Genomic DNA, 72,089 nt, shown 5'->3' with positions numbered 1-72,089 from the left:
AATTCATGAAATAATTTTTGGGACTCCAGAGAAGAGTCATTGAGGTTTCTATGGCATTAGAATGCCAAGCAAATGCTTAGAAGAGTTTTTCAGTCGGTACAGACGATTTTGGCTCAATAAGCCAAACGGAGGGTATTTTGGTCATTTCGTCTTCAGAGATGATTTTTTATCGACTTGTCCAGTTAAGTAAATAAATATTATGACATAAAATATGAATAAATATTATTACAAATTTAATTGAAAATAAATAAAGAAAGAAGAAAGAAAAAAAAAACAAAAATGAGATTAAATGCTAATTATGACATAAGCTTTAAGTAAAATTATGTAATTAAAATTTATTCCACCAATCATACTTTGACAAGCACATATAAAAAGACAAAAAAAAAAAAAGGAAATAAACCAAAAATTCATTTATCTTCTTCATTTCTCAAAAGTGTGTCGAATCTTTAACCAAAAAAAAAAAACTCTCCTCCATTTTTGGTTCTTAAAAGCTTCAATTTTCATGCTTTCCTCACCCTAAAAGCCCTAACCACCTTTACTAAAAATTACACCCACAATAAGGAGAAGTGTTTGGCTGCCAAGAAATTTGAAGAAAGTGAAAAAAATTCTAAGGTTTCAACAAGCCATGAGAGTGGTTAAAGAGGTTAGTGCATTAACCATACCCTTTATCTTTCCTACGCATGAAAAGCTTGCTTGATTAAGTTGAAATGGCATGAAAAGAAAAGAAAACTTGGAATATGTTGAAGTTTCAATTTGTGGCAGCACTAGGAGGTAAATGAATTTGATGGTTTTGATGATTTTGTTTTAGTTAGTGAAGTTGATTAATGAAGTTTAAGGTATTAGAAATCAAATTGCATGGATGTATGATAGAGATTGAAATTATAAGTTAGGATTTTGACCTAACTTAGTTTTTGTATTATTGCTTAGAATTTGATGATGTTGAGATGATTTAATGACCATTAGAAGTGCCAAATATGTCAAATGAAGTTTGTGGAGTTGGGAGATTTGAATTTGAGAGTGTTGATTCTTATGCAGGAAATTTGGACCTTTGAGTCCAATGTATTGTTTGAGCCATAAATGGAGTTGTATAGGTTCAATTGGTGCAAGGCCAATTGGATATGAAACTAGACACATAATGGCATAACTTTGGTGAAGAAACCCTGCCCAAAAAACCAAACCAAGTTGACCTAAAAATTACCCTAATCCGGGTGACCAACATTTTGTCTCTGGAAAATGACCAAATGAACAGTATTTGTTCAAATGGTCATAACTCAGTGTACGAAAGTTCAATTGATCTGAAATTTTACCAGCACAAAGCTAAGACATAGCCCTACAACTTTCATGAGGAGCACAATCCAAGTTCTGACCATAACCTAGTCAAATTACCAACCAAACTTAGGTCACCAAATCTGCCAGAACCAGTTTTGCCCAGAATTCTGGATTCTGTCTAATGTGGCCAGTTATGGTAAAATGACCATAACTTGAGCTACAAAACTCTAAATAGAGTTATTCAAAAAAAAGAAATGTAACTAGACACAATGAGGAACAACTTTTATGAAGATAATTTTGTCAAATTCTTACTGTACAAAGGACCAATAGAACAGTAAACTTAGTGCTTGAAATCTGAAAATTGTAAAGTGACCAACACTAAGCTTTGAAATGGTATTGGCAACCAATACCAACAAAAATAAAATGTAAAATGTGGTATCTTGGAGAACTTAGGTTCAATAAATTCATTTTGTATTAAAAAGTCAACAATTTGAGTGAATAGTAATGTGAATAGTAATATAAAGACACAAAGTGTAAGAACTATATTGTTAAAGGGAAATTAAGGCAATAAATTTGAAATCCATAAAATGTTCATGGATTGCTTGAAACATGAAAAGTAAGTCACCTAATTGATGTGAATAGGTAGTTAGGGCTTATATGTCCATCACAAATAGAATTCATAAAATGAATAAATGAAAAAGGAAAAATATTTTGAATACAATGGTACATGTAAACCATTGTTTTGAATTATGATCAATATGAATAACATAATGAATGAATAAATGAACCATATTAATGTATGAATGAGACATTAGTTCTCATTATTATAGAAGGGAAAAGTACTTTGAGTACAATGGTATAAAAGGATAATAGATGTGAATTGTGATCATATAAATGATCAAATAAATGTATAAATTATAATTGAAATTTATTATGAAATAATGAAGTCATAAAACATAATATATTAATATGTAATTATATTATCTGCCTTTGTATTGTATGTCAAATTGGATAGTTTGGCATGTCAATAGGGTATTATTTTAGCAGTATTGCGAAAGGCTTTATGCCTGTATTCATGGCTTTATGCCCGCATTCATGGCTTTATGCCCGCACTCATGGCTTAATGTCTGATTATGTATTATCATGGCTTTTTAGCCATACTGACTACATACGTGGTTGACGTTCTGCGTCCCATGGTATGATGGCCCGAGGCACCGCGGTGTCCAGTGCCAACGACCCGTTATCCAATTTAGTTAGCCTGTCGTAGGTTACTTGGGCAGTCTAATTTATTAAAATAAGTTATGAATATTAGCAATTAAAAATGTTAGAAAGTAAATAAATGAGAAAAAGTTCAGAAATAAATTAGATTAGCTCCAAAAATTTGTTCCTTAGAATGATTTGAAGTAAATTAAACTAGTTCTAAAATTTTAAATATTACAAAATGGTTGTAAACAACTTAGAAAGTATCAAGGAAGTGATAAAAAGACTAGTAGAAGAATTATAACTTAAATAACATTACAAATGTGACTTTCATAAGAATATAAGTGCAAGTATAAATTTTAGATTTATTTATACATTATATAAATGATTATTGTAAACTTATGAAAGAAGTGATTCTAGAGAGCAACATAAATGACGAAAGATATATTGTATGGAAAATTTCTTATGAACCCAGTAAAATTCTTGAGTATAGAAAATATGCTCCAATTATTTTTACTTGTTATATTATTTCCTTGTTATATTATTGTACCACTAAGTAGCAATGCTTAGCGCGATGGATTTGTTTCCTCGCGCAGGTACTGAAGTTAAAGCCTAGCGAATACCAAATAGAGATTTTGGAGTTCTGATCTGCAGAGTATTCAAGGTTGTCACCTCCTCAGCAATGCATATAGATAGGGCCCATATAGATCATATTATGTATTTTGTGCATCATAATTAGTTATTATTTATAATGTAAACCATTAATTGTATGTTAAAATATAGATTATGAAACTGTAATGAATTTGCAGATCATGTAAATTATGAGTTTATGTAATCAGTCTGTAAATCATGTAAATTAATGAAACTTGAGAAATTATATATATAATTGTGCATGAATGGAAATGCATGGAAATGAATATGAAATTGAGATATACGAATTAGATGTGAATAATGAGAATAATTGATGAGATTTTTATTGTAAAATATTATTGAAATTTTCAAATAGGTAAATAGTAAAACACGTCAAACGATAATAAAATAAGGGAAACTCCATTAGTTTCTCCGTCAAAAAATAATCGATATTAAATATAACGAGAACAAAATTTTTAAAGAAATACGGCATCGAATGTAGTACGCCTTGCTCGGCTATACTATAGTCAGGTGAGGGGTGTTACACAAATTATGAACCTAACCCAATCAAATTATTGGCCAAAGTTAAGTCACCAAAGCTGCCAAAATCAGCCCGCTTGAACAGTAATAACTATTTTGTTCATAACTTGAGCTACACAACTGCAAATTAGGTGATTCAAAAAGGAAAATAAATTTAAGACCAAGATTAACAATGTTCATGAAGAACACCTCACCAAATTATCATTGGAACTAGGTAAAAATTTGGTTCAAATATTTGGACACCAAGTTGTCCAAAGTTCCAAACTCTTTGAAATTTGCCAATCTAACTTAGGGAGGCATTAGACATTTATGAAATGAGCTTTTGGCAATAGTTAAGATGAATATTGAAACATTCTACTTGTGTATTTTCAGTAAAAAAAGTGGTTGGAACGGGCAAGGAGAAGTAAGTAAAGATAAATGAGTTCATTGAAAGTTTGTGCACAACTAACATTTTTCCTTATTTTAACCTTGTAAATTGATTTGAATGAGTTTATTTTGAATGAGATATGGTTTTTCTCTTGCATTTGAGAAATTTGTGTGTTGCCACCCCTTTATGAATTTTATGATGATTTGAATATGTTTATTGTTTTGCAAATGTGATTATTGATTTAGAAACTCTTAAAAATTATTTTGAAACCACAATTAGCATGACAGTCCCTTCGGAACTCCCCAGTAGTAACGGCTACTTAGGGTTTGATATTTGATATGATTATGTCCCCCCATTAATAACAGTTAGTGGGGTGAGACTATATGAGTACTTATTAGCTAGCTAGCCCTTCCTTTATTAATCACAGTTAGTGAGGTTGAGATTGCTTTATCGTGGTGCACAACACAGCATTGATCGTGAAATTTTATGTCTTGGTCTAAACTGTGTGTTGATGTTGGCAACACTTATACTTTGTGAATGGTGATTTGTAAAGTATGATTCCTCATTCAAAATATGATTTCAATAAATGATTCTTATAGACTCAGAAAGTTTTGTGATGCTATCATGATTATGCAAATACATGATTTCTTGTATTTTGACAAGTTGTGTTTTACCTTATGTTTTAAAGTTATTAGTTGTGCACCACTAAGTGATATACTCAGCGATAGCTTATTTATGCTGTCGCAGGTAAGGGAAAAGAGAAGGCTACTGAGTGAGAGACTTGAAAGCAGCATTTTGGTTTTGACTGTGGGTATATATATATCATAGGTATACCCCTGTAATTCCCTTTTGATGTATTTTATATCTATATGTATGGATGTATGAACATTGAGTAGTTTGTATTTAAAAGCATTACATTGCTCTCACATTTTGAGTTTGTAACTATTTTAATTTTATTTTAAGACTTATGCAAAATGTATCTTTTGTAATAATAAGTTTATTTCCTTTAATGAATGTCTACTTGATATGTAATTGAATTTTAACTATTCCCATGCAGTTTTCGCAAAAGAATTGATAAGATAAAAAGCTATGTTGTGTTTAAAATCCCTTGTAACATATTTAATAGGTTATCGGTAGGGGTAGCTCGGTAATTCATTAGGTATGCTACGGAAACATGTCAAGCCTTATAAGGGTTAAGGTGTGACATGCTTCCGGTACAGTCAGCATTCATGTTGGAACACAAATCAAAAGATGCATTTCTAGGATACCATAAACCTAAATGCAATGTGTCATTCAAGTATTTAAGAATGTGTTTAACAGCATGCAAATAAGACACTTTAGGACATGATTAAAAACATGCACATAAACATATAAAAAACATAATATCTAGTCTACTAGCCATGAGGTATAAGAGACTACCGATCATACCTCTATCGAGCTTTTCATCAACTGGATTTCCTTTTTTATCCTTGTCAAGCTTGGTGTTTATGCTCATTAGAGTTCTACTTGGCTTGCTATTCTTTATCCCAAGCCTCTCGATCAATTCTTTGGTATACTTGGCTTGGTTGGTGAAGATGTCATCCTTAGCTTGCTTGATTTGAAGCCTAAGGATGAACTTGAGTTCTCCTATCATGCTCACCTCAAACTCACTTTTCATGGTATAAGCAAACTCTTTACACAAACACTCATTAGTAGCACTAAATATTATATCATCAACTTATATTTGCACTACAAGGATGTCATTTTCATGTTTTTTAACAAAAAGTATTGTATTAACTTTTCCTTTTGAAAAACCATTTTGCAAAAAAGTTACTAAGCCTTTCATACCAAGCACTAGGAGCTTATTTCAAATCATATAAGGCTTTAGTTAATTTAAAAATATGATTTAGAAACTCATGATTTTCAAAACCAAGAGGTTGCTCAACACACACCTCCTCATCAATAAAACCATTTAAAAAATCACTTTTAACATGCATTTGAAAAAGTTTAAAATTCATGTATGATGCATATGCAAGCAAAGTTCTAATGGCTTCTAATCTAGCTACGAGGGTAAAGATTTCATCATAGTCAATGCCTTCCTCTTGGTTATAGCCTTTGGCTACTAACCTAGCCTTATTCCTAATTATGTTTTCATCTTCATCTAACTTATTTCTAAACACCCATTTGTACCTATGGAGGGATGGTTCTTAGGCCAAGGAACTAAGGTTCAAACCTTGTTCCTTTTAAATTGGTTCAGTTCCTCTTACATGGCAAGTACCCAACCTTCATCATTAATGGCCTAATCTATGTTCTTAGGCTCTATTTGTGATATGAATGCAAGATTATTATAAATATTTCTAAAATAGGATCTAGTTGTTACCCCTTTTGATGTATTGCCAATAATTTAGTCCATGGGATGATCCTTCTTGAAGGTTTAATCTTTGGGTAAGTCTTGTTGAACTCCTTAATATGGAACTAATTGACCTTATTGCTCTTGAAGCTCAACCTCATCATCTCCCAAATCCTTCAAGGGATCCTCATTGAATTGATTTTGATTTTCACTAGATTGAGGATCTCCAAGGGTCAACTCATCAAGGTTACCTACAATATCATCTTCACAAGAAATATCCTTTCTAGGACAAAAAGGGTTAGCTTCATCAAATGCAACATGCATTGACTCCTCAACAACTAAGATTCTCTTATTGAAGACTCTATATGCTTTACTAGATGTAGAGTACCCCAAGAAGATACCTTCATCAATTTTAGGGCCAAATTTATTTAAATTATCCTTAGTATTCAAAATGAAGCACTTATAACTAAAACTCTAAAATAACCTACTTTAAGTTTCTTGCCATTTGATAGCTCATAAGGAGTTTTCTTCAAAATGGATCTAATCAAAACTCTATTTAAAATATAACAAGTCGTATTAATGCCTTTTGCCTAAAAATAAGTAGGAAAATTATATTTATTTAACATAGTTCTCCCCATATCTAAAAGAGTTCTATTTTTTTCTTTCAACAACACCATTTTGTTGGAGAGTCCTAGGAGAAGAAAAATTACGAGTGATCCCTAGTAAGTTATAAAATTTTTCAAATCTCTCATTTTCAAATTCTCTACCATGATCACTCCTAATAGAAGAAATTTGAAAACCTTTTTTCATTTTGAACCTTTTTTTTAGAATCTTTCAAAATCCTTATGAGCAAGGAATGCAATCCAAGTATACCTTGAGTGGTCATCAATAATCACAAAGGCATAATATGCACCACCTAAGATAGCTACTCTAGTAGGACCAAACAAATGCATATGTAACCATTGAAGGGGTTTAGAAGTAGATACCTTATGAATAGATTTAAAAAAACTCTTGACTTGCTTACCCATTTGGCATGCATCACACAACATGTCCTTTTGAAACTTGATCTTTGGAAGCCCATCAACTAGCTCATCCTTGTTCAAGTTTACAAGAAGATCCATGCTAGCATGTGCAAGCCTTTTATGCCAAGTCTAAGAGTCATCACTAATAGATACAAAACACTTGACATCTTTGTTAGACAGGGCATGCAAATCAATAACATAAATATTTTCAACCTTTCACCAATAAATAATATTTTATTATCACACATTTTAGAAACAAAGTAAGATTTTAATTCAAAAATAACTCTACAACCTTATTACATAATTGACTAGAACTTAGTAAGTTATGCTTTAAACCATTAACTAAAAGAACTTTGTCAAGAATAGGAGAATTTTTCTCACCATTCTTACCTATCCCCACAATTTTACCTTTACCATTGTTACCAAAAGTCACTTGCCCACCTCCTTCCTTCTTTTTAAGTGAAAGGAAGAGGTTGGCATTTTCGGTCATGTGTCTTGAACATCCACTATCAACGTACCAATTGCTTTCGAGCTTTGAGGATTTCAAGCACACCTACACAGGATAATTCAATTTACTTTAGACACCCAAATGTACTTAGGTGCTTGGGGGTTAATAGTTCCATCATTATTAATGTCAAACATTCTACCGTATCCAAGATAGATTTTCCTAATAGCACACCTATAGTTGGTGTGACCAAACTTGCCACAATAATGACAATGACCATTGAACATTCTAGTTCTTAGTCTATATGCATGAGAGTGTGCAAATGGTCTCATGTGACCATTATTTTTGTGTCTAACATGTGCATGTGAACATGAAGCATTATATGTGTAATGATGGTTGTGAGGTGTAGTAGTATGTCCCCTATAGAAGCTTGTCCTATATGCAAATCTCCTAGATGTATATGTCCTATTAACATTTTATCTAGGGACATGTTGATAATGTGAAGTCTTTTTAGGTTCATTGCCACTAGGTGTCTTTGGCTCTTGTCTTTTAGGATTAGACACCTTTGGGCTAGACTCTTAGTGACTAAGCTCACTAGAACTAGTTGTTTTAACAAATATGGTCTTGGAAGGAGGGGCTTGGGCAAATTTGCTATAGCCAAGTCCATACTTGATGCTAAAAGACCTTTGAGAGTCCAAAATTGTATCAAGCTTGTCTTTTCTTTTAGCAAATTAGGAAAGAGAAGTTTTTAACTGAACAATTTTATTTTTCAATTTCTCATTTTCTAAAGAGAGCCAACCTAAGGATTTTTTCATATTATTATCTAAAGGTCTATCATCCTTAGATGAGGTCTCATTCTCTTTCCTTAAACTAACTAGTTCCTTTTACAAAAGTTTGTTTTTCTTATGACTCAACTCAAGTTCATCATTCATGACTTTAAGAGCATTAACAAGTTCATCATAAGAAAATTCAACAATATTATCACTTAAAGTTACCTCATTGGAGCTTTCTTCCATAGCCATAAAGCACATTTTGGCAACTTCATCACCAATCTCCTTATCTTTAGAGTCACTTGACTCATCCCATGTTGCTTTGAGTGCCTTCTTCTTCAACTTCTTGGAGGGCTTCTTCAACTGAGGACAATCCATTCTAATGTGACTCGGCTTGTTGCACTCATAGCATATGGGAGGATCCCTCTTACTACTTTCACCATTATCCTTCTTGAAGTTTCTCTTTAGAATAAACTTCTTATTTTGGAAGAGCATCTTCCTTATTCTCCTTGTTACTAGAGCTAACTCTTCCTTATCAAACTATTCATCGTTATCACTTGAGTTTTCAAACGATACCTTAAAAGCTATGTTTTTCTTAGCCTTGCTTGATTCCTCCACTTGCTCTCTTTTGAGAGTCATCTCATAGTCAATAAGATTTCCCAAAAGTTCATCAAGTTGTACCTTACTCAAGTCTTTGGAATCCTTGAGTGAGGTTACTTTAGGTAGCCACTCTTTAGGAAGACTTATTAGAATATTCTTTATGAGCTCCTCATTTGTGAATGTCTTCCCAAGGGATTTGATTCCTCTAATGATCTCCACAAATCTATCATACATTTGACTTATATTCTCATCTGATTTCATCTTGAACAACTCATATTGATAGATTAGGGAATCCATCTTATTTTTCTTTACTTGACTAGTACCCTCATGAGTAATCACTAAAGCATCCCAAATCTCCTTTGCGGTAGACTTCATACACACTTTGTTATACTCACTTTTACTTATAGCACAAAACAAAACATGAATAACTTTATTATTCGAAGCCATTTTTCTCTTTTCTTACTCACTCCATTCACCCTTTGGTTTTGCTACTTGTACACCTTCTACTATTTTGGTTGGGGTGAATGGTCCACTCTTAACAACATCCCATAAATCTACTCCTTCCGATTTAAGAAAGTAATACATCTTATTTTTTCCAATAAAGGAAGTCATTACCATCAAAGAAGGGAGGTCTTACCACTGATTGGCCTTCTTGAGCATCGAGGGTTGTTATTGATCTTTGCACTAAGATGATTAAATCTTTGTTGAATGGAGACTAACTCTGATACCACTTGTTATCCCTTGTAGCAACCTAAAAAGGTGAGGACAGGAAGGGGGGGGGGGCTCGCGGGCGCGTGGGGGTGGGTTTGAATTGGGCATTAATTGATATTTTTGGAAGCTAAGAAAAATTAATGAAATCAAGAACAAGGAAGAGAGAAAAGAATGATAGTAGACATAAGGATTTATTGAGATTCGGCTATCCCAAGCTTACGTCCTCTCCTCAAGACCCTCTTTAAGGGTTAACTCCATTATAATTCTTCTTTGTATGAAGAATAAACCCCTTACAAAAACCACAAGAACAAACCCTTGCTCTTTTACAATTTTCTTTTTTCACAAGAGCAATTTAATGCTCCATCACACTTAATTTACAATGAATACTCTCAACACCTTTAAACTCACTCTCTAAACTCAAAAATTACAGCTTAACAAACAAGCTCTTAAGAATTAATTATGGAAGCTCAAGTTCTAGAAAGAGTTCTAGAAAGAGAAATAAGGAAAAGCTTTAAAACACAATAAATTCTTAAAAATCAGTTGTTGTAAGTTCCCTCCAGTCATAAATGGTCTCTATTTATAGTTTTGGCAAGAAAATGATCGTTGAGGTTGCATTAAATGCAAATATAGTTGTTCAACCACCTAAAGCCCATTTTATTGAGTTGCAGAAACCCAGATTCAGCTGTCGAAAGTTGGAGTGCTAAAATTTCATGTTTGAAAACTTGACTTTGGCTGCTGAAGTCCCCTACTCCGACTGCCGAAGTCCTCTCTACATAGAAATACAAAAAGCTTAGAAAATGCATAATTCTTTATCCCAAAACCGGATTTGCAAACCATTTGAATCGTCAGAAAGTTAATTCAATAAATTTTACACTAAAAACATTTTCAAAAACTAATTTTGCATTTCTTAAAAGTAAAAATTTCATTTTACCCCATTGGTCAAGAAATAAGTAAAAATAAAGATACTATGAGATTTTGGAAATTCCTAGACGTAAGTGAACACAATTAAGTAATTGCGATTCACAAAATTAAAAATTTACATAATAGTGTCTCCCTAATCTTTGCTTCAATTTCTTGCTTTCTTTCAATCTTGATTTGAAGCAATTTCATAATTTTAAGCTTGGGACCTACAATCTTAACACAAATACTTCCAAGGTAGATTAGTAGTACGCTAATTGTTTATATTATACAATACCTTTTGTGTTGTAGTAGTTGTAACAGTAAATATATTGAGTTATATCTAGACGAGACTAAGAGTTCTAACTAATGTATTTTCTATGAGCAGTTATATAGTGAGAGTTCTCTTTGGTGTAATTGGATTTATGGATAGTATAATTTGAGCTTGTAATTGATATGATCTATTTGAAGATAGTGGAAGATGGCATGCTTGTGGATGTAACCCTATGTTGAGAGGGTGAACAATATAAATATTATTATTTTGTGTGTTTGTTTTGTTTCTTTGCTGTTTACACGCTTCTGCTGTACATAACACCATCCCTTAACAAGCCTCCAGCAAAAGAAACCTCAACATCTTGCTTAACTAACCCATCTATATTCTGAAGGTGGTGGTTTCCACTCGACCTATCCCTTGATTGCAACACCCATATTCTGCACGTTTCAACTCTAAATATTAATGAGCTTTAATTTAATAATGATCAAATGCACTTTAATTTAATAATATTTAATTGCATCCTATTTGATACTTGAAATTTATAAAAATGTAATTGTTTAACCCACTAAATTTATATAAGTGTAACTATTAAACCCCTAAACTTTATAAAGGTGTTATAAAAAGTCAAAGGGTGTACAAGTCATCTAGATACCGCTCAAATCACCCTCCAATTGCATATTTATATGTTCTTTTTTATGCATCTCTAGGCTTCATAATCCTTGGCTAAAAATATTTGTTGGTAGTTGGTTCTATATGCATCACATAAATACAATCACATATCCAATGGTAGTGAGGAAATCAACTGAAGCTAAAAGATTATTTCTTGGCTTTGTTTGCGGAAAACACTGGGCCCAAATGTTGAAGAGACCATTTGAACTAAGAGAGGAAACTGTAGAAGTGCAAATAAGGTAACAGGTGCACAAGCAAGCAGGCCAATTGGAACCGCAATCCACTTCACCCTATGAAACAAAACCAAGTGAAAGGCAGCGCTGAAAGCTGTGAGCATTGAGGCTATTGAAAAGAACAAGGTAATATGACCAATGCTTAACCTCATAGGTAATGCCCTGAGAAAATCTTCTTCCGAATAGCGTGATGTGAGTATGCCCAGAAACATTAACAATGAGGTAGATGAAGCAAAAAGTCCCAAGGCATCTGATATAGCAAAAATCATGAAAGCTGTTTCTTTCAAGTAAATTGGGATCCCTTTATCACTGTTGTTGCCTCCTGGTACAGTAAAAGCTGCTGCGAATACAACTGTGATCACAAGTGCTGCAACTGTCGCGCATGATGTAGCTGTATCCTTCATCCATTTCTCCCCTGTCTCAACTAGATTCTTGTGCTCTTTGGTGAATAGAATTCTTGGAATATGCCCATTCTCGCCTATATTTTCCTTGTATGATGGTTGCACAACCTTTTCCATTTCCTGTATAAAATGAATTTCAGAAATAAATGATGATAGGTTAACCAAGGATTAAGCCAACTAACACACATCTTGAGTTAATTTAAGAGACTCATATTGGAGAATTTAGAACCTGGAACCATTGCAACTCCCGTTGCATTTGCAGAGCAGCACCAGAAATCTTGTTTGATGCGTTTAACTTCGCTGCTAAATGCAACATGTTGTTGCCAAAGTTATCTCCTAGTGATGTAAGAATATGCTTATGGTTACCTATTTGATAAAAGAGACTGAAAATTTTTTCTTGTCGATGTTTTACTGCAAGAAGAAAAATATTACAGCCATCCTGGTCGCGGTGCCAAACCACGTAAGGGAAGGACTTAATAGCTTCAGCAACAAACTCTTGAATACCCAATCTAGTCGCATTTATTGTTGCAGGTCCTAACATACTATAAATTTCTGAGTCACTTGCTTTTAAAACTTCAGAAATCAATATTTTGAGTAGCTTCATTGCTTGCTTATGCATCAGCATTGTATTCTCTATGAGTTGTAGAATTTCTTGGATTCCTTTTGGTGTTCTTCTGGATCCCCACCAATTTGATCCTCCACATCTCCACCTTGAGTAACAGTAGTTTCTGTGCTTGCAGCACCTAAAATACCTGCATTAAAGAGGCTCATTCAGTGATAGAACCAATTAAAATGGATGAAGAGATCAAGTACGTGCCACAAATTAAACGCTGGCAAAATCCAAGATGACTTCCACTTGCAAATGCCCGAGGCTTTTTAGACAGTGTGTACAAAGCAGTAAATCCATATTGATCTCTTCCACGTGCTAATGTGAGATGGTGTTTCAATAGATCAAGAGCGATGCCTGCTCATAAAGAACAAGTTAGGAGAATGCACAAGCACAGAACCACCTTACCAAGGGGCATGCGACTTGCTAGGATTTGAACTCTAATTATAGATACTGTGACTACAATACTAATCAAAAGTTTAATTTCTTGCCAATCTGAAATTTAGTTGGGAGAATTCACTAACCATAAAAATCAGCAGTGATCAGAGCGTTGAGAAGTCTAACACCATCTTCGCCAGCGAAAGGACTTGGGTGCTCATCCCGAGTCACTGATAGAAGAAAGCGAACAGTTTCCTTATGAGCATATGAAGCAGCATAATGAAGTGGCGTAGCATTAAGACAGTTCCTTCCCTGTGTTAATGTTGAATTCTTTTTCACCAATATCTTTACTGCTTCTGTATTTCCAACCATAGCAGCACAGTGAAGAGGATTGTTACCACCTCTATTCTCAATTCCCACCATATCTTCTGTCATTTTATCTGCAAGTTTCTGCACAAATTCAATGGAGTGACCTGCTGTAATTGCAACATGGAGAATAGTCTCTTCAAAGCCAAAAATCTTGGCAGTTAATGCTTCAGAATCTTCAGCAAAAATTCTACTTGCAGTGCTCCAGTTGCCATGAACTGCAGATTTGTGCAGTCGCAAGTCGCGGTTTTCATTCCCATACTCCATTTCTCTTCCTTCCTGAGATTAGCGCAAACTGAAGCAACATTAATGAGTTTGTTTTTTAATTCTGAATTGTTTTATAAATTTCCTTAAAAAATTAAATTTTTAAAAATAATTATAAAATTATAAGTAAATTAAAATGCATTTATAGATTTTAGTTAAGTGAAATTTGCAGGATTATTAGTTTAAATTTATCGGTTTCTATCAAATTGTTATATGCAATTTAAAATACAACTAATTAATAAAATTAAAGATATAGAATTCAAAATAATATTTCTTTACATGAAAGATATCAAATCTATATTTGTAATGATTTTAGGGAAATTTATAATTTGGTCTCTGGATTTTGCTCTATATTATACTTTAGTTCCTAGATTTTGAGAAATTAATTATTTAATTTCTAAATTTTACACTGTATTACACTTTAATCACTAAATTTTGAGAAATAAATTATTTAATCCTTTAATTTTAATATTTAAAATAATTTAGCTCTTATAATTCTAATATTTACAATAATTTTATCTATTGACAGAATGACTAAATTTTTCTATATATTAAAATTATAAGAACTAAAGTATGATATAGTTTAAAATTCAGTGACTCAATAATTAATTTCTAAAAATTTAAAGGCTAAAGTGTAAATAAGCAAAGTTTAAAGACTAAATAATTAATTTTTCAAAATTCAGAACTAAAATGTAATATAGGATAATCAAATTATAAATTTTCTATAATTTTATAAATCCCACTTAGATGTGAATGCTTTTAAAATAGACAGAAATATAAATATATATTTAAAATGAAAAATCATAAAATATTATCTATTATCAACATTAAATTCTCTTTTATATACTCATGTCTATGCACACAATTAGTACCTTCCCTTTGCTTGCAAGTATAAAAAAGGTCTCAAGATCCAGATCATCAAATTGAATTACGATTTACCAAAGAAAAATATTATATATTTCTTCGTAGAAGAAATCAAAAAAATATATTAATTAGCTTGCATGAAATTTTCTATATATAAATTAGCCAATCTCCATTCTCCAATCCAAAATTATCTCATATTATATGCTGCCAAGAAGACTAGCAATACAAAATGAAAGTTAATAATAATAATAATAATAACAATAATAATAACAATAATAATCAATAAATCAGTCCAGAAAACTACAATTTTAAGGATCAAACTTTACTCAAATACAACTCAACTCAACTCAATTAAACTTTTATCCCAAAAATTTGGGATCTGCTATATGGATTCATTTTCTCCATTCTAAACGATTTTGGGTTAGATCCTAAAAAATGTGTAATGTTTCTAGGTCATGTTGTACTACTCTCCTCCAAGTCAATTTAGGTGTACCCCTTTTTTTTCTTTCTATCATCTAACCTAATGTGTTCTACTTGTCTAATTGGAGCTTTCGTATGTTTACGCTTTACATGACCAAACCACCTCAATCTCCCTTCTCTCAACTTATCCTCAATTAGCACAACTCGTACCTTTTCTCTAATACTCTTATTACGGACTTTATCTAGTCTAGTATGGCCACTCATCCACCTTAATGTTCTCATCTCTGCAACTCTTATCTTAGACGCATACGACTCCTTCAGTGCCCAACACTCACTACTATATAACATAGCCGGTCGTATGGTTGTACGGTAAAATTTTCCTTTTAACTTATTGGGAATCTTACGATCACATAAAACTCCCATGGCACGTCTCTACTTCAACCATCCGGCTTTAATCCTGTGACTAACATCCTCCTCACATCCCTCATCTACTTGAAGGACTGAGTGGAGATATTTAAAGTGATTACTTTGGGACAGTACCACTCCATCCAAACTAACTCATTCCCTATCACCAGTTTGGCTTTCACTGAACTTGTAACGCATGTATTCTATTTTCTTTTTACTTAACTTAAAGCCCTTTGACTCTATAGTACTTCTCCAAAGCTCTAGTTTTCTATTGACTCCTTCTCGCGTCTCATCTATCAGAACAATATCATTCGCAAATATCATGCACCAAGGAATACTCTCTTGTATATGTTTCATCAAATCATCTAAAACTAATATAAAAAGGTAAGGGCTTATAGCTGATCCTTGGTGTAATCTAATTGAGATAGAAAAATCTCTTGTGTCCCCTCCCACTGTGCGCACAATAGTAGTTGCTCCTTTATACATATCTTTCAATACTTTTATGTACCTAATAGATACTCTTTTTTGTTCTAACACATTCCATAAGACATCTCTTGGAATACTATCATAAGCCTTATCCAAATCAATAAAAACCATGTGTAGATCTTTCTTCACATCTCTATATTTCTCCATCAAGCTTCTAATGAGAAAGATCGCTTTCACAGTTGAACAACCGGGCATGAAGCCAAATGATTGAGAGAGATGGAAGTATCATGACGTAGTCGATGCTCCACAACTTTCTCCTACAACTTCATAGTATGGCTCATGAGTTTAATTTCTCTATAGTTTGAGCAACTCTGTATGTCTCCCTTATTTTTAAAAATAGGTACTAAAATACTCCTCCTCCATTCATCAGATATTTTCTTTGAGTTTAGAATCTTATTAAATAATTTAGTTAACCATGCAACTCCCATATCTCCCAAACACTTCCACACTTCAATTGGTATTCCATCGAGTCCACAGGCTTTACCCACTTTCATTCTCTTAAGTGCTTCCTTTACTTCTAAAGATATAATCCTTCTAGTATAATTCACATTCTTTTCTCTGTTCTATAGTCTATATTCACGCTATTACCATTTTGACTATTATTAAAGAGATCATTAAAATAATTTCTTCATCTTTCTTTAATGTTCTCATCTTTCACCAACACTTTTCCTTCTTTATCCTTAATGCACCTAACTTGATTAAGATCTTGACATTTCCTTTCTCTCCTCCTTGCTAATTTATAAATATCTTTCTCCCCTTCTTTAGTTTCAAGTTTCTCATATAACTTTTCAAAGGCCTATGCTCTTGCTTGATTAACTGCCTTTTTTGCCTCTTTCTTTGCTATCTTGTACTGTTCATATGCCTCATTATTATCACATTTAGGTAATTTCTTATACCTTTCCCTTTTTCTCTTCACTGCCTTTTGTACTTTCTCATTCCACCACCATTTCTCTTTTGAGGGTGGTCCATGTCCTTTAGACTCTCCAAGTACTTTTCTAGCTACTTCTCTAATCTTTTATGCCATCTGTATCCATATATCATTGGCCTCCATATCTAGCTTCCATGCTTTGGACTCAAGAAGCTCATTTTTGAACTTCAATTGCTTTACTCCTTTGAACTCCCACCACTTTGTTCGAGTTGTGACCTTACTTGAATTGTTCCTAAACTTGACATCCAAGACCACTAACCAATGTTGACTTGTTAAAGCCTCTCCTGGAATGACCTTGCAATCCTTGCATAGAGCTCTATTTGTCTTCCTGGTTAAGAGGAAGTTGATTTGGCTTTATGTTGCCCACTTTTGAAAGTTACTAAATGTGACTCTCTTTTTATAAAGTAGGTATTTGCTAGTATTAGGTCGTATGCCATAGCAAAATCCAGGATGCTTTTTCCCTCCTCATTTCGACTGCCAAAACCAAAACATCTATGAACATTCTTATAACCTTGCCTATCCTTCCTACATGTCCATTCAAATCTCCACCAATGAAAATATTCTCTTCATTCAGTATGTTTTACATTAAATCATCTATATCTTCTCAAAACCTTTTTTTACTCTCACTATCTAGTCCTATTTGTGGGGCATAAGCACTAACTACATTTATTGTTTCTCCTTCTAGTACTAGCTTTACTAGTATAATTCTATCTCCTAATCTTTTCACAGCTATTACAGGATCTTTTAATATCCTGTCTATGATTATGCCCACTCCGTTCTTGTTTCTCTCTTTTCCGCCAAACCACAGTTTGTACCCTGAATTACCCACTTCTTTACTTTTCTCTCCTACCTATTTAGTCTCCTGAATGCAAGCAATATTCACACTTTTCCTTTCCAAGGTATCCATAAGCTCCATTAATTTTCCTGTAAGTGATCCAACATTCCAAGTACTAACCCTGATCCTCCTCCTATCCTGTTTCTTCCTAATTAGTCTCCTTCAATGATATCTTCTATTGTTTTCTATGTCTATCTTATGTTCTATTCCACTATCTGTTCTACTATCTATCCTATGGACTAACTTCTTTACCCACACCCGTCCATAATGTGGGAACCCTTTCTCATTTAACAACACACCCGGACACCGGCATGGCGCGTTGCTTTCAGTGAATGCCCTACACCCTTGCATATTTCTCACTACACCTAAGCTCCGATGTAGCGCGTCGTAAGTAGAGGACGTCCCAACATTTATATCATTTGAATCCATATCATAAGGTGTGACGAAATTTTTACGCTGGTTGTCACCTACTGCAACCCTCCTCCTTTATCCAGGCTTGGGACCGGCTAAGCGCAAACTACTTAAGCGGAGTTCAAACTTTACTCAAATGAAATGGAAAATATGAAAAAATAACAAAAACAAAAGAAAGATAGCAGTGTGAGACCTATGAAGGAATTGTAAGGATGGAGTCTGCTGTTTAAACCCAGAGAAAATGTGAAGAAATGAGTGGATTTATTATGCTTGGTTTGGGAAATCTATCCTATCTAAAGTGATAATTAATTTATTTCAATCCACACAAAATATGAAATATATAAAATTGAATGGCTCAAAAAATTCGAGAAATTGAGTATCAATCCGCTAACCTGATACAAAACAAATATGTTTGGATTGATCTATTAATTTGAATTTTGTTCTGAAAGTTAAATTAATTGTGACACCCCTTACCCGTCTACAATGTAGCCGAGCAAGATATGCCACACAGTGTGCTGGAGTACCAAATCATATTTCAATTCAATTTACCCTTTTTACTTATTTATTTATAATTTTTTTTTATTAATCTGAATTTTTTGCAAATTTTATAGAAAATTTGACAGAGTGCCGGTTGTAAATTGGAAAAATAGTTCTTCTGAATCTGTTAAAAACACTTCCAATATAATCAAAATTTCAATCTCAATCAACCACCAACATATTTTCAACAATTTCTCAAATCACTTCAGTATCTCAAAATTCAATTCATTCCATATCACACTCAATTCAATGAGAAATGCTCACATTTATTACTGAACATAGTTCATAGATAATTACATCAAAAGCATAATTACATGAGTTTATAATATTCATTACAGAAGTTTATAAAATACAAAATACAAAATACCAAAATACCAAAAGTGGCCTAATGTCCTACCAAATGCACTGCAAATGTGAGGTGACTCTGGACTCCGTGTGCAGATCTGAAAGCTCACCCAGTATGAGGTCTGCTTGACTCCCCAGCTATGTCTCCAGTACTTGCGCGTGGCAAAAGCGACGCTAAGCAATTCTGCTTAGTGGTAACAATATAAAATAGAATAACTAAAATAAAGTAAATATGCAGAATGTATGTTTACATCTTTGGTAGACTTAATTTCTGATATTTATTGTAGTAATATTCGATTAAAATTTGGTAAGATTTATTATCATTGCTCGAGTAACCCATACTAGTCGACTGGACTGGATAAACGGGTAAACTGTCACTAGTATGAGGTCTGCTTGACTCCCCAGCTATGTCTCCAGTACCTGCGCGTGGCAAAGGCGACGCCTTAAGTAATTCTGCTTAGTGGTGACAATATAAAATATAATAACTAAAATAAAGTAAATATGCAAAATATATATTTACATCTTTGATAGACTTAATTTCTGATATTTATTGTAGTATTATTCGATTAAAATTTAGTAAGATTTATTATAATTGCCCGAGTAACCCATAATAGTCGACTGGACTGGATAAACGGGTAAACTGGCACTGGGTACTAAGTACCTCAGACCATCACACCATCGGTCACATTGTGTCTCCTGGTGTGCAACAGAACAGTTAATAAGCTGTAATAATTATCAGGGATAAAACCCAAATATAACAACTCAACCAACATAGCCAATGAATATTATGTCACAGAATGGCACGTGAGGCCATAAAATACAGAATGGCATGAAGCCATATGCAGTACTGCTAACAGAACTCTATTGGTATGCCAACCTATCCAAACCAATCTTGCTAGGTGTACTAGGGCATATTGCACTCTTAATTTATACAATTCTTGAAATTCAAGTTTAGGTGTTACTATTTAATTCATTAGTTAACAAAAATATTGACTTTTACATGGAAAATAGGTACATTGGTTTTAATACTCCCAACATACCACATTTTGTATTTTAAAATTGTTGGTATTGATTGCCAATACCATTTCTAAGCTTAATGTTAATTATTCAAAATTTTCAGATTTCAAACTTTGTATTTACTGTTCCATTAGTCATTATTGCAGTAGGAATTTGGCAAAATAGTCAACATGAAAGTTGTTCCTTATTTTGTCTAGTTACATTTCCTTTTTTGAATCACTCCATTTGGAGTTTTTTAACTCAAGTTATGACCCAAAAACCACAACTGGCTGGATTACAAATTTTCCAGATTTTCTAGACTGACCAAATCTACAGTATTTTGAGCAGTGACTGTAGGTCACTTTTTGAATATGTTATGATCATAATTTAGGTTAGGTTTCTTCATGAAAGTTGTAGGCCTACATCTCAGCTTGTTGTTGGTAAAATTTCAGGTCAATTGGACCTTTCTACATTGAGTTATGGCCAAATGACTAAACACTGTTTATTTGATCATTTTGTCCAAGCAGAATGCAGGTCACCCAGATTAGGGCAATCTTTAGGTCAACTTGGTTTGGTTTTCTGGGCATAGTTTCTTCACCAACGTTGTGCCATTATGTGTCTAGTTTCATGTTCAATTGGCCTTGCACCAATTGAACCTCTACAATTCTAATTGTTGCTGCTCATACTTGCTGGACTCATGCCCAGTCCTATAGGCCACACTAACCTCAATTCCCACTACAAAAACCACTTCATTTCTTGTTTACACATAACCAAATGGTCACTAATTGACCATTAAAACTCACTTTCACCATTACATGATCAAGGTCTCCATTTTATACCCTAACCCTAACCCTGACATCTCAAATCATGCATTTAACTTGCATTTCATCATTTCACTTAAAAGATTAATACTAAGGGCATCCATACTACCACCTTAGCTCCATGAAAATCATCAAAACCTTGCCACATCCAAGGCTGCCGAAAATGAGGGGTGGGCATACACATGGTATTTATTAAATTTCTTTGTAAATTTACACTCATTCACACTCCTTCAACATAAATTGAAAGAGAAAAGCAAGTTAAGTCACTAACCTCTAATGGAGTGAAATTCAAACTTGCTAGGGTTCTTCTTTTTCACTTCTTTTTACTCTGAAAAGATTCACCAAGATGAAAAAACAAGTTTTTGTGTTGGAAAACTTAGGTTTTAATGGGTGAGAACCAAGAAAATCAAGCTTTGGTTAGCTTGAAAATGGTCGACAAGGCAAGGAAGGTGGTTCGGCTTGGAGAAGAAGATAAGGGCAGATGGCTTTTTGAAATTTTGACTTATTATTTCTCTTTTTAATGTATTTTTAATATATTTAGTGATTTTTTATTGGCCAAAGCATATTTATTATCTCATGCTTACGTAATGCTTATGTAATAAAGCTAATTTACTTCCATTTTCTTTTCTTTCTTTTCCTATTCATTTTTAAATAATTTTTCATCAATGTTTGTTCATATTTTATGTCATATAATTCACTTACATAAATGGACAAGTTGGTCAAAAATTATCTCTGAAGATGAAATGACCAAAACGCCCTCCGTTTGGCTTAACGAGCCAAAATTGTGTGTACCGATTGATTAAATTTTCCTTGTGTTTTCTTAACATTTTATTGTCATTGGGACCCCCAATAATCCTTCCCTGAAGTCCCAAAAATCATTTCATGAGGTTTTCCCCCGGTCTAGGGTTGCTAACGGCCTTCACCGTCACTTCCCCTTCGGGTTACTCATCACTGGGATTTCGGCTCGTTTAACCTTAGTGTATTTTGTTCGTAAAAATTTTCCTTAATTTTTATGAGCATTATTTGGTTTATTTATAACTCCTCACTCTAGTCTATTCATAATTTCAAACATTCTAGCTGCCCAAACTGACATTGATTTCCTGAACAGTAGACTGCATGGACTAGCTAAAGTGAGGATGTTACAACTCTTCCCCTCTAATAAAAATTTTGTCATCAAAATTTACCTGATGCAAACAGTTGAGAAAAATATTGTCTCATAATCTCTTCACTTTCCCAAGTTGCCTTTTCAGTGTTGTGGTGCCTTCAAAGCACTTTCACCAGTGGAATTTGTTTATTTCTCAATTCCTTCACTTCTCGAGCTAGGATCCGTATAGGTTCTTCTGCATATGTCAATTCCGATTGGATTTCAATCTCTTCCATGGAGATGACATGTGAAGGGTCTGAGCGATATCTTCTTAACATAGAAACATGGAATACATTATGGATCTTATCCAGTTCTGGTAGTAAAGCTAGCCAATAGGCCACTAGTCCCACACGTTCAATGACTTCATATGGGCCAATGAACCTAGGGCTTAACTTACCCTTTCTCCCAAATCTCAGTACTTTCTTCCACGGTGAGACTTTGAGAAATACTTTGTCGCCAACTGTATACTCTATCTCTTTTCTTTTCAAGTCGGCATAAGATTTCTGTCTATCTGAGGCAACCTTCAAATTTGGTTTGATTATTTTTACTTTCTCCTGAGTTTGTTTCACCAAGTTTGGTCCTACCAGTTTATCTTCGCCCAATTCAGTCTAATATATGGGGGTTCTACACTTTCTCCCATACAGTGCTTCGTACGGGGCTCTTTGAATGCTAACTTGGTAGCTATTATTATATGCAAATTCTATCAGTAGAAGATATCTATCCCAACTCCCCTAAAACTCAATGACACAACTCCTCAGCATATCCTCCAGGATCTATTGCATAATTCACATTGTTACTATCATTTCAATTTGTAAATTGTGAAAATTCAATTAGGTTCTAGGTTTACCTGGATTACTCGTTTTGACTGTCCATCCGTCTGAGGATGAAAAGCCGTGCTAAAATGAAGTTGTGTGCCCAAGGCTTCTTGTAACTTTTTCCAGAATCTCGATGTAAATCTTGGGTCTTGATCAGATATGATGGAAAGTGGGATTCCATGCAGTCTAACTATCTCACTGATATATAATTCTGCTAGCTTCTCCAGTGAGTAGTCAGTCCTAACTGGTAGAAAATGTGTTGACTTCGTCAATTTATCCACTATCACCCACACTGCATCATGCTTCCTTTGGGTGAGAGGTAGACCACTAACAAAATTCATAGTGACCCGGTCCCATTTCCATTCAAGTATGCTTATAGGCTGTAGCAATCCTGATGAAACTTGATGTTCTGCTTTAACTTGCTGACATGTCAAACTCTTAGTCACATAGTCAGCTATATCCTTCTTCATACCAGGCCACCAATAATGAGGCTTCAAATCATTATACATTTTTGTGCTTCCCGGGTGCATAGCATAAACACTAGTGTGTGCTTCTTTCAGAATACTAGTCTTCAGTTCCCCATCATCTAGTACACACACTCTTCCTCTGGAGTACAGACACCCATTTGCTTTCACCTCATAATCAGTTTCCTTTCCCTCTGGAATTTTATTCACAATGGCCATTAATTTTTCATCTGCCTTCTGCCGATCTTGTATCTGCTGTAGCAGGTTTGGCCTCACTTGTAACTCAGCCAAAATAGCTCCATCTTGAGCTAAGGACAGACAGGTATTTAGTGATCTTAAAGCTGTGACGGATTTCCTTCTCAAGGCATCAGCAACTACATTTGCCTTCCTAGGATGATAATCTATCACACAATCATAGTCCTTTAGGAACTCAATCCATCGCCTCTATTTAGGATTGAGTTCCTTCTGGGTTGGCAAATATTTTAGACTCTTATGGTCTGTATAGATGTAGCATTTTTCACCATATAAATAATGCCTCCATATCTTTAGTGCAAAGATAATTGCTGCTAACTCCAAGTCATGAATAGGGTAGTTTTGTTCATGTGGCCTTAACTGGCTGGAAGCATAGGCAACCACTTTCCCCTCTTGCATCAATACACACCCTAGCCCATTATGCGAGGCATCACTGTAGACCACAAAGTCTTTTCCCGACACTGGCTGTGTTAACACTGGTGCATCTGTCAACATAGCCTTCAGACTCTCAAAACTAGCTTGGCACTTGTCGTTTCAGCCAAATTTCACATTCTTGTGCAACAACTTGGTCATTGGAGCAGCTATAAGAGAAAACCCCTTCACAAATCTTCGATAATACCTAGCTAGCCCCAAGAAACTTCTGACCTCAGTTGTATTTCTGGGAAACTTCCATTCCATCACTGCTTCTATCTTTTTGGGATCCACTCTAATCTCTTCTGCTGATACTGTATGTCCAAGGAAAGAGATTTCACTCATCCAGAAGTTACACTTGGACAGCTTAGCATATAGCTTCTTTTCTCGCAGGGTTTGCAGAATAATCCTCAAATGTTCATCATGTTCTTCCCTGGCCTTGGAATACACCAGAATATCATCAATAAAGACCACTACAAACCGATCTAAATATGGATGAATGATATTGTTCATAAGGTCCATAAATGCTGCTGGTGCATTTGTTAACCCAAACGGCATCACTAGAAATTTATAATGCCCATACCGGGTTCTGAATGCAGTTTTTAACACATCTGCATCCTTTACCCTCAACTGATGATACCCTGATTTGAGATCAATTTTTGAAAATACACCGACTCCCTTCAACTGATCAAACAGATCATCAATTCTGGGCAATGGATATTTATTTTTCACAGTTACTTTTTTCAACTGTCGATAATCAATACACAATCTCAAGGTTCCATCCTTCTTCTTCATAAACAGCACCGGAGCTCCCCATGGTGACACACTGGGGCTTATGAACCCCTTATCAAGCAACTCCTGTAACTGAATTTTCAACTCTCTTAATTCAGTGGGTGCCATCCTATAAGGAGCAATAGAAATTGGTGTTGTACCCGGCATTACCTCAATAGCAAACTCGACTTCCCTTTCTGATGGTAAACTAGGTAATTCTTCAGGAAACACATATGGGAAGTCTCTTACTGTGGGTATATCACACAGATTCGGCTTAGCCTGCCTAGTATCAACCACGTGTGCTAGGTAAGCTTCACAGCTTTTTCTCATTAATCTTCTTGCAACTATGGCTGAGATAACATTGGACAAGAAATCTGTCCTTTTACCCACAACAATAATCTCATTGCCCTCAGAAGTTTTCAAAGAAATCCTCTTCAATTTGCAATCAACTATTGCCTGATGGTGTGATAACTAGTCCATTCCCAAAATCACGTCAAACTCGTGGAAGGGCAATTCAATTAGGTCTGTCGAGAATTCATACCACTGAATCCTCAACGAGCAACCTTTGTACACTTTATTCACTACCACACTGTGGCCTAGTGGATTTGTGACCAGAATATCTTAATCACTCTCCTCTACCGAAACTCCCCTCTCTACGGGTAGTTTGATGCAGATGTAGGAATGAGTGGATCCTGGATCCACTAATGCATGCACAGAAGTGTTGTAGAGAGAGAATGTACCCCTGTTGACGTCCGGGGCATCTTGCTCCTCCTGAGCTCTGATGGCATAAGCTCTGGTAGGTACTCTGGCCTCTGGCCTCTCAGCTGACTCAGATGCAGGCCTCAGTGATGGACCAGCTGCCTCAAATTTACCCGGTTTCCTACCCCTTTGTGGTGCAGGAGCAGGTATGTCAGCTTGTGTTGGAGCAGTTGTAGTAGCCCTCTTCGGACAATTCTTGATCTAATGTTCTGTAGATCCACACCATAAGCATGCACCAGTCACTCGCCAACAGTCCCCCTTATGCCACTTCTAGCATTGTAGATAGGCAGAAGTTGTTGGGGCTGGTCCCCTAAACACCGTCCCTGGAGAGCTACCCACTGATGGTGTGGACTGGCCTCTCCTAGGTGTGAACTGTGATCTGGGCCCTTGGGACTAACCCTAACCTTGTGGTTGTCCTGAACCCTGAGCAGGAGGACCTTTATTCTTCTTACTGGGACCAGAGAATGAACTGGATTGACCTGGACCCCTCTTCTGCTGTCTTTCCCTTCTAGTTTGCTCATTTATTCAGACCCTTTCTACTTTCGATGCAGCATCTACTAATTTGGCAAAATCTATGATCTCCAATGCCGTTATCATGACATTGATATTGTCATTGAGCCCTTCTTCGAACCTTCTGCACCTTTCTGCCTTTGTAGGGACTATCTCCCTCCCATACCGGCTCAGTCTGACGAATTTTCGCTCATACACTACCACTGATAGTTGCCTCTGTCTCAGACTGATAAATTCTCTTCTTCTCTCTTCTAAATATACTTTACTGACATGTTTCTTCCTGAACTCTGTGAAGAAGAATTCACAGGTGATCCGTTTCGGTTGCACCTCACTGGTTACTATGTCCCACCACTGATATGCATCATCCTGAAGTAGGGACACAACACCCTCCAGGTTCTGCTCGGGGGTGCAATTAAGTTGTTTCAGCACTCTGATTGTTCTATCCAACCAATTTTCTGCTATTGTGGGATCATCCTCCCTCTTCCCAAAGAAATCCACAGCCCCATGTTTTCGTAATTTCTCCAGATGGGACTTCTGTGGTGCTGGTTGTGGCTGTGGCTGTGGTTGTGGTGGTGGAATTGCCCCCATCATTTGCTAATAAAACTCGGTCATTTGTTGAAATAATGCAAACTGAGGTTGGGCAGGTGCCTCAGCTGCTGGTGGAGCAGATTCTCCCCTGCCCCTAAATTTAGCCCTTGGTGGAGCACAACTCTCCACCTCTTCATCAACTGCTCTTTGAGAAGCAGGATCCATATCCTAATCAAAATAAGAAAACAAACAGATCTGCATCAGTGTCACCTCAACACTTACAAATGCAATGCAATGGTATGCACTCTATCTAGGCCCAGAAATGCCTAAACCAATGCTCTGATACCACTAAATGTGACACCCCTTACCCGTCTACAATGTAGCCGAGCAAGATATGCCACACAGTGTGCCGGAGTACCAAATCATATTTCAATTCAATTTACCCTTTTTACTTATTTATTTATAATTTTTTTTATTAATTTGAATTTTTCGCAAATTTTATAGAAAATTTGACTTAGTGCCGGCTGTAAATTGGAAAAACAGTTCTTCTGAATCTGTTAAAAACACTTCCAATATAATCAAAATTTCAATCTCAATCAACCACCAACATATTTTCAACAATTTCTCAAATCACTTCAGTATCTCAAAATTCAATTCATTCCATATCACACTCAATTCAATGAGAAATGCTCACATTTATTACTGAACATAGTTCATAGATAATTACATCAAAAGCATAATTACATGAGTTTATAATATTCATTACAGAAGTTTATAAAATACAAAATACAAAATACCAAAAGTGGCCTAATGTCCTACCAATTGCACTGCAAATGTGAGGTGACTCTGGACTCCGTGTGCAGATCTGAAAGCTCACCCAGTACGAGGTCTGCTTGACTCCCCAGCTATGTCTCCAGCCCCTGCGCGTGACAAAAGTGACGCGCTAAGCAATTCCGCTTAGTGGTGACAATATAAAATAAAATAACTAAAATAAAGTAAATATGCAGAATGTATATTTACATCTTTGGTAGACTTAATTTCTGATATTTATTGTAGTATTATTCGATTAAAATTTGATAAGATTTATTATCATTGCCCAAGTAACCCATACTAGTCGACTGGACTGGATAAACGGGTAAACTGGCACTGGGTACTAAGTACCTCGGACCATCACACCATCGGTCACATTGTGTCTCCTGGTGTGCAACAGAACAGCTAATAAGCTGTAATAATTATCAGGGATAAAACCCGAATATAACAACTCAACCAACATAGCCAAAGGCTCTTATGTTACAGAATGGCACATGAGGCCATCAAACACAGAATGGCATGAAGCCATATGCAGTACTGCTAACAGAACCCTATTGGCATGCTAACCTATCCAAACAAATCTTGCTAGGTGTACTAGGGCATATTACACTCTTAATTTATACAATTCTTGAAATTCAAGTTTAGGTGTTACTATTCAATTCATTAGTCAACAAAAATGTTGACTTTTACATGGACAATAGGTACATTGGTTTTAATACTCCCAACATACCACATTTTGTATTTTAAAATTGTTGGTATTGATTGCCAATACCATTTCTAAGCTTAATGTTAATTGTTTAAAATTTTCAGATTTGAAGCTTTGTGTTTACTGTTCTTTTATGTCACAGAATGGCACGTGGAGCCATAAAACACAGAATGGCATGAAACCATATGCAGTACTGCTAACAGAACCCTATTGGCATGCTAACCTATCCAAATAAATCTTGCTAGGTGTACTAGGGCATATTACACTCTTAATTTATAAAATTCTTGAAATTCAAGTTTAGGTATTACTATTCAATTCATTAGTCAACAAAAATGTTGACTTTTACATGGACAATAGGTACATTGGTTTTAATGCTCCCAACATACCACATTTTGTATTTTAAAATTGTTGGTATTGATTGCCAATACCATTTCTAAGCTTAATGTTAATTGTTTAAAATTTTCAGATTTCAAGCTTTGTGTTTACTATTCTATAAGTCATTTTTGCAGTGAGAATTTGGCAAAATGGTCAACATGAAAGTTGTTCCTTATTTTTTCTAGTTATATTTCTTTTTTGGAATCACTCCATTTGGAGTTTTGTAGCTCAAGTTATGGCCCAAAAATCACAACTGGCCAGATTACAAATTTTCCAGATTTTCTGGACTGACCAAATCTATAGTATTTTGAGCAGTGACTGTAGGTCACTTTTTGAATAAGTTATGATCATAATTTGAGTTATATTTCTTCACGAAAGTTGTAGATCTACATCTCAGCTTGTTGCTGGTAAAATTTCAGGTCAATTGGACCTTTCTACATTGAGTTATAGCCAAATGACTAAATACTATTTATTTGGTCATTTTGTCCAGGCAGAATGCAGGTCACCCGGATTAGGGTAATCTTTAGGTCAACTTAGTTTGGTTTTCTGGGCATGGTTTCTTCACCAAAGTTGTGCCATTATGTGTCTAGTTTCATGTCCAATTGGCCTTGCACCAATTGAACCTCTATAATTCCAGTTATTGCTACTCAAACCTACTGGACTCATGCCCAGTCCTGCAGGTCACCAAGGGCAACCACACTAACCTCAATTCCCACTATACAAACCACTTCATTTCTTGTTTACACATAACCAAATGGTCACTAATTGACCATTAAAACTCACTTTCACCATTACATGATCAAGGTCTCCATTTTATACCCAAACCCTAACCCTAACATCTCAAATCATGCATTTAACTTGTATTTCATCATTTCACTTAAAAGATTAATACTAAGGGCAGCCATACTACCATTTTAGCTCCATGAAAATCATCAAAACCTTGCCACATCCAAGGCTGCCAAAAATGAGGGGTGGGCATACACATGGTATTTATTAAATTTCTTTGTAAATTTACACTCATTCACACTCCTTCAACATAAATTGAAAGAGAAAAGCAAGTTAAGTCACTAACCTCTAATGGAGTGAAATTCAAACTTACTAGAGTTCTTTTTTTTCACTTCTTTTTTCTCTCAAAAGATTCACCACGATGAAAGAATAAGTTTTTGTTTTGGAAAACTTAGGTTTTAATGGGTGAGAACCAAGAAAATCAAGCTTTGGTTAGCTTGAAAATGGTGGACAAGGCAAGGAAGGTGGTTCGGCTTGGAGAAGGAGATAAGGGCAAATGGCTTTTTGAAATTTTGACTTCTTATTTCTCTTTTTAATGTATTTTTAATGTATTTAGTGATTTTTTATTGGCCAAAGCATATTTATTATCTCATGCTTACATAATGCTTATGTAATAAAGCTAATTTACTTCCATTTTCTTTTCTTTCTTTTCCTATTCATTTTTAAATAATTTTTTATCAATATTTGTTCATATTTTATGTCATATAATTCACTTACATAAATGGACAAGTTGGTCAAAAATTATCTCTGAAGACGAAATGACCAAAATGCTCTCTGTTTGGCTTAACGAGCCAAAATTGTGTGCACCGATTAATTAAATTTTTCTTGCATTTTCTTAACATTTTATTATCATTGGAACCCCAATAATCCTTCCCTGAGGTCCCAAAAATTATTTCATGAGGTTTTCCCCGGGTCTAGGGTTGCTAACAGCCTTCACCGTCACTTTCCCTTTGGGTTACTCATCACTGGGGTTTCGGCTCGTTTAACCTTAGTGTATTTCGTTCTTAAAAATTTTCCTTGATTTTTATGAGCATTATTTGGTTTATTTATAACTCTTCACTCTAGTCTATTCATAATTTCAAACATTCTAACTGCCCAGACTGACATTGGTCGCCTGAATAGTAGACTGTATGGACTAGCTAAAGTGAGGATGTTACATTAATAAAATCAAATTTTATAATACAAATTAATATTTTGATACAAAGTAACGAGCAAATTAATCCAAAATTCTTTGTGCATAGCAGGCTAATGGATAACTCTAATTGACTCACAACTTTTTTTTTTTATTAAAATTTGACATTTCATTAATAAGCACATAAGATAACAGCAATATAATTTTCTCATAAAATAAATAAATATAAATAATTAAAATTTTATGTTCAAAGATGATCTGGGCAAAAGGGAATAATTTTTCGGGTAGTAATTAGTCATTTCACTTTGATTGACCAAAATAACTTTCTGCAACATTGTCCTTTTAGGAATGTGACTCGTAGAAGAGACTCAATCAACAAAAATGGAGGAACAAGCTACGCTGCTAGACTCTATTAATAGAAGATTATTATTTGTACTAAAAGATTTAAACTCTCCAACCAAAGGAAATAAAATATTCTTTCTAATTGCCAAAAAAACTTATTAAATACGACAAGAAATAAACAAAACATTACAAAGAAAGAGAAAATAAGACTCCAATAATAGGGACAGTAAGATCTTAATATTGATGGAGAACCTCAGATCCATTCATAATAGACATGAATCTGAAAAGATAAATTCAAGTCTATTCCAAACGGATACATATATGAAAATTTATTAAAAAAGTCCATAAAAAACCAAAATAAAATAAAATGGGAATAGCCCCAAGAAGGAGAAAAAATAAAAGATGAGATTAAATTAACTCACAACTTAAAACAATCTAAACTGCTCACCTTAATCCATTTACCACTCGTTAAAATTGCATCCAATTTAAAAAAAAAAAAAAAATTTGCCTAACTTATCAAAATTAAAGCTCTAGATTAAAATGTAATTGCATAGAAACATTTATTTTTTATTTAGTTTTTTATTTAATTTATAAATCTTTTTAGTAGGGGAATTAAATGAGTGGAAACCTAAAACCTAGTACTGCCATAAGAGTAATATGCTTCCAGACACTAGACCAAACCAGACAAGGATTTTTATTTATAAAACTATAAAAAGTATATTATTTAAATTTTTTTTTATGTATAGCAAATTGATAAATAACTCAAACTAACTCACAATGTGAAATAATCTAAACAGTCCAACTTTATCCATTTACAATTTTTAATTTGACGTATTTGATAAAATTACATTCAATTTGACTAAATTATCAAAATTAAAACACTAGATTAAAACTTAATGATGCACAAATAATTTTTTAATTAGCTTTTTTTTATATAATTTGTAAAGTTGTAAAAAGTATATCATTTATTTATTTATATCCTCATAAGTCTTATACAATTTTTTTTTCAATTAAAATTTTTAATATTAATACATAACATACAGAAATTGCGAATTATAAATTAAGAAAATTATTAAATATATGTAATATTTGAATTATGGATATTGATTACAAATAATAGATCTTATTATATTCAATATTTATAGTGTATACATTATATATATATATATATATATATATATATATATATATATATATATATATTATATTGAATCAATTTTCAAATAAATTAATAAGACGTACATGCAACGCAGTGCCTTATAAATTATTAATATTATAAAAATATAAACATAATATAACAAATAATGTAATACTTTTCCATATAATTGTATTAAAAAAAAATAAGTTTTTCATTAAAATAATTAAAAAAAAAATTTGGGTTGGCAAGCCATCTAATTTTTCATAGGGCTAATTAGTTCGGCTTTAATGAAGTGAGGTCGGCCCTGTTTCAGATTTGAACCTGGCCCAGTCTGAGATTTCCTAAACTGGTCTGAGAATCAATCAATTTAAATCGATTTGATTTCAATTTCTAGTCCTGTTTTGATCCACTTCAATTCTGATATCATTTTTAGTTTTTAATGACTGTGGTTCCAATTTAAAAGCAATTTACCCTACGTAATGCATTTTAAAGCCATAACCTTGTTCTTAAAGAAATAAAGATTTCAATTTAGAGCCTCAAGAGTGGCCCCTAAGCCGCTTTCTATAATCCGATTCAAAGCTAGTCTAATTTACTTAACTATTGACTCAAGTTAATCCCAAATTTAACTCAAAACTGATTCTTATTTAGTTCAGGGATTAAGCTGATTCTTGATCAATCTTACCTAAACCCATAATTATGCCCAAGTTTTGAATTTTTTTTTCTCTTATTTTTTAAAAAAGGGATAATTTACAGGTGTCAAACCCTTATAGAAATCTGAAAGATGGTAATGAGTCACGACCATGAGGCTCAATCCAAACCCAAACCAAAACCAAAACCAAAACCGAAATCAGACCGCCAGGAGCCTACTTCTGTTTCAAATCATCTTGGCTCTCGCTTCCTTCCCTCCCTTCATTTCCCGCCTCTAACTCTAACCTCACTCATTTAAAACATCGCAAAATCTCTCTCCTTCTCTAACCCTAATCTCACCCCCTCCCAATCTGTCTATCTAACCATGAAGCGAAGAACTCGCTCCCTTCCCAGGACCGAGCCCTATTTAAAGTTTCTTAAGCCGGGCGCGTTAGCTCAACTCAGAGACTCTCGAATCAGCGCCAGATCCCACCGAGTCAACTCGCTCCGGTTGATCCCTCTCCACCGAGCCTCTTTTCCTTCATCTCTCTCATCTAATTCCGAACAGCCCCAGGTCAACAACATGGACGGTTTGCCTTGCTTCTTGAGCAGGATCTACGGTCCTAGTTGTCCTCAAAGGAAGAAGCTCGTGGCTGCTAAGTCCGTGTTGTTTCTGTGCTCGAGGCCGTCGAGTCCAGTATCGGATTCGCCAGATCCAATCATCAATTTGTTGAACAGCGATAGTATTGTTATTGCTCACTGAATGAAACGTTTTTTTTTGTGGTAGATTATGTTCTATTTGTTGTTATTTTCATCGTCCTTAGACGGATTAAGCTGAAAATTGTCTTAGATAGAACTGAAATCAATAACGAATTACATGGATTTTCCATTTTAAATATGACTTTACAGATTGATTAATTTTGGGCTTCTATTAGGCTTACAGCTCTAGCACATTTCTGCTAGAACGTTGATAATCATTTATGTTCATGCTAATTATGCTGCTTGGTAACTATCAAATAGTTCAGTCACAAGTCCTTCACAATTGCTAGTTGTGAGTTCTTAATCTGCAACAAATCTTACTATAAATTGTGTTATGTGTTGCGTTAATTAGGTATGAAGTTTCAAAGACTTCAGTTATGCATCATTCTTCTAAACTGTGTTATTTTGGTACAATTGGCTTCAGACTAACTTAGTATCTCAGTTCTAGAGATCACTCCAGTTATTACCATTAGTTGGATTATCTACAGAAGTCCCAATTTCACTTGTTTTAATCACCATTATAAGTTTGCCATTTGGTCTGTGTATTGAACAGGGGCAGGTGTTCATGAATCTATGTTTGTTTTTATCTTTTTATAGTGAAAGCAAGTAGAATTTGTCAGTGCACACAGGTTTGTGTGACCAAGAAAGCTTAAAGGGAAAGTTATTATAGGTGGTAGACAATAATGAATTCTTTTGATTGAAATCTTTCGTCAAAAATTAATTAGTCTGTGTTTATTAACTTTCTTAAACAAATACTTTCTTTAGTATTAGCACTTCTCGGTGCTTCTGTTACTTGGGTAAGTTTCTAGAATGATATGCCTTATCCTGAACTGTAGTTGAGCAAACACTTATGACTTCTTGGCTTGTTAAAGGTAAATTCAGTTCTAGAAACATAAATTAGTAAGAGCAATGGGTCGAGATTTCTTTTTTTAGCTTACGGACTGTAAACCAGAGTCATTTTTTCGTCTTTGGTTATCCCAAGAACATGTTCTTAAAATGCCTAGTGGCAAATGACAAACACAAGTATTGTTTGTTCCTTGATGTAGCTTGAAAGGGTATGGGGATTGGTATCATATCCTGCTACATGGGTTGCCAAGTTTGTTAAAAAGGACGGAGTTATGCATGTCTGGTATATTTTGTGAATCACATTCTCTAAGCATTGTGAATTTCAAAGCTGTTTTGAAGTTTTATTTAGATGAGAAGCCCAACTGTTCAGCAGAATCCACCAGTAGTTCAATTCAAGAGAATTCATTCCCATGATTTGAGTGAGAGGCAATGTGTTATAACAACTAGAACCTGATTTCTTGTGCTTCCAGGATTATGATTCAGAAAGAAATGCATTTTGTTTTTCTTCTTTTCATTAACATGAGTGTATTGCAGCTTCTCCAGAAAGAAACGAAGTATCTATAGTGCACTTTCAGCTTGTGAGAAATTAGTTGACAGATCCAGAAGGTTTAGTTTGCTCCTGGTGACTTCATAACTCATATTTTCTCCAATACTCTTTCAGCTTGTGAGAAATTATTTTTCTTTCATCCTTAATTGGATTTTCTGATTTTTCATTCCATATGCTTTTTAAGGTTGCATATATAAAATTTAACAATAATTGCATATATACTTGGTGATGATATGTAAAATATAATTGTTTTTAATATTTGGTGTTCTACAGATCACATCCTCTCATCTTTTCTTCTGATCAGAGCATCAGTAAAATTCGACCCAAGCGAAGAAATCAAGAAAGGCTTTGTGCTTGCAGATTCTAATTTGGAGGATTAATATGCAGCCATTCTCATCAAAAATAAAGTTGAAAGTAAATTAATGACGCATGAGAGTGAACTTGTTTCCTCCAATCCTAATATGGTGAAGCCATTCTCCATCAGACAGCAAAATTACTGAAGATTTCACATCATGAAATTAGCTTTTTAATGTTTGATATGTATAGGAAGGTTACTTGAGACGACCTGCTCTATTAAAACATGAAACTGATGAACCTCCTTGACCACTCATGCAGCGGACTCAATGGGAAAATCTTCAACCTCTCTAGTGTAGAGTTGCAGACAAATCCTGTTTGAATGGCAACTAGCCTCGAGAGTTAAACCTTTTCTTTGAATTCTGTTGGATTTAGACGCAATCCTTTCTCCCCAAGTCCGATGGAAATATCCAAGTCTTGACAGCCACCATTTATTGCTTAGTCATATTGATAGTTTATATCCTTTAATGGAACAATCTTTTTAATTTTGCTTCAATATCAATAAGGGGAATTTATAATTTGGTCTTCAAATTTTGCTTATATTACACTTTAATTCTTGAATTTAAAAAAATTAATTATTTAATCCTTGAGTTTTGAACTATATTATCCTTTAGTCCTTAAATTTTGAAAAATGAATTTTTTAGTCTTTTTAATTTTAATATATAAGACTCATCGAAAGACTAAATTATTGTATATATTAAAATTATAAGAATTAAAGTGTGATATAGTGTAAAATTCAATGACTGAATAATTAATTTCCAAAAATTCAATGATTAAAATGTAATATAATATAAAATCCACGAACTAAATAATTAATTTTTTAAAATCCAGTGACTAAAGAGTAATATAGGACAAAACCTAGGGGTCAAATTGCAAATTTTCCCTATCCATAACACAACATAATCAACATAAAGGCAAATTGCACACACAACATGATAACGAGATGAAAGCATACCACAATTACCATTGCCTCCTTGTTGAGCTCAGAAATTAAACAAACTGCAATATACAATAGATAGCGTGCATCTGTTCAAGCATAGAGACATCCCAGCTGATGGTGGAAATTGCCTCTAGTCTTTATTTACCCTGCAATTCAACACAAGAATTTTCTTTTCCACGTACATGGTTTCAATCAAGCAATAACATAAATCAAATGAACAAGTGCCTAAAATTTAATTTTTTGTGATTCATAACTAAGCTATTCAAAAAGAGAAAAAATCACAGAATCCTCCCAAAAAAAAAAAAAAACCAAATGCACGAGATGCATAAACATTGAAAGTCTCAAATCTCAATCCCAAACCTCTAGCATCTGTGGTTCAGACGTCACCTCACATGCCTGAAATATTAGAGCAGGAACAAAATAAGAACTATATAATTGCTGGTGAATTGTGAAAGTATATCACATTATATGTGCGTTATCTATTTCACGTAAATGACTCCACTGTTCACCATTCATCAATACAAAATGATGGCAAGCCGCATACAGATAATCAACATATGCTCATGTGGGCATATAGTATCTCGCCTTTTTTACAGTGTAGAATAAATTAACAACGTAAATATGGAAGTCTCTTTATAGCCAGATAACATCATTATCAGCCCCATGGAACGCTAATTTTACCATCAATGACCAGAAATCAAAACATAAGATTGAAATCAGACCTTTAGCCCTGGCAATATAACATGGTAACATAACTGCTTAACTACTTTACCTTGCAAAGTACTAGTACCAGCAAAAACTGGGCCAAGAAATCTGCAAATAATCTTGTACTGTTATTCTATTCAGCAAATAATCTTCTATTTGAGTGGAAATCTACGCATGCAAGGGGACAAAATATGATCCAATGGGCATGAGAACCAAAACAAAAGAAATACACAATGTAAGTAAAATAGAACTGAAATGCTTATAACCTAGCAGCCTCAACCCAACATAAACTTGATTCATTTCTTTCAAATCTATGCGAGTATTTATATCAAATTCAAATTCAATTCAAGGATTGTCCATAAAAGCTGCAATCTCTTGTTCATGTGGATGAAAATTAAAATCTCAACCATAGCATCAAATAAGAATATTGAGTTGCATCATATTGGCTGCTACTTACAAATATATCATCCACTGCACAATTTGAATCATTTAGCTTTTAGTGAAACCAAACAGAGCTGCTAACCAAACGGAGCTTTCAATTTATCTCAATTTCTCCCATTGACCATTGAACGATTTACAAGGAAAAATGTATCATTCATTTAAGATTTGCACAGAAATGTGTATTATCCATCCAAGAATTGCACCAACAGAATACAGAAAATAAAAGTAAAAAGAATTTATTGTAATGAAGTGTAAATCAATGACAAGCTGTATCATCTAAAATACATCCTACAAATTGAAAATTTTATAGACTCAAGAATAGAATATAAAATCACATACAAAACATTATAGATCCATACAAATTTCATCAAAATCACCCTAATTTTCAATGAAAAGGTCCAAAAGCTAAAAAATTGAATTAATCAAAACACTATTATATTGTTTACTCGATCCCGAAAATCACATCAAATCTTATCCTTAAACGCGCGCGGCAACCACAGGAGCAGCAGCAGCGGCGGCATTGGAGGCGGCACCACCGAGGAATGACAGTAATCCAGTAGCAGCAGGCTCTTGCTCATCCAAGAAAAGATCCTCAGGATCCCTAAACGAACCATGAGCAAAAACAATGGCCAATCCCACCAAGAGAGCCGATATAAGAACAGATCCAACGCTGGTGAGGAAAACCACAACCACGCTGAAGACAATAAGCAACCCGAGGGTTTCACGATCGGTGAAGGTACGGCCAAAGAGAACGAGAGGCTGATCAGAAGGGCGGAAAAGATAGAGAAATAGCCAAGAGGCCAGGAGTACAAGAAGGAGCAAGAGTGACAAGGGATGGGAAAGCAAAGAGAAAGCCAAGATGAGGGCAATGACGGTCAAGTAATTAACGCGGAAGTAGGAATAATTCTTGCGGACACGTAGAGCAGCCTCAGAGAAGGATTCAGGTTTGCAGAAGGCGTTGCGGTCGACGAGTTCCGCCCAGGGCCGACGCTGGGACAGGCCATGGCGGACAGACTCGGAGATTTGGTTGATGAAGGCGCGGAAGGCAGGAGTAGCGATGGGAGGCTGCGACTGGGCTGATGCAGCGGTGGGGGCAGTGGTATGTGGGGGGTTGGAGATGGGTAGTATCGGAGGAGACGGAGAAGCCATTTTCTTTGGTGGAATTGGTAGCTTGTTGTTCAGAGAAATGCGCGATGAAAATCGAGGAATAGAGAGAATATAGGAGGAGGAATTGGGCTAAATTTAGAGATTGATGGATTTTTATTTATTTATTTATTTTTTAGCGTAGGAAGAGGAGAGGATGACGTTTCACGGTGCTCGCTTCTATGTTAAGATTTGCCGTCGGGTAAACGGAGGAATTTTTTATATTAAAAAATTAGGATTAATTCACTTGTGCGTGTTGCCCGATTGATAGCTGACAAGTCAGTATTGTAACGTTTAGTCGGTGGATGGGAGTTGTTAGGCAACTTCTTATACTTCAAAAATATATGAAAATCTTAGCATTTTGGCTACATCTTGTATTTTAAAAAGTAAATTACAATTTAATACATTAGATTTAATAAAATTTTTATATTAATTTTTATATTTTTAAAATTTATTTATTTAGTTCTTAATATTTTAATAAATTTATATATTATCTTTTATAATTAGAATCAGACATTAATTTTAGTAGAAATTATCAAAATACTTATTATTATATTTTTTTTACTTAAAACAATTTATTCCTAACATTTTGTAAAACTTACAAATTATCAAAAATTATCAAAGTACCTTTTAATTGTTTTAATTTAAAAAATTTTAAACTACAAGATAGAATTATTAACATAATTAATATTCAACTTTACAAAATAACTATTAATTAAAAATTATGATTAATTAACAAGGTGGAATTTTACAAAATTAACTATTAATAAATCCTAATTTTTAATTTTTTTTAAATTGCATCTAATTTTACAAAATAACTAATAAATTGTATTTATGTTTTATATTATATTGTTAAAATGTAAGGATGAATTTGTAATTAGCAAAAATATAAGAATCTTAAAGTAATTAATTTATATTTTAATAATTATTACTATTTACAAATTAACCCTTTTATGTTTATTAATTGCAAAAATATAAGGGCTTACTTGTAAATAATTATAAATTTTTAGGATTCATTTTGTAAAATATATGGATGATTTTATAATTAATCAATATTTTAAAATAATTAATCCCTATTTTTAATAATTATAATTTACAGAACTATTCTGTAGATTTTGCCAAACCTCAAGAGTTAAATTGCTTTATATAGAAGATATAGTAAAGGGCATTTTGATCATTTTTGCTAAAAATAACGGTGACTTAACTGTGATTTTAACAATAGGGACTAATTTATAGATTTATTAAAATTTTAAGGACTAAATAGGTGAGATTTTAGAATATAGGGACTAATATATAGGTTTACCCAAACCTTAAGGACTAAATTATAATTTATCCTATATTTTTACTAGGTAATGAGATATTATATCCTTAATCCATTGTAAACGTTCTCTCCCTATTTTTATCTAGTAACAACAATATTTTCTCCTTAGGTTTAAGGATATCCTTCTACATAACGAGCTTTGTTTTTTTGTTTTTTTGTTTTTTTCTTGTTTTTGTTTGTTTTGTTATAAGTATTTCTTTGCATTTAAGCATTGATTCTACCCTTATGGCCATATCACAGAATACAAATCATATAATGGAAGAAGGTATGGAGGTTTATATTTCTGAAGCGCTTGAGAATATAATAGGAGGAAAGAGCATCCATTTGCCTAATGGGGAAACTTTGCACCCAGCGCCATTTTAACTCCTTTGCCTTGCTTGACGCCATGACTAAGGCATGGAAGCCTTTGAAAGTAGTAGAAGCCACGATGATCATTTCACTTTTTGCATTTTCCAGAAAAAAGGATAAACAATGAGTCCTCTCTTTAGAGCCATGGCATTTTAAGAAAAATATCCTCATACTTAAGGAAATAATGGATGAGGACCAACCATCATCAATGGAGCTATATGTTGTTCCATTTTGGATTAGTGAGTATGATCTTCCACCAAAGGGATGCTGAAAAAGTGTTGTAGGTATGATTATGGCAAAAATAGGGCAAATGGTGGAGTTTGATGAGTTAAATGAAGTTACATACAGGCAAATGTGCTATTGGACATTAGAAAACACTTAGCACAAGGGACAGTGGTAAGCTTTGCATCAAGTAAATCTGTATGGGTGTACTTCAAATACGAAAGGTTGTCCTCTTTCTGTTACTATTGCTATCATATGGGGCACACTTTTAAGGATTGTGAATTGTTGGAAGAGAGTCCTAATAACGTTGAATAAAGAATTCATAACCTACCCTATAAGGATTGGATGAGAGCCTCACCTGCTAGGAAGGTTAGGGAGGATTATTCCACCATACATGACAATTTACTATTTAATGGTGACTTATTGCACTAAGGGTCTAGGGAAAAAGCTAATCACTGTGGTAAGGGCCTCACTAAAAATACAAAGGTTGAAGGAAGGTATTTTTTAGAAGAAGTTGGAATTAGTCTCCCACTCATCCTTAATAACCAACTGCCTAATGGACGAGATTTTAGCAACTAAGGACTTTATTCCAAAAATTAGGAAGTTACTTGAATTATTGGGGATAAGAAGAAATTATTTCAAGGTGGCATCAAAGATTCAGGAAACAACCTTCATCTGAGCAATGTCATTTATGCTCTAGTGACTATCTCCAATTCGCACCATATCAGTAACAAGAACAAAGCAGTAGAAAAACACATGGATAATGGGAAAGGGACTCTAGTGTTATGCGAAGTGCTAGCTAGACACAATGACATCGAAAACATATAAGCCCATGCAAGAAAGAACGTCGCACATACAATAAAGAAGACCTGGAAGCATCACATGAAAGATAATCTGAAGCAGGTTAATGGTTCTTTAATTCATATAGATAGTTATCATTCAAAAAAGAAAAATGTTGACTGTGAAAATGCTGCAATGATGAAATATGTGCCGGGGGTAGGGGTTTGAGTTCTTTGAAAAAACAGAAAGAGGATTCTCTCGCCCATTTGTTTGTTTTATGTTTATCAAGGGTGAAGGCTACTAGATAGCCCCGCCAATCACCATGAATCTATTATGTTGGAAGTTGGAACTGTTAGAGGCTTGGGAACCCAAGAATTATTTAGTTCCTTAAAAAGCTCCTATTTTATCATAAATAAATAACAATTTTATTAATGAAAATTATTTTGAAAAAACATGAAATGAAAAGGGTTAGAGACACTATTAGTTTTACAAACTATTTTACTTTTGAATGTGAAAGAGAATGTAAGAAAAGGAGTGGAGGTTTGCGTTTGTTATGGGATGACTCTGTAATCAATTCTTTGGAATCTTATTCAGTGCACCATATTAACATGCAAATGGAAACTAGGGGAGATGGAAAAAGGTGGGTCTTTACAGGTATGTATGGGTGGTCTAAGGAGGTTTATAAATTTAAAACTCTTAATTTTCTTTGGGCTATTAAACAGTCTAGTTTTTTACCATGGCAGTATGTGAGGATTTTAATGAAATTTTGAATCCCAGAGGAAAGAGGGACAATTACATAGACCTAGGAGTGCTATAATGTTGTTTCAAGATGCTATTAGAGATTATGATTTGGAGGATCTAAGTTTCTTAGGATTTGAATTTGCCTATCTAATAGGTAGTCAAAGGATCACAATATTCAAGAAAGACTTGATAGAGTGTTAGGTAATGCCACTTAGAGAGAATTACTTCCAAACATATAAATTCAACATTTGCCAAGACATAAATTAGATCATTTTCCACTGGTAGTAGCTCTATGTGTCTCTAATAGCTCCACTAAAACTAGGGAAACAGGGTTTAGATTTGAGAAGATGTGGCTAGAGCATGGAGAGCGTGAGGTAGTGGTCCAAAGGGGTTAGATGCAGGGTATGGGGATCAGAGATATTGGTATCAGATTTACTCTTTGGTATTGAGTTACAAGAGTGGGACAAAAATTATTTTGGCAACATTAAATTGGTGTTACGAAATTTAAGAAGTTGGGCGGAGTATTTACAAAAATTGACACCAACTGAAGAGGTGATTATAGAATTGAGAGCAAAAAAGCAAGAGTTAGAAGAGTTGTTATGAGGGGGGGGGGGGGGGGGAGGGGGGTGGGGGGGGAGGAGGAGATTATATGGATATAGAGTTCTATGGTTAGCTGGTTAATAAAGGGAGATAGAAACACATGATTTTTTCACCAAATAGCCAATCAAGAAGGGGAAGAAATATAGTGGATGGTATCAGAAATTATTTGGGTCAATGGTTGGAGGAGAAGAGTGCGATGGAGGAGGTTTTCTTAGAGTATTACGAGAATAAGTTTTCAGCTAGTGATCATCTCGAAGTGGCAATAGTAATTGATGTTGGGGATCAAAGCGTTACTACTCAAATGAACGAATATCTTACAAAGCCTTTTGATGTGGAGGAATTCTTTTTGCCCTGAGATAAATGCACCCATAAAGACGTTAGGGCCAGATGGTATGCTAGCTTTATTTTTCAAAAAATTTTGTTATAATATTGGTTTTAACATTGTAGAATCTATTCTAAATGTTCTGAATAATTTTTGTAATCCTTATTCATTGAATAATACTCATATTCTTCTTGTGCCCAAATTGAAAAATCTTAAAACTTCCAAATGATTTTAGGCCTATTGCTTTGTGTAATGTCATTCTCAAACTAATTAGTAAATGCATAGCAAATTATTTGAACTCAAACTAATTAGTAAATGCAAAGCAAATTGTTTGAAGTATAACTTACCTAGTATGATCCATGAAACCCAATGTGCTTTTGTCCCAGGTAGGTTAGCACAAGACAATGCTCTTATTGCTTTTGAACTATTTCATCATTTGAAAAAGAAGAGGAAAACTAAAAAGGGTCATTTTGCTCTTATGTTAAATATTAGCAAAGCTTATGATAGAGTAGATGGCCTTTTTTGAGTAAATGCTACTCAAATTGGGTTTCCATAGTCGTTTTGTCTAATTGATCATGATGTGTGTTTCCACTATGTCTTATTCTTTTTTTAAAAATGGTTCACCAACTGTCTCTTTTCAACTTATTAAGAGTATCCATCAAGGGGACCCCTCATCACCATATTTGTTTCTAATACATACATAACACTTATGACCTTTAATCTATAAAGTTGAACATGAGGGGTTAATTCATGGTATCTAGATTGCTCGTAAGGCACCTTCTATATCACATTTATTCTTTACTAATGACAATATATTGTTTGGGAGAGCAATTATTTAGGAAGCTCAACATTTTAGTGACCTATTATGTCAATATGCTAAAGCATTCAAACAACTGATAAATTTGGAGAAAAGTAAGAATTAACAGTAAGTCAAAATGTGCTAAAGCATGATATTTGCAAAAGGATTAGAGTAAAGGCTATGGACCGACCATCTAAATATCTAGGATCCCATCATTGCTTAGCAAGTAAAAAAATGTTGTGTTCAGGATGAGTAGAGATAGAATTTGGGCTATGATTCAAAGTTAGCATGCATAATTATTCTCATCAGTAAGGAAGGAAATGCTTATTAAAGTGATAGCCCAGTCCATTCCAACATATGCCATGAGTCATTTCCTCCTTCCCAATGTCTTTTTGTAGAGAGGTTGAGCAGACGATAGCAAGGTATTGGTGGGGCAGTACTAATGGTGAGTACTATTCGATTCAAACTAAATAAACCAACCGTGTAGATTTAATTTGGATTCAATTTGGTTTTAGATTTTACGATTTTTTATTATTTTACTTCGGTTTGGTTTGTTAAAACTGAACTAAACCGAATTAGGTAAAAAATCGGGTATAAATCAAAAGTGAAAATTATGAAATAAGATGAAAATCAAGCCTAAATTAAGATAAATATCATGAAATAATGTGAAAATCAAGTCCAAATAAAAAAGCAATTAAAATCCCAAACTGATTGGTTCAAATTGAACCAAATTATGTCGATTTAGTTCAATTCAGTTTTCTTAGAATTTTAATTCAATTTAGTTTGTAATATTTGTAAATTTGGTTAATTCGATTTTGGCAATTTAGTTCGATTCGGTTCGAGCTGCATGCTCAACCCTAGGTGGTATGGAGTCAAATAAGAATATTCATTAGAAGGGTTGATACTCTCTATCTGAAGCAAAAAAAAAATAAAGGAAGTCTGGGTTTCAGATCGTTACACGAGTTTCAATGTAGCAATGCTTTTTAATTTTTAATTGAGAGTAGTTTAAATATAAACAAAAAAAAGTTTTAATAACAATTTATAAGGTTGATATTTTTTAGTGGCCCAATTAAAAAAAGTCAATAAGTTCATAATAATAATAATAATAATAATAATAATAATAATAATAATAATAATAATAATTTAAAAGGTCATTCTTTTTATTTTCTCAACTAAATTGAAAAATTAATGGGACATATTTTCAAAATTTCTTTTTAAGTAATAAAAAATGAATTTTAAAAAGATTCAAATTGTGAGTGAGGTACACAACATCTGCTTTTAAATTAGTTACTTATATTTTTTAAATTTTCTTTAAAATAAAAAATAAATTTTAAAAATATCCGAATTATGAGTAAAGTACATAATATACATAGATCTAAATATTGCGTTTGTCATTGACCTCTTGAGTCTAAATGTTGCATTAATCATTGAAATCAAGATTCACAAAGAATTGATAAAATAATGCGTAATAAACAACAAAGACCTAAATAAGCTAAAGTGACCCTTTTTTTCATCCACAAAGGGGTACTCATGACGATGTATATTCATTTTCTGTAGTATGTTGTATTTGTTATCTACTGTTATCTCGAGTATTTGTAACTAATAGATGAGTTTGAACAAATCTAAAGCTGTTACACTTCTATATAACTTTGATAATGGTAAATACAATAATTCAAACTGTTATAGTTCGATATGAAAATCCTTTCATTTTAGGAAAGAGGTCATCAATATAATAATGCTTATTTGGAAAGAAAATATCAAGTTAAAAAAATAAAATCCCTTAATTACAAAATAGAACCTAGTAAAATTTGGTTTTGCATGAGATTTGTTTTGAAAGTTGAAGATGATTGATATCTGTTGATGTTTGGGTGTTTTTCATTTACTTGATAGTTGATGATGTTGTTTAGTTATCATTTGGTGTAGCTATGATTTCTTTTAGAGTTCTCAAATGATGAAAAAAAAAACTGTATATTGGCTTAAATGAAATTATATAAAAAAATTATGATGAATATTTTTGTGCACGTAAAATTAAAATATATTGTTCTATCATGATCGAAAAATGTTGTTTCTTGAAAAGTATGGTTCCTACTTTTTTTTCTAAAACTTAGAGTTTAAAGTCTTAAAACTTATTTTGTAAATTTAATCAAATTAATTGAAAATTTGTTTTTATGACAAAACTTGCCTTTCTTTTTTTCATAGTTCTAAATCGGTTAGATTTTACAATAAAGAAGAAAAATAATAAATATTATGAAAATTTACTATTTAGTCATGTATTTTGCTTTTATTAAACTGTTTAGTATCTCCGTCCGCTTTTCTATTAGTCAATGCTGGTCAAATTACTATTTAATCAATTTATTTTAGTAAAACTAATTAGTTAATTTTTATATTTTGAAAAACTACTAGTTAATCCCTATAATTTGGTTCTAATAACTATTTAGTCTATAATTATTTTTTATACCTAAACTACTCTAATCCTCTCTATTTATTTTCTTTTACCCTCCCTTATTTCTCTCTCTTATTCTTTTTTCCTCTGCACCCACACCCTTATGTAGGGGTAAGCACTATTTGGTTCAAATAAAAAAAGACGACTAATTTTGGTTTCTTCGGTTCAGTTTTATTGTTAATCAGTTCAATTCAATTTTAATTTTTTAATTTTTCTGTCATTTGGGTTCAGTTTCAGTTTCTAAAAAAAAAAAGTAGGTTAAACCGAATCGAACCGATATAAATAAAAATGAAGATTTTAACACAATATAACTCTATAGCATGATGATTTACCATGCAAGACCTCACCTCTAGGTTAGGTATTTGAATCCCACTCTCTTCTTATTGCATTTTTTTTTTCAAAAATTTTAACATTTAATCTTATCCATCCATTCCATTTAATTTGGGCCGTTCATGTCTACATATATATATATATATATATATATATATATATATATATATCATTTTTTCTAAAAAAAAAGTAGGTTAAACGAAATCAACCGATATAAATAAAAATGAAGATTTTAACACAATATAACTCTATAGCATGATGATTTACCATGCAAGACCTCACCTCTAGGTTAGGTATTTGAATCCCACTCTCTTCTTATTGCATTTTTTTTTTCAAAAATTTTAACATTTAATCTTATCCATCCATTCCATTTAATTTGGGCCGTTCATGTCTACATATATATATATATATATATATATATATATATTATTCTAAATCTAGCCACCCAAAATTTTATCTCCTTCGCATTTCTTTAACCACTCTCATCTGTGTCTCTTTCCCCTTGCCCATCTGCATTTCTTTTCCTCCTATACCTTCAACACTATCCTTTGAACAACCCCATTACTAGCAAAGGTCAAACACATCTCCTATAAAGGTGTTGAAAGGTGAGCTTGATATTGTAATTCCCACATTAGGGAACCTAGATTTCTTGGAAATGTGTAGGCCTTTCTTTCTCCACCCCTTCATCTCTTTCTTTGCAATTGTAACACCCTTAATTTTTAAAATACTTATTTTTTGTGTAAATATTAATATTTTATTTTAATAAAATTTTGGGAATTTATTTGGAATTTTTTGAATTTTAGAAATCAAGTTTGATTTTTCAAAGTCAATAAACTTTGTTAATTTTTAAAAATTAATTTAAAGACCACGTGGTAAAATTAAAAATATATTTAGACTCTAAAAATTTTTCTGAGTTTTTTGAAAATTTTTCAAAATTTTTGGGCCTCATTTTTTATCCTAGGGCAGGGTAAAAATTCAATTTTAAGTTTCTTAAATTAAATCGGCCGAATCAAACCAGACCGAATATGACCCGTCGAATTATACCGGTCTTCTTTTTCTTTCCTTTTTCTTTCTCCTTCGTGACTTCTCCTCCTTCTCCCCTTTGTTTCTCTCTCCTCCCTCCTCTCTTGGCCAACCGACCACCTCCCCCTCCACCCCAGCTTGCTGGTGCCCCACCTGAGAGTCTTCGCCTCGACAGCCACCGTTCATATCACCAGAAAAATAGCCCATTTTCTTCTCTTTTCTCTAGCACAGCGCCTCCCTCTTTTTTGCCAAAATTTGGCAAATTCGACTACCAATAAGACCAAATCTTATCCCAAATACCTTCTACTCATTGAGAGCTTTCTATAGACACCAAGATCACCCATTTTTATCTAGTAGATTGTCTAATTTTTGCCCATAAATGTTTAGCCCATTTTGAGTTTTGAGCTAAATTTTTCCCAAACCAAAAGCCCCATAGGAAATCCGAGAGTACCAACGTGCTCTACACGACGAGAGCTTTTCGAGGATATAAATTTCAAAATTTTTCAACACCAAAATTTCAATGGGTCTCACGAACTTCGTAGTATTTTTTCAAGCTTCAATTGAGCTTAATTAATTCTGAAAATATTTTTTTCTAACTCCTGGTGTTGTGAGCTTCGCATAGGTACCATCATTTCGCAGAAATTCGATAATTGCTCGGGTCTGCAATTTCGAGTTGAGCAGACAGGTTTTTAGAAATACTTTAGAATTGGGTTAAGATTATAAGTTATACCACCATTTTCAGAAGCCCTGGAAGCATTTAAGCACCAGAATTGGCGTAGGTAAACCAAAACCTAAGTTTTCTTAATTATCGAGTGCCTAATTCTGATTAAAAATCTATAAAATATTCATGGTAGGTTAGAAAATTATAATTCATTTAGCATTAGCTTAGTAATATTGCTAAGGACCGCGGGAAAAAAATTTAGAATTTTTAAAGCTCGTTCAGATGGTTTTTGCTGAAAAGTTACTTTCGGGGATTAAAATATAAATTTTCTAGATTGTGAGTTTTGATTGATTTGGAGGGCCCAGGAGGTGCCATATGTTATTGATGTATTGTGATTGTGAGAAATTGAGAATTTGAAGTATTATTTAAACATTTTTAGAGGATGGGTAGGTCCTAAGTATAGGGGAACTCTTCTGGATTTTCAGCAAAACCTTAGGGCTGTCTTTTGATTCTCTATAACTTTGTTTTAAGTTGTTTATTGATAAATTTTGATATATTGTTTAGTTGAGCCGGGACAGCCTTCTTCCTCCACTCAGCCACTGCAGTGACCTTTTAAGTGTTGTGAGTATATATTTATTTTATTTACAATTTCAATATTATTATACTTCTGCGGTGCTCATGCATCACTTATAATATATATATATATATATATATATATATATATATATATATATATATATATATATATATATATATATATATATAGGTGTGTGTGTGTGTGTGTGTAGTTAAATATTAGGCATGCCCCCTATTGCATTTGAACTTGATGAATACTATTTCAATTGCTGTGTTTTGGTAATATGGAGCTATGTGTGTGTGTTGGCTTGCGTGTGGTGTGGTGTGATGGATATGGGTAGGACAGGCAAATCGATTTGAGCTAGTTTTACTTGGGGCTTGGTCCTTTTTGAGGAAGTCGGTGTGAGTATGGCTTTTAGCTGATCTCGCTGACCCCCGCATATGGATTATTAAGCAAAAGTCTAGCTCGAGTTGATCTCGTTGGTAGGCCTTGGATTAAGAGACTTGGGTAGGGTGATCAGCTTCCCATATATGTATGTGTGAATATGGATTTGACACGGGTGCATGAGTGCTCTAGATTATCTTTGATGTGACTTAATATGATTTGTATGACTTGTATGAAGATGATGCATTTCATTTCTAAGGATGATTAGAATTAGATAGTTATAAAAATTGTATGTAAAATAAATATTTACTCTCTAAGTCGAACGCTCACTCCTGTTTACTATTTTTTCAGGTTACAGGAGAGCTTTTTTCTTTGTTGAACCTGCTTTCATTCTTAGCAGGTTTACTGGCTATTATTTTTATGTTTTGTATTGTAAAATATGAATTCTAGATCTTCACATGTGTAGGAACATATCAGTTAGTTTGGGACTGTAATATTTATCAATTTGGGATTGTAATTTATAAACTTTATGTGTTTGTAATTGTGTGATTGGATACTTATGATGGATGAGGAAGCTGAGCTCCCATTAATTTTATTTTGGATTGTGGATGATTGACAGGTGAGCTGAGCTCCCAAATGTGTTTTTATTGAGATTACAAGTCGGTTGAGTTAATAACTCCTTGTTGGATAGTCTATTTTATGGCCAGACTCTATCCGATTGATTTCTTAAAATTGAGCTCAATATAGGCTTAATGATGAATTAGAGTTTAGTTGGGCTTAATACAGGCTTCGGAGACCTTATACTAACCCAAGTCTTAGTGTCGGTCTAGCCCATAATTTGGGTCGTGACAACAATGTTAATTGTTGTGGTCTGAAAAGGTCTCCATTACCACTAGCGACTACAAGAAATTCAATTTGTATGGATTTATAGGGTTTTTCAATTTTTTGTGTTCTATTGTTGAAAAATAATATTAGAATTGAAAACTAAATTTGTATGAATTTGTTTATTGTTTGGATTTTTGTTTCTCTTCCTTGATTATTGTATGGATTATATTTTGAATTTTTATTGTAATATATCTCATTTTCTATTTAAAATCTTGAAGAGTTTGAGCTTTTAATTGGATTTATTCACCTTTTTATGAAGAACAAAAATGGTTTGATGAAATGAAGCAAAAGAAGGATGAGGAAAATCGATGAACTAATTGAACTGAACCAAACTAGATTAGTTCAATTAAATTAGGTTTTTTCACTTTAATCAATTTAGATTGGTTTATCTTTTTATGAGGTTTAGTTTATTCAATTTTTAGGTTTTTCAAACCAAATCGAATCGATTCAATCCTACCGATGCGCATCCATACCCTTATGTCCTTCATTCTCTCTCATTTTTCATATTTTGATAAAAAATGATACAAACTCCGCCTAAATAGCTTGCGCTTAGCCGGTCCCAAGCCCGGATAAAGGAGGAGGGTTGCGGTAGGTGACAACCAGCATAAAAATTTCCTCACACCTTATAATATGGATTCAAATGATATAAACATTGGGGCATCCTCTACTCACGACGCGCTACATCAGAGCCTGGGTGTAGTGAGAAATATGCAAGGGTGTAGGGCGTTCACCTAAAGTGACGCGCCATGCCGGTGCCCGGGTGTGGTGTTAAGTGAGCAAGGGTTCCCACATCATGGATGGGTGTGGCTAAAGAAGTTAGTCCATAGAATAGATAGTAGAATAGATAGTGGAACAAAATACAAGATAGACATAGAAAATAAGAGAAGATATCATAAAAGGATACCAATTAGGAAGGAGCAGGATAGGAGAAGGATCAGGGTTGGTACATGGAATGTTGGATCACTTACAGGAAAATTAATGGAGCTTGTGGATACCTTGGAAAGAAGAAGGGTGAATATTGCTTGCATTCAGGAGACTAAATGGGTAGGAGAGAAAAGTAAGAAAGTGGGTAATTCAGGGTACAAACTATGATTTACTGAAAAGGAGAGAAACAAGAACGGAGTGGGCATAATCATAGACAGGATATTAAAAGACGCAGTAATAGCTGTGAAAAGAACAGGAGATAGAATTATACTAGTAAAGCTAGTACTAGAAGGAGAAATAATAAATATAGTTATTGCTTATGCCCCACAAATAGGACTAGACAGTGAGAGTAAACAAAGATTTTAGGAAGATATGGATGATTTAATGCAAAGCATACCGAATGAAGAGAATGTTTTCATTGATAGAGATTTGAATAGACATGTAGGAAGTGATAGACAAGGTTATGAGAATGTTCATGGAGGTTTTGGTTTTGGCAGTCGAAATGAGAAGGAAAAAAGCATCCTGGATTTTGCTATGACATACAACCTAATTCTAGAAAATACCTACTTTATAAAAAGAGAGTCACATTTAGTGACTTTCAAAAGCAGGCAACATAGAAGCCAAATTGACTTTCTCTTAACCAAGAAGACAAATAGAGTTCTATGCAAGGATTGCAAGGTCATTCCAGGAGAGGCTTTAACAAGTCAATATCGGTTGATGGTCTTGGATGTCAAGTTTAGGAATAATTCAAGTAAGGCCAGAAGAAATAGTGTAGCTCGAACAAAATGGTGGGAGTTCAAAAGAGTAAAGCAAGTGAAGTTCAAAAATGAGCTTCTCGAGTCCGAAGTATGGAAGCTAGATATGGAGGCCAATGATATATGGATATAGATGGCATCAAAGATTAGAGAAGTAGCTAGAAAAGTACTTGGAGAGTCTAAAGGACATGGACCATCCTCAAAAGAGAGATGGTGGTGGAATGAGGAAGTACAAAGGGTAGTGAAGAGAAAAAGAAAATGGTATAAGAAATTACCTAAATGTGATAATAATGAGGCATATGAACAGTACAAGATAGTAAAGAAAGAGGCAAAAAAAGCAGTTAGTCAAGCAAGAGCACAGGCCTTTGAAAAGTTATATGAGAAACTTGGAATTAAAGAAGGGGAGAAAGATATTTATATATTAGCAAGGGGGAGAGAAAGGAAATGTCAAGATCTGAATCAAGTTAGGTGCATTAAGAATAAAGAAGAAAAAGTGTTGGTGAAAGAGAAGGACATTAAAGAAAGATGGAGAAATTATTTTAATGATCTTTTTAATAATAGTCAAAATGGTAATAGCGTGAACATAGACTATAGAACAATAGAAAAAAATGTGAATTATACTTAAAGGATTAGATCTTTAGAAGTAAAAGAAGCACTTAAGAGAATAAAAGTGGATAAAGCTTGTGGACCTGATAAAATAACAATTGAAGTGTGGAAGTGTTTGGGAGATATGGGAGTGGCATGGTTAACTAAATTATTTAATAAGATTCTAAACTCAAAGAAAATGCCTGATGAATGGAGGATGAGTATTTTAGTACCTATTTTTAAAAATAAGGGAGACATACAGAGTTGCTTAAACTATATGGGAATTAAACTCATGAGCCATACTATGAAGTTGTGGGAGAGAGTTGTGGAGCATCGACTACGTCATGATACTTCTATCTCTCTCAATCAATTTGGTTTTATGCCCGGTCGTTCAACTATGGAAGCGATCTTTCTCATTAGAAGCTTGATGGAGAAATATAGAGATGTGAAGAAAGATCTACACATGGTTTTTATTGATTTGGAGAAGGCTTATGATAGTGTTCCAAGAGATGTCTTATGGAATGTGTTAGAACAAAAGAGAGTATCTATTAGGTACATACAAGTGTTGAAAGATATGTACGAAGGACCAACTACTATTGTGCGCACAGTGGGAGAGGACACAAGAGATTTTCTGATCTCAATTGGATTACACCAAGAATTAGCCATAAGCACTTACCTTTTTACATTAGTTTTGGATGAATTAATGAAATATATACAAGAGAGTATTCCTTGGTGCATGTTGTTTGCGGATGATATTGTTTTAATAGATGAGACACGAGAAGCAGTCAATAGAAAGCTAAAGCTTTGGAGAAGTACTCTAGAATCAAAGGGTTTTAAGTTAAGTAGAACGAAGACAAAATACATGCATTGCAAGTTCAGTGAAGGCCAAACTGGTGATAGGGAAGGAGTTAATTTGAATGGAGTGGTACTATCCCAAAGTAATCACTTTAAATATTTCAGCTTAGTCCTTCAAGTAGATGGGGGATATGAGGAGGATGTTAGTCATAGGATTAAAGCTGGATGATTGAAGTGGAGACGTGACACGGGAGTTTTATGTGATCGTAAAATTTCTAATAAGTTGAAAGGAAAATTTACCGTATAGCCATATGACCGGCTATGTTATATGGTAGTGAGTGTTGAGCACTAAAAGAGTCGTATACGTCTAAGATAAGAGTTGCAAAGATGAGAATGTTAAGGTGGATGAGTTGCCATATTAGACTAGATAAAGTCCGTAATGAGAGTATTAGAGAAAAGGTAGGAGTGGTGCCAATTGAAGATAAGTTGAGAGAAGGAAGATTGAGATGGTTTGGTCATGTGAAGTGTAGACATACGAAGGCTCCAGTTAGACAAGTAGAGCACATTATGTTAGAGGATAGAAAGAAAAAAATGGGTAGACCTAAATTGACTTGGAGGAGAGTAATACAACATGACCTAGAGCATTACACATTTCTGAGGATTTAACCCAAAATCGTTTAGAGTGAAGAAAGCAAATTCATATAGCCAACCCCAAATCTTTGGAATAAAGGCTTAGTTGAGTTAAGATAAAAAATGATACAAGTTATTCATGCAAAAATGTTAATCGATTTCCCTATATCTCTAAGTAATTAAAGAATATTATTTTTTAGTAGAGAAAATACAAAAATGATGTATAAGGAATAAAATAAAAATATTTAAATAATTTTCAAAAAATGTAAATTCATATTTAGCATCCACATAGCAAAATTTTTATTTGTATCCAAGAATATATATATTTTTGAAAATATTGTGTTTTTCAAAATATAAAGACCAACAAATTAATTTTACTAAAATACAGGAATTGAATAGTAGTGTTTTTCAAAATATAAGGATCAACTAAATTAGTTTTCGTAAAATAGAGGGATTAAAATAATAATTTGACTGCGTTGACAAATGCAAAATTTAATAGAGAGACTAAATAGTTTAACAGAAGTAAAATATATGGATTAAATAATGTATTTTTCAAAATATAAAAATTAAGTAGTTAATTTTATTAAAATATAGAGACTAAATAATAAATTTTCCAAAATATTATGTTACATATGAATCAAAATTTAACTTCTTTATTAACAATCAAATTTCTAGTGTGCGCGCGCGTATATATATATACGTTTTCTATTGTAATTTATTCATATTTAATATCATTTATTATAAAATTTCATATGCAAGATAATAAATTTCTAGTTTATTCATTTATAATTTTTATTAGTTATAAGTATCATACAAAAATACATTTTATTATAACTAGACTAAGAAAACAAATGACATAAATTTGTATAATTTACAAAATTTTTATGATATTATAAGTTGTTAATTGTATGTAGATGTAATTAAGCAAAAAATTTTAATTTAATTTAACTATATAAATTTGATTGTATATAGTTTATATAATTATAATTATAGAAACATTGTAAGATAAAATTTAATTGAATTATTTAACATAATTTATTTATAGATTATATTTAATTCAATTTAAATTTGCATGAAATTTTTTATAAGAATAATTAATTAATATTACATAAAACAAAATAGAAAATATTCTAAAATTGATTATTATTTTGATTTTTTGGATTGACAAAATTTGATAAGGGTCAATTGAATTCTAAATTTCAAATAAAGTTTTATCAAAACATATATTAATAATGGTAAAGAAAGTAAAATGTTCAATGAAAATTTTTTATTTTGATTATTTTATTTGGTTTGGAAGTGCCAAATTTTAATTGAAAAGTTTAATTGAATAGTTGAAAAGTTGATGGTTTCCAAGCCAACATAAATTTTATAAAATAATTCATTTTTATTTTAGCGTGAAATACTAAAATAAATATTTTTGAAAAAAATTGAATTTAAATTACAAAATAGTTATACGTAATGTTATTTATATTATGTACATTTAATAAAATAGTTATAAATGCTAAAATAAATTTAGGCTTTAATAATATTTTTTTTATAACACCATTTTGTACGTGATATTAAAGTAATACACAAAATCAAGATAATTTATTTAAATAATGAAAAATATTTATAATATCATACATATAGTAGTGCCGAAAATTAATTTAAAAATATTATTAAAAATTTTAGATTACAAGATTTATAAAGATCACTTGATGTTTGTTGATAATTTTTATTAATATTATATTTTAAATTTTCAATAGGATATAAGTTATATTAAAATTTAAATTTGTTTGTATGAAAATAGATTTTTTTAAAAATTTTTTAACATGGAGAGCTGTGAGATTTAATTTTAGATTAAGTTAAAAATACACGTTATTGCATTATACATTATACATAGAATGCTTAAATTATGTTTAAGATGGTGTTATTATTATTATTATTTTTTTAACTGATTAAAGGTATAAAAATTATAATAAAATCATGAATTAAATAAAACTCTTATATAATAGTTAATTTTAAATTTCTGAGAAAAAAAAAATAAAAGTCCTCTAAGGAAAAAAAGTAGAACTTTAAAAGGCCTCAAAGTCATGTTGAAAAAATTGCTAAGATTTTTTTTTATAACAATTCAAAATTCATATCATACAAACATTTTATAATATTATAAAATAAAATAAATCAACAAAATCTATTTATAAATAGAATTTCTACGTGGTTTAGAATCATTTATCTAATCAAATCATGGTGAAAATATCTTATTTAGAATTTTAAAATTTTAATATTGTAAATATTATAAATATTAAGGATAATTTTATCCATTTAAAAGTTCATTCCCCTTTACATTATTATTATTATTATTATTATTATTATTATTATTAATTCTGGAGATTTCTTTATGTGGCCTTACCAATTTCTTTTGTGGGCTCTTACTAATTACCTTATAGGTGTATAGATCTTACAACACCAATTATTACTCACTCATTAAATAAATAAAAAAAAGCACTTATCAAACTAAATATGTGTGCCTCTAAAATCTCAGTATTATATATATATATATATATATATATATATATATATTAATTTGATCAGATTCGGGCCACACCCTTCAGCCAAATAAGGCCTTGTTCGTGGGCTCAAATATAAAACCGCAGGTGGATCCAAGAGAGGTCGGAAAAGGTAAACCGCCTTGCAGTTTTCAAAATTCAGTTATTATTTTTCACTGAAGAAAGAGGGAAAAAATTGGAATGGAATTCATTAACTCACAAGGGAACGAAGAAGATCTTGAAATGGAATCCATTGCTCTCTCAAGTCCAACAATGCAAGAACTTGCTGCTAATGCATTAAACAATGACTGCAAAGGAAATAACCCTCACGAACAAAACAAGACTATCACCATGAAATTGAGAAATATTTTGGTTACAATAAGAGAGAAGTTCAATGCAATGACAAAGTTTGTTGAGGATCAATGGCTAAAACGTTATGGCCCAGCCACCGATTTGGACAGAACTAGGGCCTACCAAGGTTGGCCAGGGAACAATGTAAGCCTCATCTATCATAGGTTTTGTTTTGTCATATATTTTTTCGTCCAATATTATAGATTAGATGATTAGTACAAAATTTTTTGTTGAATATGCAGGTGTTTTTCTTCCATGGGAGGCTTGTATGTGGCCCGGATCCAAAAGGGTTACTGCTGACGACTGTTTCAATAGTTCTTTCAAGTTGGATTTTTGCTATGTATACTGGAGATGAAGATGATTTACCACTTAATTCTAGTCTCATATTGACCCTTTCCTTGGTTTTAACAATGATTGTTTGTTCTCACTTCCATATTCTTTTGCTAATACTCACACTGCATAATATCTGCATGATTTTCATTTCTAAAATGTGTTTGGAATCCAGGTCCTTGTGAACTTGTTTCTGGTGAGTGCTATTGATCCAGGAATTATTCCTAGAAATGATCAAACGCCTTTGGAGGAAATCGGTACGAGTGATGGAGGAAGCAGAAGGAAGAAGGTAACAATCAATGGGGTGGAAGTGAAACTAAAATACTGTCGCATTTGCAAGATTTTTAGGCCTCCAAGGAGCTGCCACTGTGCCATCTGCAACAACTGTGTTGAGAAATTTGACCACCACTGCCCATGGATTGGCCATTGTATTGCACTGGTACTATTTATTTACAAGGTTCACAACCCTGTATCTGTAAAATTTTGCATGGTAATGCCAATTTTGTGTTTGTGCAGCGAAACTATAGATTCTTCCTGACATTTGTGATCTCAGCCCTGAATTTCTTTATCTACATATTTTTATTCTCTTTCTGGAGAATCCAAAAAAGAATGTCTAAGATTGGCACTGGATTGCTTGGGATGCTGCTCAACTCTCCTGAAACACTGGCATTGCTTCTGTTCAGTTTTGCTGCTATCTGGTTCTTAGGTGGACTTGCTATCTTCCACGCTTACCTGATTGCAATAAATCAGGTTAGTTCTATGTGTTTGAGTTTTTATTTCCCAAGTACAAGTTAGCGTGTCAATCGCTAGCTTTGAGTCGCTAATACTCATCTGCTAGCTCCGAGCTGTTAATAACTGACTGAAACTACCTATCCAAATGTTTGGGTTTATGATTCTTTCCACTAATTGCTACTCCTTCTGTATTTTGCAGACAGCATATGAGAATTTTCGACAGTGCTACGTGGGGTCTGGAAATCCATTTGATAGGGGAATTTTATGTAACATAAAGGAGGCTTTATTTTCTCCATTGCAGCCTTCCAAGGTTGATTTTCATGCTGAAATAACACCAACAGGACATTCAAATGCTGAAATGGAAGGGTGAAGTGAATGGATGAAAAATCTTTGAGAATAAGGCCATGAGGCCATCTGTAGCTTACAAGTGTGACCTGTGAAAGTTTTCTGCTACACTATCACATTCTTCCTTTTCTCGCAATTTACTTGAAACGGTAGAAACTGGATTTTCTGCTAAATTAGTTTTAGTAGCACCATTAGGAAAATTTTTTGCATAAATTATTTTGCCGTGCATCAGAATGTCATGACGCAAGGAAATTTTCTATTTCTAAAACAAAAGGGTCGGTAGCTGGGTCTAATAGAACAGTGCGTTTTGGCATCAGATTTTGTCCTTTGCAACCTTAAATTAAGCCTCAGAGTGTGATTGTGTGCCGCCCATACCCATCCTCCTCTGAACTCTCAGTCTCTCTCTCTTTTAGACTCAATCCAATCTTCACAGCATCAATAATCGATTATGTTATGGATCAGTGTACAACATCAGCTGCAAATATCCAGCCAGGACAACTGAGAGTTTATTACAGAAGGAAGAAAAATGTAGGAAGAGTTATCAGCTGAGTATAAGGGCAATCAAGGCAGCCTACAAATAGAGAAGAATATGGGAAATAGTTAGCATGCTTCTGTAGTCTGGAATTTATTCGCTTGTTGCCTGGGAGCAGTGACTTTGGTCCTGCCATGTTTCTTTCGTTTAGTTGGTGGTTCTTGCATTGTTTTATTTGTACTTGCGTTAGATTGTTAAGAGAGATTTGGTTCGTAACCTTGTAGATTTCATTTAGTAAAATTTATATTTCTCTCCAAATCCTTTCCTCTACTTTTACAAATAGTCCTAACTCAATCAATTTGGTCTGACCAATCATTTTTTTTTTCACAACCAACATGAATGCCAACTAGAATGGAAAGTAGAGTATAATAGATAGAGAGGAATTTAAATGTGGTCGAGGAATGTCTTCTTCGGCTTCATGTAGATCGTAAGCATAATGAAAGGCGACTCGGTAGGTTATGGGAGGAGATATCTCAAACGAGGATACGTCTGGACAAGTTAGACACAAATGAGGGATTGCTTACCTCTAGGGTGATGGGAAAGTCCGCCACTATAGAGGACTCGAATGTGTGTACCAATGTTACACCCTTTGTCACTTTGTAAAGAGAACCTTCTGCCAATTGTTGCCATATTAAGGACTTCAGGCCTATCGAACGATGCACAGTGCCACTCATGGACTCAATCATTAGCACTAAACAAAGTCCTTCACCAGAGGAAGATTGATTCCGGACAATACACTTATCAGCGACAAGCTCATGCATCATCTGAAAACAAGGACTAGAGGGAAGAAGTAAGGGTTTGCTCTTAAACTCAACATTAGCAAGACATGTGAATGCTTCGAGTGGTTGTATCTCTAGCACATGCTTATGAGGTTTGGTTTTCATAACTGTTGGATATTTTGGATTATGCAATGCATAACGACAATTTATTATTTGATCTAGATCAATGGCCATAAAATTGGTTTCATCTAGCCATCCAGGGACCTTAGACATGGCGATCCAGGCGATCCACTATCGCCTATCTTTTTCTATTCTGTGCCAAAGTACTCTCATAATGCATCAAGACCTCTTCAATTCGGGGCTTCTCCATGTTCAGAACGAGACTGTTAGTTACCCATCTTCTATTCTTTTTGGGAAAGTTAAAATTGATGAAGCTCGGGAAATTCAAAACATTCTCTAAGGTTGCTCAAAAGCTAGCAAATCCGGCTTTTCTTTAGCAAGAATATGCCCAGAGAGCTTAGAGGGCGAATCTCTTCCTTCCTCCAAGTCATTAATGTTGGACGACAAGACAAATTCTTTGGTCTCCTAGTGATCATTTGCATATCTAAAATGCAGACATTTGTCACCATTAAAGACAAGATCAGAAGCAAGTTAGCGGGTTGGAAGCAAGGCATTTTATGTATGCCCATATGCACATACTTATATAAAAATATATTAATTATATAACATATAATTCATATTAAATTGATTTATTAAAATAAAAAATAATATAATTATCAATTAATCAAAAAATTGTTAATTATATAAAATAACGAACAAAAGTCAATTTTAAATTTTTTTTTTTTATATATGGATATAATTCATTGAGAGATTACCTTATTGATAAAATATATAAAACTAATGAAGATTTTTTTTTTCAATAATAGTAGAGAAGTTTTATTAATAGTAAAACCCAAGAGAACCTCAAAAGGGAAATAAAACTAATAAAGATAGTCTATAATTTAAACAAAAAATTTATTAAAATTTAATTAAAAAAATGAAATTATTATAAAGTAAAAATGAAAAATATTATAATAATATAACAATTTTATTAAATTATAATTAATTATTTATAATTTTGAATAAATTAATGTAATTTTTTACTATATTTATTTATAAATAAAAATTTTATTCTTAAAAAATAAAAATTCAAAAGTAAAACAATTTGAAGGATATAATAAAGAATGGCGGAGCTGTGGGACTTGAATGGGCTATGGCCTCCCTTAGTCCTAAGTTAGCTCCATCCCTGTATCTTGACCCAAGATATTAATATATGAAGTTTATATATTTAATATGTTTAATAAATAAATTTTATTATATATTTTATATCTTAAATTTATAATAGATGAAATTTTAATAAAAAAAATTTAAATAAATAATTATTAATGTCATTTAGCAATCTGTGTCTAGAACCTACTAATAGATAATCCTTCCTAAAATAAAAAAAAAATTCAATTAAATATAGTAATAATAGCAAAACTTTAGGGATTTTTGGGTCATTAATTATAACAAGTACATTAATTAGCTTACAAAGTAATTAAAAATAATAGCTCTTTAAAAGAAATATATTAATTAGCAAGTAAATTAATTTGGCACACATAGTTAAATTATTTATATTGATAAAAATTTGACAAGGACCTGTCATTAGTTTAACTATCCAACAATCAGTAAGAGATGAAAATGATGGCTTTAAATGGGAAAAACAAGCTAGGTCATGACATTGCTTGAGCTGTTTCTTCGATGTCCATCACATATCTTAATGTGTTGGCTGGATAGTTAATATTGAAAGACAATGAAGGGGTAAAATTTTCCATGGTTATTGAATTTTATATTAATTTTCATGGTGCTCATAAAATTTTAATTTATTAATTATAATTTAGTCGCTAAACATTTTTAATTTTGTTTAATCAATTAGGGTATTATACCTAATTTCGAAAAGAAAATCTCATAAAAAATATACCATACGATTTATAAGCTGGCACATTAATATTATAGTATTCAAAAATATATATATATATGTATACATACAGCCCGAACCAAATTTAAGCAATCTTAATTTATTTTTTCCTATATTATAAAAATTTGCTTTACATTGATTGTTGGATCGGTTTTTCATTGAGTTTCTTGCCAAAATAGGTAAAAATATAAAATTAATTTAATATCTTATCATATTTCTGTTGATAAATTTTGACAACTATCTTTAAATTTATCTAGTTGTAATATTATAGTTTTTCAACTTAAAAATGTAATATAAAACCCATCAACTTTCAATTTTACACAGTAAAATCCCTCTAACCTCCAATTACCAATTTTTCAATTAGACGCTGACTTGGACAGTTCCAACATGGAGTTTAGTCAGTATTTTTCTTTTCTCTCTCAAGCCATGTGTAAATTGAATCATTTTTCTCTCTATAGACAGAATATTTTTTCATACGTAAAGAGAATGATTTTACACTTTGCATAAAAGAGGAGAGAGAAATGTTGACTAAATAACATGCGGGAGTTATTCACATCAATTTCTAATTGAAAAATTAGAAATTAAAGGTCACAGAGATTTTACTGTGCAAAATTTGAAAGTTTATGGGGTTTTATGTTATATTTTAAAATTAAAGGACTGTAATGTTACAACTATGTAAGTTCAGGGACAGTTATTAAAATTTATCCTATTTCTATTGAAATTTATTGTTGAAATGAAGTAAAAATGTCTTATTAGTGACTAAATTGTGATGATCATCTTATATCGTTGGCTATCAGATCTTGAATAATAGAAGAATCTTAAAAGCAAATTAGGTAGAAAATAACACTAGGAAATGGGAAAATAGGAACACAGATTGATTCATTACTAGCAAGAATGAAAAAGAGACTACAATTACATTTATTCAGACCAGACCACCTGTTACAGAGACTTGACTCTTAACAATCCATGACTCTTGACTCTTAACAACAATAACAACTAATTAGTATGTGATCTGCATGCATGGTTAATTAAGCTAATAAGCTCAATTTTACTTCATCAATTGTTGTTGCTGGTGCTGCAGATATCATGTACAACACCTTCAGCAGAGTCCTCACTTACTCATGCTGTCCTCTTCTTCTCCATCACTTTGCACAAAATCAATCATTTCTAGGGCACTTGCTGATGTTGAGTTCGCAGGAGCAACCCTAAGCGGATACTCCACATGCACTATAGGAGGAGCCTGAATCTGCTGCTGCTCATGCAAAGCTGTGAAAGCACTCACTTTGAGTAATACTTGATGCTATAATATTGTTGCTAATTGAGGAGGAGGAAGAATAAGATGTTGCTGGAAAAGTTTTGATATTAGTTGAAGCACTCTAAGAAAGCTTAATTGTTGATGTTACGTATAGGAGGTGAAGGGGGTACACATAAACAGGGGGCACCGCCGTTTGGTGGCAAGACATTTGGAAGAATACTTCCTCTCGTGTGATTAAAAGACCCTCTTTTACTGTTTTGTAGGAAGTGGCTTTCATAATGCCAAGCAATAGCTTTGATGCCAAATACCACACGGTTACATATGTCATGCTGTATTTGGGTAGGGTCTACATAGTTTCTCTTTGAGTTCCAACTAGAGCTAGACAGAATAATGGAGAGAAAATGAAAGTGTGCAAATAGAAATTGGACTTGCAAAAATTAAAAGGAAAAAATTATGAATGGCTTATGAGGGTAGAGGGATCAAGGAGAGGGTCTATTTTATAGGGATTTTCTTTGTCCTCTGCAGCTCATGAGACCCGTAAAAGACATATTATCATTTATGGTTGCATAACATAGTGTTTAGTTTTATTGTGGCCCAAGAATTTTATACACAATTACTATTTAGTGATGATATATTCTCAATCATTCAAAAAATGAATTTGACTGATATTATATACACGTATTATTATGCGAATACAAAACATTCTTTTATTTAAAAAAATTTGAGTGAGATATCTTTTCAATTAAAAGAAAGTATTGTGAATATTCAATATCATAGTAAGAAAATAAAGGTTTTAAACCATGAAATGATATCCTTTTCCATATAAAAAATTTTAAAACATTAACTCGTTATGATTCTATTTGTTTTATGAAAAATAACTTATAAATGGAAAATATTTTCTATATAAATTATTTTCTAAAAATATATCTTCTATGAAAATATTTTTTATTGTTTGATTCAATATTAAACTAATTATATGTATTTATATCATGCGTATATAAATATTTTTTATATTTAATAAGATTGTCAAAATTTTGAAAATAATATTCTATTTTGAAAAGAAGAAGTTATTTTCCTTAAAAATGATTTAATTTTTTTTATTAAAAAAATATTTTCCTTTAATTCATTTTGTGAATATCTCAAGTGCTAAAAAAATTATAAAAAATATTATTTTCTAAAAAAATATTTTACGCAAAACAAAGGAGGCTAATCCATTAAATGCGCATTAAAAAAAATTATTTTCCTTCGTTGAACAAAATTTAATTATCATTTAATCGATTTGAAAATAATTTTTTCAAATTTAAAAAAAAAACTTGTTAAAAGAATTTGTTCTATAAAAATATGTTTTTCAAGAAAAGAATTTTTCAATAAAAAATTAATTTTAGAAAAATTTATGTCCAAGTAAAATTTTTTTTTCTAACAATTCTTATTTTGAAGAACCAAAATTTTTCAAGAAATTTTCAAAAGAAAAAATTTTAACATTTCAAAATTTCACAATTCAGCATTCAGGTTTAAAATATGGTTAAATTTTTTTTTATTATTATTTTTTCTTGAAATGTGAATAATTATTTGAAAAAATTATTTGGCAATTTTTTTTTGTTAAAATTGTATTTCCAAAAAATTTTCGAGAAAAATAATTTTTTCTTGAAACAAAATGATTTTATTAATATAAAATAGTTATGAAATTCCCTAATCCTTTTACACTTATGATTTCTTTGACTAACTAAAAAATTATGCAAAAATTGAATAGAATGATTAAATTATTAACTAAAATTAAACAATAGAAATTAATTAATTTAATTTTAAAAATATAAGATAAATCATTAAATTCATTAAAGTTTACAAAAGCCTCTATTTATTTTGTATAAAATCACTTATATATTGTAGAAATTATTTTCTAAGAAAATATTTTTTATTATTTAATTATAGTATTAAATTAATAATATTTATTTATATTATATATATATATTCACATTTTAATAAGACTATTAAAATTTAAAAATAATTTTTTAAAAATAAATAAATTACTTTTCTTAAAAATTACTTAAATTTAAAAAAAAAAATCTTTTTCACCGGCTCTATCATTTGAGTAAATTTGAACTCGGAGAGGAAGAGAAATTGAGCATCGGAGACTTCCACGTGGGCTTTTTATGTTTATTATCCTCCAAAAATTTCTGCACTCTATTTTCCTTCAATTTAAATTAATAGAGATCTCTCTCAAACGAAAATACCGTAATTGGGCTATGAGAACAGTCCAATCCAACTCGCGAGAATCTAAAAGGGGTTATCGTCGACAGCAGGGTTCAAACCTGCGCGGGCCAACCCAACAGATTTCAAGTCTGTCTCCTTAACCACTTGGACACATCGACCATATATCTTTGCTTTCCATAATTTTGTTTATAGAGATGGGCTTGCATATGAGACAAATTATTACACATGATCCGTCTATACACTTATAACCGGTCAGTGGCTGATTTAGAATCGAAATCTGACCAATTAAATTCTCACTCAGGACAATTAATAAATCCACAATTTTTTTCGTCAATTTGGAACCGTCAGTCCAAGGATTAAACTAAAATTGATAATTTAACTTGATGATCTAATCCAATTTAAAAATTTTCAATTGTTAGATTACTTTCTCGCCGAATCAAATCGAAATCGAAATCAATGAAATTGAAATCAAAATTTTAGAGAATCAACCTTTGCAATTCAGTTCACGGCCCATCTACAGACCCAAATCAGCCCATGGCCGGCTCCATATCAATGATCCAAAACTTACATAATTACATTTTTAGTAATAGATAGTCTTGGGCTTAGTTGTTTTGGAATTGTGTTGGACTGGAGGCCATCAACAGGCCAAATTGCAATTTTGCAAGAACAAAAACAGTGATGAAAGTGACATGAAATGAAAAGCCAGATCCACCCATTAGAATCAGCAGTTGATTTACTGATGTAGATGTCCCAAAAGGGTGGCCAAAAAGGAGAGCTGGTGCTTTGGTTTAAGGGAATGGCAGAGAGAGCACATGGTGCAAGGGGGCAATGGCATTGGACAGAGTACTGTGATGTGTGGAAGGCTGCTTAGGATATGCAAAAATGTTGGCAATTGTACATAGAGGCCCAGTGGAACAATAATGCTTGTGGGATGGCTCCTAGTCCTTGGTGCTATGTGATGGAAAATGGAAAGGAAAGGAGCATAAGGTTGAGTTTCCACTAAACTAAATGAGGAACATGGCATGCGCCCTGAAGAAAGATAAGATAAAGAATGAGTTGTTTACAACTTCTCTTCAATTATGGAGGGAAAGGAGGATATCTCCTGGCTGTGAATTCCATACCTAGTAAGTTCCTAATGGAAAATGACATTTTTATTTTTAGGGATTGGGGATTCAAATTTGTATCTGTTAGATGAATTATATATTTTTAGCCATTAAACTAAGTAAAAATAAGCCTAACAGACAATGACATAAATGTAATAATTACTATCTAAAAACTCGCTTAATATAATTAAGCTTTTTAAGGATTTTTTTTAGCAAATTATAATTTCATTTTTCTATAATTTTTCATTAATATATACAATCGTAATTTTCAAAACTCAATGGTTTAGTTTCTATATTTTGACTTGATCAAACCAAGAGTCTTTCCATCCACATTTAAAAACAGAGTATTTTCTTTTTGATTCGATGGAGACAAAACATGACGATTAAATTATTAATTTTTGAAAAGCTGAGAGACTTGTTAATTTTGACATAATTCAATAACAAAAAATAACTTAAAAGTATTTTAGTAATTTCTTATTTAATTAACAAAAAAATAATGAAGAATTGAGAGGATATATGTCAAAATATAAAAATTAAATTATTATTTTTTAAAAATTAAACAGCTTATGTATTAATTTTGATATAATTCAAAATAAAAAAAATACTTTACCTTTTTTTTTTCACCTTTAGACTCATGTTTCATATATATAATTTAATTCTTTTTTATTTAAAAAGGAAAAAAAAAATCTCAATTATTAACTTTATTATTTTCTTATTTTTGTTCCCTTCGGATTTAGCAAATCTGTGAAAGGTTTAAGACAAAGGAATGAAGTGGGGCCTTGAGGTAGATGGCCAGTCTCTTCTTCTTTAGCCTCTTCTAAACAAGAATCCTTCTTCTTTTTTTGGCTTAAATCTTACCCTCAATTTGTCTATTTCATGCAAAAAGTAGAGTTATTATAATGTAATCATATGTCTTTTCTTAAATTAAATTCAATAAAAAGTTAGTGTTATTGAATTAAATATAATGATATATATTTTTTTACAAAAGAGAATTAATTCAATATAAAATTTAATTAATGCTTTCATTAGATTGAGAATTCGAGTCTTACTAACTGTCTTCTTAGTGACCTTATGTAAATTTCACTGTAATTAGAGAAGTTAATGATATATTTTGACTTTGGATTGGCAACATCCTCTCGCCTAAACTTTTAATATAATGTCAAATTAAAATTCCTTATCATTTGAAATTTAAGCTTATGAAATCAAAAGGGAAGAATTGATTGTGGGATGTGTGTGCTTATGTTAGGCAGTGTCCAACTTCTTCCTGTATAAGACTCAAAAGTGGTGGATTTTAGTTTACTTGAAAAAGCAGCTGCACCAGCTAACAGATGGACTCGTGCGGTGGCAGCTTTCAGCACTCTGGGTTTGCTTAAGCAGCGCTGCAACTGTAGTAAAGCGACAGAGACTCCTACAACCACAAGCAAGGTACCTAACCAATTCGCCACAATATCACTTTTCTCGGTTGGCTAATATGTTAAGAGTTCATTATAATATGTCAGTAAGGTTGTCTAATATAAGCGTAAAACATTGCCCTTCAGCTCTTAATTCTTATTATATTTATTCCATATTATATAGTAATATAATGCTGCGTATGGTAAGCTGTAATACAATATTATCCAATTAAATTTTCTATTGAATATGTCAATAGAAAATTGATTGGATTATATTATATTATAATCTACCAAACATAGCCATAAGTAGAGTTTGTTTATAATTATTATTTGAATTATTATTAAAAAAAATGTCATCTTAAATATATTAATTAAAAATTAATTTTCAATTAAATTTGACAAATTTTAATTTTAAAAATTCTAAAATAATTGAATAGTTTTTCAAAATATTCTTTTATTTGTGAGTGATTCTTTAAAAAAATAAATTGGAACTACAATCTCAAATAAGCCTGTAATCATGCATTATATACACATATTACTTGAATAAAATAAGAAATTTAGAGCATCAATTGAATTTTAAAGGATTTAAAATAAAATATACTAATTAAGAAAAGTTTTGAATTTTAATTAGAATTAATTTTTCAGATTATCATGTGTTAAGAATGAAGAAAATTAAAAAAAAAAAAAACCATGTGTTAATATATATACAAGCGGTATAATAATTTATGACAACAATGAATCTAAATATTAAGGCAGTTTTAGTAAACTCAGAAATCGTTTCCTATAGAATATATGCGGATTATTAACCTGATATTGTAAAATAATGATTAATTAAATGGCCATTTTTGAAGAAAAATTAAAATATATACATAATAATGACACATTAGCAATATCAAATTCTTTGAGTGAACGTTAATTCCTTTTAAATTATTTTTCTCAAGTGACATGAAGAACAGTTTATTTATGAGTCACTTATGTTGTTCTCCTCACAGTAATTTTTTTGGTATTAGCTTGTAATTCTTTTATTTATTATTATAGAACTTCGTAGTGGAAGTACGTGTTTGTTTTATTTTGGATTGATAAAAAATTTCTTTTATGGATTATTGTTTATGGTTGAGTTGGGCGTAATGAATGCTCTACGAGATTGAGTTGAACTTCCACGATTTATATTATATTATGTTTTGTTAGCTTTGAGATAAGCATGATTTTTTGAGTTTTGATATAACATTAAAGTTTATTATGAGTTTTGAGAGCTTTATGTCAACTCAAGTTTTAGTATGATCATGATCTATTAGGTTAAGTCATGACAAAGCATTGGCTTTAGATTTATAGAAATATGTACATAGAATTGTGAATTAGGAATTTAAAGATTATTTTTCTTGTCCATATTAAGCCTTTTTTTGCATCTAGTTTCAGCTTCATTCTCATCCCGTATTTGGGTAGCTTGACTTAACGTTTCAATAATCGTGATATGTGTCTAGCCAAAATATGGGTGATCTAAAGTATGTCGTAAGTCACTATAAATGCATATAGCACCTGAGTTTGAGTTGTTCGACTATAAAAGTTTGGAATGGTGTACTTAATTAGTTGAAAGCACAAAAACCTAAATATCAGTCAGGTTAGATATAAATACCCCAGGTGAGGGCGTAGGTACCATAATTGGTAACTCAAAAGTAGTATGCCTAATTAAGATATTCTACTTTATTAGTGGTGAGCAGAGATCAAAGGTTAGAAACCTTGTCATGGTGAAGGTATCACAGTACCTTACACTATGTTGGTGATGTTATTGTTGCAAGCATATTACAGTACTAATATAGGATGATTGTATAAGGATGCATGTGTCCTGAAGACATCCAATAAGGATGGTTTTGTCTGATGGTACTTGCTTAGGTTTCAATAAGTTGCAGAATATGATTATGCTTCGACATTTGTTATATATATCAGTGAGGGTCTATTACTCTCGAGATAGTACAATATGTAATCTGATAGAGTAATAAAAGGGAGGATATAACTTGGTTGCCTAATAAGAACATTAGTTTCACACAAGAATTTTATGCTAGAGAGGGATGATGATGTAGCTGATAATTAGTTAATAATACTAAGTAGGTTTTATGTATAAACTATCGATTTTAATTTTCGAGCCTCTAAGTAGCTCTCTATTTAGTGATTTAAAATTAGTTCAAATCGATTATTGATTTAGTTCGATTGATTCATAATTTAAACTATCTATTGACTAAGTTTATTTTCAAAGTGGTTATTTTATATTGGTAATTTATATAAAATGATGAGCTCAACTCAACTTAACTCAACTAAGCCTTTATCCTAAAAATTTGGGGTCAGCTATATGGATTCGCTTTCTTCACTCTAAACGATTTTGGGTTAAATCCTCAGAAATATGTAATGCTTCTAGGTCATGTTGTACCACTCTCCTCCAAGTCAATTTAGGTCTAACCCTTTTTTTATTTCTATCCTCTAACCTAATGTGCTCTACTTGTCTAACTGGAGCCTCCGTATATATACGTTTCACATGACCAAACCATCTCAATCTCCTTTCTCTCAACTTATCTTCAATTGGCACCACTCCTACCTTTTCTCTAATACTCTCATTATAGACTTTATCTAGTCTAGTATGGCCACTCATCCACCTTAACATTCTCATCTCTGCAACTATTATCTTAGACGCATACGACTCCTTCAGTGCCCACACTCACTACCATATAACATAACCGGTCGTATGACTGTACGGTAAAATTTTTCTTTCAACTTATTGAGAATCTTGCGATCACATAAAACTCCTGTAGCATGTCTCCACTTCAACCATCCGGCTTTAATCTTATGACTAACATCCTCCTCACATCCCTCATCTACTTGAAGGACTGAGCTGAGATATTTAAAGTGATTACTTTGGGACAGTACCACTCCATCCAAATTAACTCCTTCCTTATCACTAGTTTGGCCTTCACTGAACTTGCAATGTATATATTCTGTCTTCGTTCTACTTGACTTAAAGCTCTTTAACTCTAAAGTACTTCTCCAAAGCTCTAGCTTTCTATTGACTCCTTCTCGCGTCTCATCTATCAGGACAATATCATCCGCAAACATCATGCACCAAGGAATACTCTCTTGTATATGTTTCGTCAATTCATCTAAAACTAATGTAAAAAGGTAGGGGCTTATAGCTGATCCTTGGTGTTATCCAATTGAGATCGAAAAATCTCTTATGTCCCCTCCCACTGTGCGCACAATAGCAATTGCTCCTTCATACATATCTTTCAACACTTGTATGTACCTAATAGATACCCTCTTTTGTTCTAACACACTCCATAAAACATCTCTTGGAACACTATCATAAGCCTTCTCCAAATTAATAAAACCATATGTAGATCTTTCTTCACATCTCTATATTTCTCCATCAAGCTTCTAATGAGAAAGATCGCTTCCATAGTTGAATGATCGGGCATGAAGCCAAATTGATTGAGAGAAATAGAAGTATCATGACGTAGTCGATGCTCCACAACTCTCTCCCACAACTTCATAGTATGGCTCATGAGTTTAATTCCCCTATAGTTTGAGCAACTCTGTATGTCTCCCTTATTTTTAAAAATAGGTACTAAAATACTCCTCCTCCATTCATCAAGCATTTTCTTTGAGTTTAGAATTTTATTAAATAATTTAGTTAACCATGCCACTCCTATATCTCCCAAACACTTCCACACTTCAATTGGTATTCCATCGAGTCTACAGGCTTTACCCACTTTCATTCTCTTAAGTGCTTCCTTTATTTCTAAAGATCTAATCTTTCTAGCATAATTCACATTCTTTTCTATTGTTCTATAGTCTATATTCACGCTATTACCATTTTGACTATTATTAAAGAGATCATTAAAATAATTTCTCCAGCTTTCTTTAATGTCCTCATCTTTCACCAACACTTTTCCTTCTTTATCCTTAATGCACCTAACTTGATTGAGATCTTGACATTTCCTTTCTCTCCTCCTTGTTAATCTATAAATTTCTTTTTCTCCCTCTTTAGTTCTAAGTTTCTCATATAACTTTTTAAATGCCTGTACTCTTGCTTGACTAACTACCTTTTTTGCCTCTTTATTTGCTATCTTGTACTATTCATGTGCCTCATTATTATCACATTTAGGTAATTTCTTATACCATTTCCTTTTTCTCTTCACTGCCTTTTGTACTTCCTCATTCCACCACCATCTCTCTTTTAAGGGTGGTACATGTCCTTTAGACTCTCCAAGTATTCTTCTAGCTACTTCTCTAATCTTTGATGCTATCTGTATCTACATATCATTGGCCTCCATATCCAGCTTCCATGCTTCGGACTCGAGAAGCTCATTTTTGAATTTCACTTGCTTTACTCCTTTGAACTCCCACCACTTTGTTCGAGCTACACTATTTCTTCTGACCTTACTTGAATTGTTCCTAAACTTGACATCCAAGACCACTAACCGAAGTTGACTTCTTAAAGCCTCTCCTGGAATGACCTTGCAATTCTTGCATAAAGCTCTATTTGTCTTCCTGGTTAAGAGGAAGTCGATTTGGCTTCTATGTTGCCCACTTTTGAAAGTCACTAAATGTGACTCTCTTTTTATAAAGTAGGTATTTGCTAGTATTAGGTCGTATGTCATAGCAAAATCCAAAATGTTTTTTCCCTCCTCATTTTGACTACCAAAACCAAAACCTCCATGAACATTCTCATAACCTTGCCTATCACTTCCTACATGTCCATTCAAATTTCTACTAATGAAAACATTCTCTTCATTCGGTATACTTTGCATTAAATCATCTATATCTTCCCAAAACTTTTGTTTACTCTCACTATCTAGTCCTATTTGTGGGGCATAAGCACTAACTACATTTATTGTTTCTCATTCTAGTAGTAGTTTTACTAGTGTAATTCTATCCCCTACTCTTTTCACGGCTATTACAGCGTCTTTCAATGTCCTTTTTATGATTATGCCCACTCCATTCTTGTTTCTCTCCTTTCTGGTAAATCACAGTTTGTACCATAAATTATCCACTTCCTTGCTTTTCTCTCCTACCCATTTAGTCTCCTGAATGCAAGCAATATTCACTCTTCTCATTTCCAAAGTATCCACAAGCTCCATTAATTTTTCTATAAGTGATCCAA

General features: G+C 32.8%; 1 protein-coding gene, 1 long non-coding RNA gene, 1 other non-coding gene and 2 pseudogenes across 4 annotated transcripts; 2 read left to right on the top strand and 3 right to left on the bottom strand.

Annotated features, from left to right (window-relative positions):
- Positions 1-11,636: 11,636 nt before the first annotated feature.
- Positions 11,637-13,975, bottom strand: LOC110664797 (protein ACCELERATED CELL DEATH 6-like; annotated as a pseudogene).
- Positions 13,976-32,673: 18,698 nt separating this feature from the next.
- On the top strand, positions 32,674-35,614 carry LOC110664798 (uncharacterized). Of its 2 annotated transcripts, none has more exons than XR_009140771.1 (2): positions 32,674-34,817; positions 35,016-35,614. It is a non-coding gene; the product is annotated as an uncharacterized LOC110664798 (long non-coding RNA). The 2 variants fall into 2 exon arrangements; XR_002496730.2 differs by having other exon boundaries at positions 32,674-34,859.
- A 1,779-nt stretch (positions 35,615-37,393) lies between these two features.
- On the bottom strand, positions 37,394-38,479 carry LOC110664799 (PRA1 family protein B4). The gene has a single exon (XM_021824659.2). The coding sequence runs from the start codon at positions 38,329-38,331 to the stop codon at positions 37,660-37,662; it is 672 nt and encodes a 223-aa protein (XP_021680351.2). The 5' UTR covers positions 38,332-38,479; the 3' UTR covers positions 37,394-37,659.
- A 2,975-nt stretch (positions 38,480-41,454) lies between these two features.
- On the top strand, positions 41,455-58,294 carry LOC110664819 (probable protein S-acyltransferase 6; annotated as a pseudogene).
- Positions 58,295-64,523: 6,229 nt separating this feature from the next.
- On the bottom strand, positions 64,524-64,604 carry TRNAS-UGA (transfer RNA serine (anticodon UGA)). The gene has a single exon. It is a non-coding gene; the product is annotated as a tRNA-Ser (tRNA).
- Positions 64,605-72,089: the final 7,485 nt, after the last annotated feature.

Source organism: Hevea brasiliensis, chromosome 10 (assembly GCF_030052815.1).
Source record: "Hevea brasiliensis isolate MT/VB/25A 57/8 chromosome 10, ASM3005281v1, whole genome shotgun sequence".
Classification (NCBI taxonomy): domain Eukaryota; kingdom Viridiplantae; phylum Streptophyta; class Magnoliopsida; order Malpighiales; family Euphorbiaceae; genus Hevea; species Hevea brasiliensis.
The sequence above is the reverse complement of the archived record's forward strand: the minus strand, read 5'-3'. Positions and strand labels throughout refer to the sequence as shown.

Bases quoted from the DNA above. Each gene is read 5' to 3' on its own strand.
- LOC110664799 (XM_021824659.2), bottom strand. From the start codon at position 38,331: ATGGCTTCTCCGTCTCCTCCGATACTACCCATCTCCAACCCCCCACAT.